Source organism: Pelophylax lessonae (genome assembly GCF_965119305.1).
Source record: "Pelophylax lessonae genome assembly, chromosome: 8".
Classification (NCBI taxonomy): Eukaryota; Metazoa; Chordata; class Amphibia; order Anura; family Ranidae; genus Pelophylax; species Pelophylax lessonae.
Window position 1 is genome coordinate 2,059,497 of NC_138775.1, and position 72,089 is coordinate 2,131,585.

Consider the following 72,089-nt stretch of genomic DNA (forward strand, 5'->3'; position numbering starts at 1 on the left):
GACCTTCCTTTATCCAGATACACCACATCCACAGGTCTTCCTTTATCCAGATACACCACATCCACCGGCCTTCCTTTATCCAGATACACCACATCCACAGACCTTCCTTTATCCAGATACACCACATCCACAGACCTTCCTTTATCTAGATGAGAAGCCTCCAGGATACCCAATTGACAGAAAGCTGCACCCGCAAAAAAGATACCACCCCCTCACTGGAAGTGGATTTCAAGTCCTATTCCTTTTTTTACAGCCTTTGGTCCCAGGCTCTACTAACACGTTTTTAATGATGCAATTCCTGTCCTAGGATGCCGATTACTTTTTTTGCATAGTGAAGCTGCCATGGCAGGTTCTTGGGGGCGGGGATCTTACAAAGGAAGAACAGCCCAGACAGAACCTCACCAATGGGGATGACGCTTATTTTGAACACCAGTCACACGCATGGGATCTCTTGTCTTTGGAGTTCATCGGGATTTGGTAAGGATTTGGCACTTTTGGCTTTCTGTTGGTTGGTGAGCTCAGCATGTGGAATTTTCATTATTAGATTGCCCTGAGAGGCCTCCATTGGACAATGGGAGTGGAATCATTTTTTTTTTTTATCCTCTTGATTTGTTTCTTTTTGTTATCAGTTTATACTCTTATATGTGTTTTGGGGTTATCATTTGGGATTTTCATTTATCACTATTTTTTTGGAATAAAAGTATCAGTAGAAGGTGGTAAACTATTCATTTTGTTTATGTGCTCCGTGGTTTGCGCACTTTGTGGAATATTATTCCTTCTGCTCAAGGCTCCTCAAGCAACGAACGATTTCAGTCTCTCAGTAACCATCGGAATCAATGATTTTATCTGTCTGTGAGAGGAGCAATCTTCCCACTCATGGCAAAGGAAGAGTGTCCTCCTCCCTCTAACTATAATAAAGGGGATCATTTTCCCACCGGCCACCAGTATAAGGGAACAGCAACCCCGACCGCCAATGGAGGGGGCAGCTCCCCCAGCCACCAACGGAAGGGGCAGCTCCCCCAGCCGCCAATGGAAGACCATTGGTATCATCCGTTTCATTTTCTGGTTTAATATTGAAGATAATTTTGTGCTGGGGGGGGGGGGGGGGGGATGTTAACAATGTTACCCACATTGGGTGTGAAATACACCAAGTATACCCCCCTTTTTTTTTTCAAAACTTTTCTATTTTTTTTTGTGGCTTCAGCCAGAAGATTTTTGAACATTTTAGATGATGTTTAATTGTGATTCTCAACAAAAATGGGATTTTTGACTTACCGTAAAATCTATTTCTCTTTGGTTCATTGACGGACACAGCTCCTGATCTTCATAACCATAGGGTTATACTGCCTCCTACAGGAGTAGGACACTAGGCGGAAAAAGAATCTGAAGAATCTGACTATGCCTGGGCAGTCCAAGGAGGTATTCTCCCTCTCTCAGCTATAGGTAATCAGTTTTGTTACAAGCAGTGTCAGGACAATTACAACTCCACAGAGGGGTGGGAGCTGTGTCCGTCAATGAACTTCAGAGAAATGGTTTTTAGGTTAAGTCAAAAATCCCATTTTCTCTTGCATTCATTGACGGATCTTCCTGATCTTCATAATCATTGGGACGTCCCAAAACAGCGTTAAACGTTAGGGGTGGGAACAACAACAAAAAATTCCCAAGGCTAAACAGTAGCCAACCAGGCAACAGGAGCAGAGCACACCTGAAAAAAAACAAATACACCTTCAAAGAGGACCAGGTCCTTTAGAGCCCATTCAGACTAGCGCGACTTGTCAGACGACTTGTCAGCCTGACAAGTCGCGGTCCATTGAATAGTACAGGACCCGTTCTAATAGGAGTGACACAAGTCGCTCCGACTTAGAAAAAGGGTCCTGTACTACTTTGGGGCGACCTGGGAGCGACTTGCATAGACTTCCATTATGTGAAGTCTCTGCAAGTCGCGCCGAAGTTGCGGTGCACACGACTTCACAGGTCGCCCCCCCAAAGTCGGATCGCCTCAGTGTGCTCTTAAACAGCACCTTGCAAAATCTTGCGGCCAAAAGAAGCATCCGCAGATGCCAACACATTCACTTCATAGAACTTTGTGAAACTGTGTACCAACAACCAGTTGGCCCCCCTTGCAAACCTGAGTCACCGACGCCTGATGACGGAAGGCCCAGGAGGCACTCAGCGCCGGAGTAGAGTGCACTTTGACAGGGAAAGGAGGAACCTGACCCCTGATGGAATAAGCCTGAATCACCGTCTGTCTGATCCATCTGGAAATGGTCGCAGAGGAAGCGGACAACCCTTTCCAAGACCCATCCGTGAGCACAACTAGGGAGTCTGACTTCCTGAAAGACTCCATAGCTGCCCGATACACACTAACTGCCCAGACCACATGCAAGGCAATTTCCTTCAGATGTTTCAGCCTGGGACACAGAGAAGGCAACACAATGTTTTATTCAAATGAAAATCAGAGAACCTTTGGGAGGAACAACGGACAGGGGCGAAAAAACACCTCATCTCTGTGAATCACCTAGAAAGGTGAACGACAGGACAACGCCGCTAAATCGGATATCCTGCGCGCAGAGGTGATAGCTATCAAAAATGCCACCTTTTGGGACAGCGTAAGAGAATCTTTGGGAGATTGCCCTGCGAAGGAAGATTCTGGAGGACCGAAAGCACCAAATTAAAGTTCCAAGGCGGTAATGGGGACGGCACTGGAGGAACCAAATGTCAGACAACCTAAAGAAAGGTATACACAAAGGAGTGTGTGATCAAGGGTCGTTGGAAGACCACCAAAGCTTGACACCTGGCCCTTGCCGGTACTCCAGGCCAATTTCTGTTCAACCTCCCCCCCACCCCATTAAAGAAAAGGTCAAAATCCCAGCCACGAGAAGGAGCGAGGATGAAGCCCGAGAGACTCACACCACACAATGTACGTCTTCCACGTACGATGCTAGATCTTCCTAGAAGTAGACTTCCTAGCTTTTAACAGCGTTGGAATCACTGACTCAGATAAACCTCTATCCATCAGCACCTGGCATTCAACAGCCAAGCCGTCAAAACCAGCAACTGTAAAGCAGGATGGAAGACTGGTCCTTGGGACAGCAGAGCCTCCCTGAGAGGAAGCTTCCAAGGAACGTTGGCGCCCAGCCTCACCCGATTGGCATACCAAGCCCCGCAAGGCTAGTCCAGAGCCACTTAGATGATCTGAATCCCTTCTGCCTCGATCCTGCATAGAAGTCTTGGCAGAAGCTTGAGAGGAGGAAGGCGTAAATCAGACGATACTGACCCCATGGGGCCACCAGCGCGTCTGTGGCATCTGCCAGAGGATCCTGTGACCAAGCCACAAACCTCTGCACCTTTCTGTTGAGCCGAGACACCAAACAGATCCACCTCGGGGATGCCCCACCAGAGACACAACTGATGAAACCCCTCCGGATGAAGGGACCACTCCCCTTGGTCCAACCCCTGGCAACTGAAGTAATACGCCTGCCAGTTTTCCACCCCAGGAATGAATACGGCGGAGAGGGCTGGAACGAACCATTCTGCCCACCTTAGAATGCCAGCTACCTCCTGAGGCACCAGAACACTATGTGCCCCCTTGGTGATTGATATAAGCCATGGCCCCACAAGGCACCCAGGACAGGCCCAGGGAGGACGGGGGGCCCTGGCAGGAGCCCACACCAGGTACAACCCCCCCTCCCGCACAGCTAATCGTCTGGTTGCCGGGAGTTGGACCAGACCACCCACACAGCCCCAGCATAAGTGGAGGGGGGGGGTTGTAGATTAGGATAGGAGACAGATGGAAGGGGGTGCCTGACGGGAAGCAGGGGGACCTGGGGGGTCCAACCATCCCAAGGAGGGGCCACATCCACCCCAAAGAGGGGGGACAGCAACTCACTATATCAGGAACCAGGCGGGCACTGCTCCAGACAAAACCCCATCGAAATGGGGGGGGGGGGCTGTCGGCCAGGAGGAACGATGCGACCTCGCGGGCCATTTAACTCGCAGGCCAGTCACGGCTGACCTACCGTGGAGCCGAGGTCTGCGGATGCTCGCTTGCCAGACTGGGGTGACCACTGGATCTAGATTATCCAGTCTGGCAGGAGCTTGTAGATTTCACAGAAAAAAACAGGAGAAAACATTTCTATCAAAAGAAATTTGCTGGGACCGGAGATCTGACTAGGCAAAAAAAAAAACTGGAGTACCTATAGCAGAGAGAGGGAGTATACCCACTGGGACTGCCCATAGGTGTAGCCAGATTCTGCCTAGTGTCCTACTCCTGCAGGGGGACATTATAACCCAATGGTTATGAAGATCAGGAGCTGTGTCCATCAATGAACCAAAAAGAAATGGAAGTTTTATATGACCCGAGTGGTTTTGCTGGATCGCCCAGATGTAGAGGAATTGTAATACATTTATACGTTGAAGTTTTTATGGTCATTTTTGGTGTTATATTTAAAACTGACAGATCCCAATGTCCTGTGAGCTGTTGGTATTATAATTGGTGGGGATTTTCAGAGACACAGAGATAATTTCGGAGCTTCCACCATGTTAGGAAGATCAGGAAAGGTTGGTATAAGAGGCATTCCGTACAGCCAGGTGAAGGGGTATCTCCAGCCACATGGGGTGTAAATGCAGCGGCCTGTTCACATCAATGACCAGCAGGCCAGTGCAGGGTTCTCCAGGCGCATTCCACAGCGTACATCCAGCCAGGACTGATGCGGAGATCAAAGCGCGGCCTGACTGATATACAGCCAGGGATGTATCTAGAGATCTTTGCAGCCGCGCAGCTGTCAGTCCATCAGCACAGAACACCTCCGTCTGTGCGGGGGAAGGCGGCCCTTCGCACAGGTATACGGATCAGAATTCCAGTCTGAACGAGGCCTAATGAGCAGCAGATAAATATTCAATAAGACAAGGAGAGCAATTCCAGATTACAGGAAGATTATACTTCCCTTTGGGGGATAATAAAGTATACTTAATCAGATACAATGTATTCCTCAGCACATCTACAATACCTGGCTGTATACCTGGAGGTACCATCTGCTCCGAGGGGGGATATTGTAGATCTGCTCCGAGGGGGGATATTGTAGATCTGCTCCGAGGAGGGATATTGTAGATCTGCTCCGAGGAGGGATATTGTAGATCTGCTCCGAGGGGGGATATTGTAGATCTGCTCCGAGGAGGGATATTGTAGATCTGCTCCGAGGGGGGATATTGTAGATCTGCTCCGAGGGGGGATATTGTAGATCTGCTCCGAGGAGGGATATTGTAGATCTGCTCCGAGGAGGGATATTGTAGATCTGCTCCGAGGGGGGATATTGTAGATCTGCTCCGAGGAGGGATATTGTAGATCTGCTCCGAGGGGGGATATTGTAGATCTGCTCCGAGGGGGGATATTGTAGATCTGCTCCGAGGAGGGATATTGTAGATCTGCTCCGAGGGGGGATATTGTAGATCTGCTCCGAGGGGGGATATTGTAGATCTGCTCCGAGGAGGGATATTGTAGATCTGCTCCGAGGGGGGATATTGTAGATCTGCTCCGAGGGGGGATATTGTAGATCTGCTCCGAGGAGGGATATTGTAGATCTGCTCCGAGGGGGGATATTGTAGATCTGCTCAGAAATTAATATCTCTAGTCATGTATTGATCTTCCCTCATCTTATCTATTATTGATTGGCTAATCATTACCTGTAGATGTATTGGCTGGATCACACCAGCACTGGTATACTTTACTGCTGCTGCTGGTTACCTCTATTACTGGGCCGGCGTGGATTCAGAATAATTTTTATCTGTGTGATTGCTGAGCTTATCAGATGAACTTGAAAATAAACTATCCTTGGAGGATTCCCCCCCTCCCCTCCTCCTCCTCCCAGCACTGCAAGGATAAAATGCTGCTCTGTGGTTACAGGAAAGAGTTCTAATAGACGATTCCTCCGGCAAGCTTCCACTATCTGCAGAATCTTCTAGAAGAGACTTCGGCTGGTGATAACCCCCCCCCCCCCTTTTATGTGAGGAAAGGGGAAAGATAGCGCTGTTAGCAGCCACACAAGCTCCAGATTGGCCCAGTGCTTTAAACTCACACTGGAATAAATACCATTGTAGGTCCAGTTCACTACTGGTTTGTTCACTTGGGTGCCAGTCAAGCCCTGATGAAGGGGGCACGTAGACCCCTGAAACTAATAAGTGTGTGTATACCCGCACTAAGGAAACATTTCTCAGTGTGAATGCAATTACAACTAAGTAAAAAGAGCGACTGCTGATTACAAAGGTAAAGGACCTCTGAACTGTTGGTATAATGTATAAAAATCAGCGCTGCGATCGCTAGATCCTCTCTAAATAAATATTTCAACAATATTCTATAAAGTGCGGTACATAAATAATATATCATCAATTCATCAAAATGAAAGCGCAGTGCAAAAATAAATAGTCCTTTAGTGCTTGAATTGGTAGATAGTCCTTCCAAAGTGCCAGTGCTTGATACATATGCAAGTGAATGCAGGGTCACTCCCCTCCAGGATCCCTACTCACCGACAATATGGTAGAACCCCTCATATAGTGCTGCTTACAGCACTGCGAATGGTGGGGATTCTTCTCCTCCTCCTTTCATTTCTGGGCTCAATTATTCAGTTCGGATGAATATTACTTCATCACATAGCATAGTATACGGTTTGGGTATCGCTCCTTTTTCTTCCATTTCCAGCCTCTCAGCAACACATAATTGTAGAAATGAAAAGCGAATTCTCATAGCGTAAAACTGTTAGATTTATTTAACTGGTTGCCGACCGCCCGCCGCAGTTATACGGTGGCAGTCAGCCGCTCCCAGGAAAATGGCAGTACACGTACAGCGCTTGCTCTCAGGCGGCTCAGACACCCGCGATCGTTCCCCGCTGAGAGAGAAGGACGGTCGGATGTTGTAAACACAGCTGACCATTTTTCTCCCTGGAATGATCACAGAGCGCCTTCTATATAGGATCACAGGTCTCTATGATCATTTCACAAGCCACCCCCCCCCCCCCCCCCCCCAGTTAGAATCACTCCCCTAGGCTCACATTTAAACCCTTGATCACCAACAGGGTTAACCCCTTCCCTGCCAGTGTCATTAGTACAGTGTGACAGTGCATATTTATAGCACTGATTAATGCAGTAATGTCACTGCTCCCCCAAAAGTGTCAAAAATGTCAGTTAGGGGTCCGATCTGTCCGCCGCAATGTCGCAGTCCCGCTAAAAATCACCATTACTAGTATAAAAAAAAAAAATATGACAAATCTTTCCCCTAGTTTGTAGACGTGATAACTTTTGCTCAAACCAATCAAAATACGCTTATTGCGATTTATTTTAACAAAAATATGTAGCAAAAACAAATTGGTCTAAAATATTTTAAAAAAATGTAATTTTTACATTTTTTGTTTTTGAGAATGTCATAGCAGAATGTGAAAAATATTTTTTTTGTTCAGAATTGTCGCTATTTTTTTGTTTATAGCGCAAAAAAAAAATAAAAAGTCGCACAGGTGATCTAATACCACCAAAAGAAATCTCTATTTGTGGGGGAAAAAGGACATCCATTTTATTTGGGTACAGCGTCACATGACTGCAAAATTGTCCGTTAAAGTAACGCAGTGCCGAATCGCAAAATATGGCCTGGTCATTAAGGGGGGAAATCCTTTTTGTCCAGAAGTGGTTAAAACATAAAAAAAACCCACTTACAAAGATAAAAGCAATATCAGGCAGGGTTATTAGTGGTGGGCGCCGCTACCGTGGCGTGCGTTCCAACCACTGGATATGACGTACCCCATCGGTCCCCTGCTTTACGTGTTTCGTCCCTCCCACTGGGCGTCTTCAGTAAGTAGGGATCCAGGAGGGGAGCACTGAGTGACCCTGCATTCACTTATATGTATCAAGCACTGCCACTTTGCAAGCACTAAATGAATATTTATGCACTGCCCTTTAATTTTGATGGATTGATCATTTATTATTTATGCACCGCGCTTTATAGAATATTATTGAAGTATTCAATAATAAGCGGCTGCACGGACACAGTCACATGAGAGCAGGAGCACAGTGTCTGCGTTGGATCCATGCACCTGTCCACATGTCAAATTTTAACATGCGACTGTGTCCTTGTGCAGCCACTGCATCTGTATCCAATTCCATGGCTTCCAACGCACAGCTGCGAGGTGGATGAACACAAAGGAAAGAATCTCCGCACAGAGGGGACGGGGTCTCAGCACGTCCGAACCAGCCCTAAAGCAATCCTCCCACCCACATGGTAGATTTTACTGCCATTTTTTTTCTCCTCTCTATTCCAGGCAAGAATGAGAAGTCTCTACTCCTGGTGCCTCCTAGGAGATGCATGTCACATATCCAACCAAGCTGGGGGGAGGGCGGATCTGGCACACGTCATCAGAAGGCCGGCAGACTAAACCCAGAAAAGAGAGTCGGCTCCTGATGATGTCAGAAAAGATGGCGCATGGGACCCGGCCATCCATCTTGCTTATGACAGGATGGCACAGACCTCCCTATACAGACAGGGGTGGCGCAGACCCCCCCTTAAATACACAGGGTGGCAAACACCCCCCCTTATATACACACACACAAGGTGGCACAGCTCCCCCTTTATATACGCTGGGTGGCACAGGCACCCCCTGCGCCCACCCCACCAACGCAGGGTGGCACAAATTTCCTCCGCCTCCACCCCGCCCACCCCACATACACAGGGATGGCACAGACCTCCTGCCCACCCCACATACGCAGGGTGGCAGAAAAAGTCCTCTGACTGACCCCCGCAGGGTGTCGCAGACCCCCCTCTCCCTTGTACATGCAGGGTTACATTGTTGCTCTGGTAAAGTCACATTTCCCTCTTTGGTTCACACACTGGGTGGTGGGAGGAGTCCCTGTGCAATAGTTATAGGAAAGTGAAGGGTCACTGACCAGCAGAAAAAGTAATCCATTTAATATATTTGTATCTTTAAATAAAAATAAATGTATTTCCTTTTCTTTTAAAAATAAAAGATTAAAATTGAGCCCCGATGTGCAATCATAAAGGAAGAGAAGCAGAGGGGTGTGTAGGCACAAGGCGGCCAGGAGAGGGCGATATGGCGGAGAAGTTCTCCTAAGGCACTGATACGGATAAGAGACAGGACATCACATGAGCGCCGTCAGCTGATCACATGACATGATCGCAGGCAACTGTCACATGATCACATGACATGATCGCAGGCAACTGTCACATGATCACATGACATGATCGCAGGCAACTGTCACATGATCACATGACATGATCGCAGGCAACTGTCACATGATCACATGACATGATCGCAGGCAACTGTCACATGATCACATGACATGATCGCAGGCAACTGTCACATGGTCGCAAACAGAAATCCTGAAGGCGTTTGGCTCGAGTCATTTTGGCAACGTGTAACTTGTCTCCAGACCATCGAACATCCACATGGACAGGTAAAAGTACAAAAAAAATGGCGGCGGTGGGTGGAAGGGAGGAGAGTGATCCTGCACAGTTCCTGGGGACTTGATGGGAAAGATCGGGGAACATAAAAGCAGCAGCTTTGGAAGACAAGAACTGGTGTGCAAGTCTGGCGCAGTCCCTGAGATTTGCCGTCACACAGCGGATGCCGGACACAGTGAGGTTCTTCCGCACCGCGCTGTGCCGGTAACTGGGAGATCTTCCAGGTCTGAGGGGCCCCGGGTCTCCGAGGCACAAATCACAGGCGCTATAGGAGCCCCACCATCTGATCGATCTGACGCATGTAGACGCTCTTCAGAGGGAGGGAGTATCGCCGTTCTTCCGGGACTCTGAAACACTGAACACAAAAAACAAAGAATTACCCACAATGCCAAGCGAACAAAACCCCACCCACATCCTACAATAAAGGGGCTCTCTGCTTTGTACTGAACAATGGTGGAGAGAAGCGAGAACCCTTCATCTATAGACTGAACCCAAAACTCAGGATTCCAATGTCTGCATAGGAAGAAATCAAAAATGGGAAAAACCACCCAGAAGAGTCTCCTCCTCCTACCAAAACCCTCCCTCTGCCCCCCCTTCAGTCTTGCACAGGTGTAGCGGCTCCTCCCCCTTCAGGCTTGCACAGGTGTAGCGGCTCCTCTCCTGAACTGAAACGACTTCCTCTGATTTCACCGCACACTGTGAGCTTCTCACAATATGCATTTGAAGTTGCAGCAAGTCAGATAGAGCCCGGCCCCATTTCATGGCCTGGGGGGACATCCTCGGCCCGCCCCTATTCATTCATGGGATTTCATTACAAATGGGCGTTACCTATGCAAACCCCTCCCCCCCCCGCCTCACCCAGGCTCTTCTGTCCCCCGGATTTGGCATGACATCACTTCCTGTTTACTTGAATCTTAAAAGGCGCCAGTTTTTGAAAATCCAAAGTATTCAAAAATCGCCGATCTTGGTGTTTTGAATGCTTTCAAGTGCAAAGGAGGGATTTGGGATCTTACAGACCCCCGATCCCTCCATAAAGAGGACCGGTCACTGCCTATTACTGTCACATTCCTTCTCACACCAATAAAAGTGATAAAAAAAAAATAAAAAATAAAAAAGCAACAGTGTAAACATAAAAAAAAAAAAAAAAACATGATGTTAAGTGACCCCCCTCCCCCCCCCCCCCCTGCTAGTGCGCAAAGGCTAACGTATGTGTCGGGCCCAAATGCACGCAAACTGATCATCCCACACGTGAGGTATCACCGCAAACATCAGATCAGGAGCAATAATGCAGTAAATATTTTCTAGCAAAAAAAAAAAAAAAAAGGATTTTCACACGGAACAGAAAATGCCGGGCCTTAAAGTGGTTAAATACCACCAAAAGAAAGCTCTATTTGTGCGAAAAAATTATTTAAACGTCATTTGGGTACAGCGTTGCGCGACTGCACAATTGTCAACCTAAGTAGTGCAGTGCTGAATAGCAAAAATTGCCCTGGTCATGAAGGGGGGGGGGGGGGAACCCTCCAGAGGGCAAGTGGTAGTAGAATGTTGATTGGCTGCCTTATGGCTAAACTGCAGGATCCACTTTGGGTCATCGCTATGGTTACCTCCCCATACAGAGAGCACTGGGGTCCCGTCTCTGGTACTTACATTGGTGCTGGTATTGGCTGCTCGCACTTTGGTCTGGGACAGTTTCTGGGCGCGGGGTTGTGCTTTGTCCTCCGGGGTGAAGATGTCCTTCCATGCTTTGTTCCTGAAACGAGGATCCAGTGGGAGAAGATGCCCCTCGGTGGTGAACAGATAGTTATTACCCGTCCTGTGCACCGGATTCTCTTCATCAAAAAGCTGGAAGATGAAAATAAACGGTCAGTCCATCCAATATACGGCATATCTCATGTATGCATGGAGTCCGGGGCTGATGAAAGTAAACAGAAGATTCCGCTGCAGGGAGTCTTCTGACTCTCCTTTACTCTCCATTGGTCATCACCTGTCCCCGATTCTCCAAATTCAGAGAAAATCTGCATATCCGCCAAGTCTTTTTTACTTTTCAAAAAACTTTATTTTAACATGAATAGGTTTCACAATATCAAGTGCAAGCACACTGCCCTCTGCCAGACCCCGCTGCTTCTCCTCCTCCGACACGTTTCACCCCAGCCAGGGCTTTATCATATGAAATGAGTCAGAGCAGGAGGACTCGAGTGTGGGGGAAGGGCAGTGTGCTTTGACTTGATATTGTGAACCTGTGTTACAATAAAGATTATATTATATATATTTGTTTTTTTTTTAAAGATACGATGGATGTGCAGCTTTTTCAATTTGAATGGAAATGGAAATCCCATCTCAGTGCTGCTGATCTCGACTCTTCAGCCACTTCCTATCTACATGGCTCCCTCCTGCATCGGCTGCACAGGATTGCTCTGAAGCAGCTTCCTGATAGTGGACTTTTGGAGACCACATCTGCAAAATGTGTATCAGGACAGCCACTTGTGGTCACCACTATGGGCGCATGTGACACTGCAGGAGTGCAATCAGTAGACTGTCACCCTAGAAAAGGGGAATTGCTGAAACCAGGATCTCTGTGTCACGTGACGTCACAAGGGGCGGATTCTCTGGGGGATCTCATCAGAAGGCCACGCCCCATGGCTAAATAAGAAATGGCAAACAGCGGAAGGCGACAACAGAGGCAGCCAGCATTGGAGGGGTTTAGGTCAGGTGAGTTTGCTGGCCAATCAAGCACAGTGATCCCATGATCATGTGACCAGGTATTGGTAGATTTGGCAGTGTGGGCGGTGCCAAGTCCTGCTGGAAAATGAAATCAGCGTCTCCATAAAGCTGGTCAGCAGAGGGAAGCATGAAGAGCTCCAGAATTTCCTGCTAGAGGGCGGAGCTGACTTTGGTGGACCAACACCAGCAGATGACTCCCCAAATCATCACTGACTGTGGGAATTTCACACTGGACCTCATGCAACTTGGATTCTGTGCCTCTCCACTCCTCCTCCAGACTCTGGGATCTTGATTTCCAAATGAAATGCAACATTTTCCATAGTCAGTGATGATTTGGGGAGCCGTGTCATCTGCTGGGGTTGGTCCACCAAAGTCAGCTCCGCCCTCTAGCAGGAAATTCTAGAGCTCTTCATGCTTCCCTCTGCTGACCGGCTTTATGGAGATGCTGATTTCATTTTCCAGCAGGACTTGGCACCGCCCACACTGCCAAATCTACCAATACCTGGTCACATGATCATGGGATCACTGTGCTTGATTGGCCAGCAAACTCGCCTGACTTAAACCCCATAGAGAATCTGTGGGGTATTGTCAGGAGGAAGATGAGAGACACCAGACCCAACAATGCAGAGGAGCTGAAGGCCGATATCAAAGCAACCTGGGCTTCCATAACACCTCAGCAGTGCCACAGGCTGATCGCCTCCATGCTACGCCTCCATGCCACGCCTCCATGCCACCCCGCATTAAGGGCGTAATTCTGGCAAAAGGAGCCCCGACCAAGTATTGAGTGCCTCCTATACTGTACATGGACAGACTTCTCACTAAGACAACATTTCTGTATTAAAATTAAAACTGGAAGATATCTGCGCTAAAAGTGGTACAATGAAAAACCAAAAAGCAGCCAGCATAAAGTCTGCTGATTGCAAAAATACAAATATACACAAAGTTCATATGCAGCGCTTGGATGTGAAAAAACATCTAATAATCCATATTCCTAGCAGGAGAATGAAATCCCATCACCAGCATCAGTGTAAGTGTACAGCACACACCACCGCAGTGCCCAAATGATATCCTTACCAGAACTAAAAGTTAAATGAATATGTATATGGTCACCAGTAGTGTTCTGATAAACAGCCTCCTCAATAAACACTTCCACAACGCAGGGGATAATAAACTCCACTCCTCCATGCTTGGCTGCAAGGATGGCCTTTAACTCAATCGTGGAGATGTCATCACCCAAAAAAGAGACAACAGGGCAATATAAAATGAAGGGCCGCATGAACCAGAAGAAGTTTATTTGGAATGGTTCTTCCAAACAAATGTGATAAAACAGGCATCAGAAACATCATGTAGTGCCGCAGCCCATAACGTACTTGTGATTAAAGTGGAGTTCCACCCTAAATATATACTTACCTCCATCTTCTCGCTCCGGGTCACCTGAAAAACAAATGGATAAATCGCAAATTTTTTTTTTTTACTTACCTCGTATAGAAGATAATATACTTACCTTACTTCCTCTTCCTCCCCTCGGCGGCCACGGCCCGTCGTCACTTCCTGGCTTTGCAATGATTCCTGGGAGCTGAACGTCATAGCTCCCAGGAATCAATGTGCCTGCACCGGCCCCGACGTCAGTTCCGGGGCACGCACGTCATTCCCTTCTAAACAGCTTCTGGGCATGCCCAGAAGCTGTGGAGGGATGACGCGCGCGCACCGGAAGTGACGGCGGGGCCGGTGCAGTGCATCGTGGGACCGAAGAAGACGGAAGAGGACACAGAAGAGGATCGCGCTGGCTTCAAGCTGCCCACACCTGAGATGGCAGCGCTGGAGAATACTTTTTCAAGGTAAATATTTCTCCTAAAAAGGTAAGTGCAACCCGGGACAGATCAGAGGCTAGCCATTGTGGAATGTACCAACCCTGACTGTCCCGGGGGGATTTTTATTAAAAAAAGTATTCCCAGGGTGGAACTTCGCTTTAAGCATCCCGCCTAGTGGTTCATCTGAACACTACTGGTGACCATATCTCTACATCTACATATCCATTTAACTGTTGCTTCTGGTAAGGATATAATTTGGGCACTGCGGTGGTGTGTGCTGTACACTTACACTGATGCTGGTGATGGGATTTCATCCTCCTGCTAAGAATAGGTTTTTATCTCATCCAAGCGCTGCATATGGACTTTGTGTATTTCTGTATTAAAAATCCTTTTTTTTTTTTAATTGGTCTTCTGTAATATTCTGAATTTTGGGTCAAAATTAAAAGAAAGAAATGCATGAAATCGATCACTCTGTGTGTAACATCTATAGAAAATATAGGAGATTACCTTTCTGAATTGAATTACTGATTTAAATTAGAATATCATCAAAAAGTCTGAGAGATGCATGTGCGCGAGTATATATATATATATATATATTGATTTGGGGTTTACATTTGGCTGCAATCACGGATCAGACATGGACTTTCCTCACCACACAGGAAGTGACTCACCAGGAAGAGATATTTGCAGGTCTCACTCAGGAAGAAGCTTTCCATGCGATCCTCCTGCGACTTGTCCACCACATGGTGCAGGGTGGCGTATCCACATCTACCAAACAAAGACCGTCAGTTCTATATCTCACACAGCACAGCCCACACACAGGCAGATCAGTCACCAGACACACTTACTTGGCTTTGGCGTGTTTCTCCAGACTGAGAAGAATGTCCATCCCCACATGGAGGTAGAAGGGATTTTTAGTGGCCTGCAATACAAAGAGAGAGAGAGAGAGAGAGAGAGAGAGAGAGAGACATCACTGTAACCAACCAGAACCCAACACAGAAATCAGATCACATCAGCCATTCATAAAAAAAAAAAAACAAACAACATATTTTATTTTTTTTCCATAGGAAATATCAAATCAACTTTTGCTTATTGGTGGAGCAATGATATGGCGGTTTTGGGACCGCACGCCGGCAGCGGACACGGAAGTGAAGGGACATGCTGTGTTATGCGGACTAATGCTGATTAATACACTACCTTTGTGAGTACCATTTTTTAATCTTGATTACAATAAAAACCTTACGGGCTTCACGATGTTCGGCTTCTTCCCTTTCTTCTAAACACTTTATTGGGGAGAGAGAGGAGAGGAACTATTAAGGAGCCATTCTTAAGAGGTTGCAGTTATCCATCCATCCGGTCAAGGGATATCTTATGTACCTGTGAGGCTGCATTTACCCTTTCATCTGACCAAGGAACACCATATTTGCTTAAGGCTCATTTACATCCTAAATTTGGTGAGTGCATCCCCATAGGGGGATTTTTCCTGACGAGCACTTGGGCACTTATTTGGATTTTGAGCACCTTTCTGGCACTTTAAACTTCTTTGGAGGAATATCTGTTTGGACTGCACCTTAACATATCTTGCACTTTATATTTTGGACACTTGATTTTACCTAGTGTTGCACCTTATTAATTTATATTCAGTGATTTTGTATGCACTTTATATGAATTTTAGTATTTGTCACAGTATATTTTGTCGCAGTATATGGACTTCTTATTTATATAGCACTTATTTGTAGTTTTTACCTGTTAGCGCTGCCTATAAGTTTTTAGATATGGCGGTTTTATTTCAGTATACAAGGTGAGTTTACAGCTCAAATAAATGTAAAAATCAAGACTTGGGTGGGTGTAAGAAGATGTCCGCCTCTGCTTCGTGTTCTGTCACATTAGGAAATCTGTTGGAACGCATAGCGGCCATGTTGGAACGCATGGCACATGCACAGTAAGTTGTTCTAGTCCATAGGACACTTCCAGTTGCAGAATCTGATAGGTAGCGGTATTCTGATAGAACAGCGGCACAGATTAGCACTAACTGGCGTCACTAATGGGCACGGATTGGTGCCACTGATGGCCAATGCTGAGGCTGTACTGTAATCAGGGCACTGATGATCATGGCACTGACTACCTGTACAGGTCTCCCCAGTGAAGAGACGCTGCTGATTGGCTCTCCTCACCTTATACTTACAGAGTGCGAAGCCAGGAGAGCCAATAAATGGCACTCCCTTGTTTACGTGACCGGCTGTGATTGGACATGGGTAAAGAGCTGTCATTGGCTCTTTACAGAGATGGGGGTCGTGCGAGAGAGTGGCGAATCTGGGATGAGGTCATAGGATGTCACCCTAGAATGAGATCTGCACCGCTCTGCTGTCATTTTACAATACAGCAGGCAGGAAGTGGTTAAATTGCTCTTCTACCAAAGATCGCGCTCACGTCTCCAGGTAAACATTCGGGGAAACCATTTATTGTGGGAGAAGCGGGTAAAGACTTACCTGATACAAGAGGTAGGTGGATTCCACCAGCTCTGGCCTCAGAGGGTAGAAGGAGACGTCGGGAGTTTGCAGCTGCCAGTTATATCTCTCAGGCAGAGCACCGAACCTCTTCCAGATGGCGTAGTAAAAGGCGTGCAGACAGATGGCGTCCTCAATGTCTCCTTTCAGCACCTGGAACCATGAAATCTACAATGAGGATCACCAGTAATGGTTTCCAGGCCTCCTCAATGACAACGTCCGGGGACTTGGAATTGTCACCGGGGATAAACTACAACAGACATAGATCAGCGGGAGGAGACAAATGACGGGATTGCTCGGGGGTCACATCATACCTGCAGTCCAGGAAAGAACGCCTGCAGAGAGTCGATCCAGGTGTTCATGATTTGCCCATTAAACATGTTTACATTGACGTAGAGCGGAGGATCCCCCTCGCCTTCATTACACGCTTCTCGTCTGAAGGAGAAATCCACAATTATCATCCATCATCCTTTCCTCTGTGTACCGCAACCATCCCCCTCCCACTGCAACCCCATTAATCTTCCTGAGGAGTCTGAACCCTCCGATATCACATTGGGATGTGGGTGTGGCCTAGAGGTGGGGGTAATGCAAACCAGGAATCATGATAGGTGGACACCTGATCATCGCTGGATATCCCATTCCAAAACCAATGGGAATTGAAGAATTTAGTGTTGGATGGGGGGAGGGTTAGACCCCCAGTCAAGTTTAATTGCTGTCTGTGTCACCGTTATGGAGACTCATCCCCTCTATTTGTCCGGTTTACCGTTATCATGAAAAGTGAAAGTAAAAGAAAATCCCAAATTTTGGGTTGTCCCCAGAACAGGAATAGAAGATAAATCTTCCAATGGGGACACCCAGGGATTCCCTCACATTTCCTCTTACTTTCTGTTGTGTTGATGGGGCAGGAAGTGAAGGGAAATCTCCCCAATGGGACACAGGTTCGCAAAAAAAAAAAAAAAGTGACAAGGGTATAACCCTCCCTTACTCTATACAAAAAAAGTGTTGCTTTTAGTTCTACTTTAATATGGACACACACACAGCTGAGGGCGCCATCTGAGTGCAGCAATACAACCATTTATTGTATGAGAAAAACAAATTGGCAACTAACATGAATTAAGTTTGTGAAGGCATGTAGAGCGTAAGAAATCAGGACATCCAGGGACTCCTGTAGCAGAGGCATCAAGTCCAGGGATTGTGCAGCACCGCTGCTGGCCTGATAGGCATAGAAAGCTCACAGAACTTTCTGGTCAGGAGGAGACTCCAGAGGAACCCAATAGTTGGTGCTGGACATCCTAGGGGCATGGCTTAGTGTTTCAAGGCATTCCTGCCTCTTTTTCAAGCCTGAAAGCAGACGACTACACAGGAACCCAATGGATCAGGTCAGACACTGTGGGATGTCCTGGTAGCGTCGCTTAGGGTTTCAAAGTGTTCAAGCCTTCCAGCAGGAGACTCAACAGGAACCCAATGGATGATGTCCGATGCCGCGGGACATCCTGGGGGCCTGGCCACATGTTTCAAGGAGTTTCGGCCTCTTTGTGAAGCTGCCAATACTGCGCCTTCTCTGGACTGAATGCTACAGGGTTCCCTGGATGTCCTGATGTATTAAGCTCTAAATGCCTTCACTTACTTCATGTAAGTTGCCAATATTTTATCATACAATGAATGTTTTAATCCTGCACCTACAGCTGTGGCCAAAGGTTTTGAGAACCAGGGTCCAGGTATGGGAGGGGGTCCCGGTATAGGAGGGATGGAGGGGGTCCCAGTATAGGAGGGATGGAGAGGGGTCCCGGTATAGGAGGGATGGAGAGGGGTCCCGGTATAGGAGGGATGGAGAGGGGTCCAGGTATGGGAGGGGGTCCCGGTATAGGAGGGATGGAGAGGGGTCCCGGTATAGGAGGGATGGAGAGGGGTCCCGGTATAGGAGGGATGGAGGGGGTCCCGGTATAGGAGGGATGGAGAGGGGTCCCGGTATAGGAGGGATGGAGAGGGGTCCCGGTATAGGAGGGATGGAGAGGGGTCCCGGTATAGGAGGGTGTCCCGGTACAGGAGGGATGGAGAGGGGGTCCCGGTACAGGAGGGATGGAGAGGGGGTCCCGATACAGGAGGGATGGAGAGGGGGTCCTGATATAGGAAGGGGGTCCCGGCATAGGAAGGAGGGAGGGGGGGTCCCGGTTGACACTTATGGAATGCTTGTAATTATACTTCAGTATCCCACAGTAACATCTGACACAAAGATCTACAAACACTGAGGCCGCAGACTTTGTGAAAATTAATATTTGTGTCATTCTCCAGACGTTTGGCTACGGCTGTAGATGGCGCCCTCTGATGTGTTTTTAGGTCTTTATTCAGATATTTCTTCGGTCTCTCTGGAGAAGCTGCATCTTGTGAAAGGAAGATTATCAGAGTCATACCTGACATAGGCTGGTTTGTTGGACTCATGGTTATGCATCCCAGTGTATTTTCTCTGCTAGAAGGAGGTTACCCATATACTACTTGTGCCATAAAGATATTTCTTTCTACTTTAGTACAGACTTAACCCCACTTAGAGGGCATAACATCCTGGAAAGTGTGCAGGACAGGAGTCCATATCCACAGACAGAAGGATGGTCCTGGTGATGGCAGGTTCGTACCTGAGGGCGGAGAGGCAGTAGAGTGTAGCGATGGTGGAGCATAGCAGGCCACACAACTATGGGGCGTACCGAAGGCTGCCTGGAGACACAGGAGTTACAGAGACGCACCTGGAGGCACTGGGGGGGGAATTACGAGTGGTGCAAGCATAACGTTGGTAACCCTTGCTACTCTATCAAAAAAAAAAAAAAATAAAAAAGAAGTTTGGCTGGAGTCTTATCTCATTGGAGGAGAGCACAAATGCAATCTGACAATTTGCCAATTTCCAATCAGAAGAGCAAATCTTTTCTTACTGATCCTTTGTGAAATTTACAGGCCCAGCCCCCAACCTACCCTCGCCGTAAGTGGTTGCGGATACTTTTATACGCTTCGTTAAACATGCGCAGATCCTCCTCTTCCCCAAACAAGATGTAGGACTTCAGCAGGTACTCGAAGAAGGAGTCCAGACCAGCGCCGAGGCCACTCTGCTTTCCAACCCACTCCCCGGTTTGGATGTCCACCACATTGCCTGCAAACAGAGAGGTGAAGAGAGAGAGGTGAAGAGAGAGAGGTGAAGAGAGAGAGGTGAAGAGAGAGAGGTGAAGAGAGAGAGGTGAAGAGAGAGAGGTGAAGAGAGAGAGGTGAACAGAGAGAGGCGAACAGAGAGAGGCGAACAGAGAGAGGCGAACAGAGAGAGGCGAACAGAGAGAGGCGAACAGAGAGAGGCGAACAGAGAGAGGCGAACAGAGAGAGGCGAACAGAGAGAGGCGAACAGAGAGAGGCGAACAGAGAGAGGCGAACAGAGAGAGGCGAACAGAGAGAGGCGAACAGAGAGAGGCGAACAGAGAGAGGCGAACAGAGAGAGGCGAACAGAGAGAGGCGAGGCGAGAAGAGAGAGGCGAGGCGAGAAGAGAGAGGCGAGGCGAGAAGAGAGAGGCGAGGCGAGAAGAGAGAGGCGAGGCGAGAAGAGAGAGGCGAGGCGAGAAGAGAGAGGCGAGGCGAGAAGAGAGAGGCGAGGCGAGAAGAGAGAGGCGAGGCGAGAAGAGAGAGGCGAGGCGAGAAGAGAGAGGCGAGGCGAGAAGAGAGAGGCGAGGCGAGAAGAGAGAGGCGAGGCGAGAAGAGAGAGGCGAGGCGAGAAGAGAGAGGCGAGGCGAGAAGAGAGAGGCGAGGCGAGAAGAGAGAGGCGAGGCGAGAAGAGAGAGGCGAGGCGAGAAGAGAGAGGCGAGGCGAGAAGAGAGAGGCGAGGCGAGAAGAGAGAGGCGAGGCGAGAAGAGAGAGGCGAGGCGAGAAGAGAGAGGTGAGGCGAGAAGAGAGAGGTGAAGTGAGACCCGGTGGTGGGGCGATGGCCGGTATCTCTTGGTGTCCTCCTTACCTAGGAGCCCGGTATGATTGCTGCGCAGGCTCCAGAGGGATTGCACAGCCCGGCGAGCCACCCATTCGAATGTGGAGTCCCCCAGAAGCCGGCTCAGGATTCCAAACTCCACCAGCAGTGAACCGGCCCCAGCAGTGCAGGTCTCGTTCAAGCTGCCGGGTGGGACCCCTTTCTGTAGGTTCACCTGGAAAGAGAACGATCAGAAGTTTAATATCCGCAACTTCATATTATTCCTCATCAGGATAGAAAGGGGCCATTAAAGTGGATCCAAATTTAGTAAAGATCGGCCATCTTGTATAGAGATCCTAATTGTACTTCATTGGTACACCTAGAAATGTAACTTCTGTGTTAAAATCCCCCTGAAAAATATCAGGACACTTCCTGGGCCTCATAACCGTATATCTGCAGTGTGAGATCATCCAAAGGCACTGCACCCTCTGACTGCCAGCCTCTCCAGATTTGGTGATGTCACTACTGTGCTGCCCACTGGAGATGAAGCTGTACCAGAGGTCCTGCATCTCCCAGTTTCATTTATTCTGTGAATCTGAGGATTCTCAACACCTCTCCTTCATGAATATTCACCCACCGGTCATCATGGCCTGACATGAGGAAGCAAAGCCCTGCGCCTCTACCAAGATGGCCGCCTCCACAGAGACACACTGCAGGACAAGGCAGGGTAAGTCAATTTTGGGAGGAAAGGAACAGCCGCAGGGGGACCACAGGAAATACTGGTGACTAGGACCCTGTGTTTGCTTTCACAGCACTGGTTTTCTTTAATAAAGAACTGGGCCTTGGCACTCCTGTTCTAACGCCTCATAGCTGTATATCTGCAGTGTGAGATCATCTAAGGCAGTGGTCCTCAACTCCGGTCCTCAGGGCCCACTAACAGGCCAGATTTTAAGTATTACCTTGGGGAGATGCAGACTAGAGTACTGCAATCACTGAGCAGCAAATGAGATCACCTGGGATGTATTTCAGTTATCTTGCAAACCTGGCCTGTTAGTGGGCCCTGTAGGCCAGAGTTGAGGACCACTGATCTAAGGCACTGCACCCTCTTACTGCCAGCCTCTCCAGATTTGGGGTGAGATTTGGCAAGGTCACTACTCTGCTAATCACTGTTATCCTTGCTGGAGAGGAAGCTATACCTGAGGACCTGCAGTGCAAGGATTCCCCTGCTTCATCCATTCTGTGGATCTGTGCTTCCTTCACTTCCGCTGCTGCTTCATGATTACTTTACCTGTCACTACATCACCAGTCATTAGGGGTGCAGCTCTGACATGAGGAAGCAAAGCCTCTACCAAGATGGCCGCCTCCACAGAGAAACATTGCAGAACAAGGCAGGGTAAATTAATAATGGAGGAAAGGAACAGTTGCAGGGAGACTACAGAAAATATTGGGGACTAGTTCTTTATACTGAGTTTGCTTTCTCAGCTTCCACAGTCCTGGTCTGTTTTAATAAGGGACTGGGCCTAGGCACTCCTGTTCTAAAGCCTCATAGCTGAATTTATGCAGTGTGAGATCATCTAAGGCACTGCTGTCTCACTAGATTAGGAGTGAGCACTAATGTGCTGATCACTGTTCTCCTTGCTGGAGAGGAATCTGTACCCGAGGACCTACAGTGCAATTTCTGTGTATAGGCACCTCTGTACCTCAAGCCTCATAGCTGTATATCTGCAGTATGAGATCATCTAAGGCACTGCACCAATCTGACTGCCAGCCTCTCCAGATTTGGGGTGAGATCACTACTGTGCTAATCACCGTTAGTCTTGCTGGAGAGGAAGCTGTACCTGAGGACCTGCAGTGCAAGGATCTCCCTGCTTCTGCTTCATCCATTCTGTGGATCAGTGCTTCCTCCACTTCATCATTACTTTACCCGTCACTACATCACCAGTCATCAGGGGTGCAGCTCTGACATGAGGAAGCAAAGCCTCTACCAAGATGGCAGCCTCCACAGAGACACTGTGCAAAGCAATGGTAAGTCCTAATGCAGGGAGGCCACAGACAATACTGGTGACCGGTCCTTTGGCCTCAGCTGGCCTTCACAGTTTCCACTGTTCTGGTCTTTATTACAGGGATGAAAACATTTAGATTCTGCTCAGGAAATGTAGATTCTGCACTGGGCAGTTTATTTGCTCACAAAATTCATTTTTTGTCAATGGGGAAGAACCCCTCAGCAGAGAGCCCCCATAGGAAGCCACTCCCTAGGGGGGCACTAGTGCGAGCTCACACCTGTGCTGGGCTGTTTGAATCTATTCAGATAGAGCCAAGCCTGTGAGAGCGGAGAGATGAGCTGCTGCAGACGTGCAGAGCAGGATCCAGATTGGGGGTCAGGTGAGTATTTAAGGGGGGGGGGGGCTGCTACCAGTAAAGGTTTTTTTTTTTTTTAACCTCAATGCACCCTACCTTACTTTTACAACTACTTTAAGTCCTTCCCACCTACAATGGCTATATTATTGTTCCTCAGCACAATTATTAAATGTCCTCCATGAAAGAGCCAGCAGCCGACATTCTGCACAGCTGGTGGCAATCAAACCTGCCTATCACTGACCGCTCAGGTCCTCAGGATTATCTGATCACTGTCAGCTATGACACGGTGATACCTGCCAGACTGCTGGCTTCATGACACAATAAGCCTTCAACCTGCAATTGCTACTACGGCCTGAAGGTGGCAGTATGCATCTGTTTCATACAGGAAGATACAATTACAGTACTAAAAAAAAAAAAAAAAAAAAAAAAAATATATATGGGGCTGTGTGTTTTATTGTTAGACAGTTGTAACACATTACAATCGGCTTTGAATCTACCAACTACTATTTAACACAATGGTGTGCCTCACCAGAAAAAATAAAGTGGTTGTAAAGGCTGAAGGTGCATTCTATGCATTAGGATAAAAAGCCTTCGGTGTGCAGCAGCCCCCCCCCCCCCCTCATACTTACCTGAGCCCATCTTTATCCAGCGATGTTTTTCAGCTGCCCAGGACTCCCCTCCTCATTGACTGAGACAGCAGCGCGGCGCGATTGGCTGACGCTGCTGTCAAAGTCAGACAGCCAATCAGACAAGGGGGCAGGGCTGGGTCGTGGCACTCAACAGGAGGGAGGGGCCAATAACACAGAAGAGGGACCCAAAAAAAGGAGGATCCGGGCCACTCTGCAAAACCAACTGCACAGAGGAGGGAAGTAGAACAGTTTTATTATAAAAAAAAAAGAGACTTTGCAATCATTTTAATGCATTCTATGCATTGGGGTAACAAAAAACCCCCTTCAGTGCCCGTTTACCCCACCCTTAGATACTTCAATAATTACCAGAGTCCTGTATCAAGAGCAGCGTATCAAGCCATTGGCTCCCCAGCTGTCAGTCATATCCAGTGAGGAAGGAGCGGGGTGGGGCCAGGCTGGGCTGTGTGTCTCAATGGACGCACACAGCCTAGCTTGGGAGTAAGCCCACATGTGTGCCACCATAGGAAGTGGCTTCCAATGGTGTCACATGCAGAAGAGGAGGAGCCTAAAGCACCAGCAGGGGACCCCAGAAGAGGAGATGGGGGCTCGCCCTGTGCAATACTACTATACAGAGCAGGTTGGTATAAGAGGTTTATTATTTTAAAGGGGGGGGGGGGGGTAATACTAAAACCTAAATCACTTTAATCGGATAGTTCGGGTAGGTCCTCGGGTTACAGTTTTTGGTAAATTTAGGTTGATTGTACAGAGATTGTACAGTCTGATGGTGAATTCTGGTCACATCAGCTGATGCTGCTACATTAGGGATGGGTATGAAGACATCAAGGAGCTCTGCGCATTGGGAAAAAAAAAAAAAAAAAAACACTCCACCACCCCCCCCGAAGTTGATGTCAGTTTGTAGCTCCTCTCATATGAGGGACACCTACCCTTGGATGAGGCATGCCGGTTTTGGTGTTCTCGAAGGCAGGCAGGAGTCGGACAGCGAGGTCATGGGCCATATGGAGGAGTTCGTTATCATAGCCGCTTACTGTCATGTTACCGAACGGTTGTTTGCTGTCAGTCAGGATGATGTGTGCAGAGAGAAGACTTCCCAGAATTCTGTGTATGGGGGACACAGGCAGATCAGATCATTTATCAATCAGGCAGGTGACACAAAGCTGAAGGTTCTGAATAGTGCAGTGGTTGTGAGCCAAGGTGCTGGGGGGCCCCAACCGTGACCCCTGACAGGGCCACACATAGTATTCAGTATATGACAGAAGACTGTCAGACTTCACACACACCAGAGGAGACGAGCAGAGACTGCAGACATCTAAGAAGGGGGGATGGAGACTGAAAACACAGAAGAGAAGATGCAGAGGAAGAGGGTATAAGGAAGGGAAAGAGGAGGAAGAGGAAGAGGAAGAGGAAGAAGAGGAGGAAGAGGAAGAAGAGGAGGAAGAGGAAGAAGAGGAGGAAGAGGAAGGAGGAGGAAGAAGAGGGAGAAAGAGGAAGAAGAGGAAGAAGAGGAAGAGGGTATAAGGAAGGGAAAGAGGAAGAAGAGGAAGAGGAAGAGGGTATAAGGAAGGGAAAGAGGAAGAAGAGGAAGAGGAAGAGGGTATAAGGAAGGGAAAGAGGAAGAAGAGGAAGAGGAAGAGGGTATAAGGAAGGGAAAGAGGAAGAAGAGGAAGAGGAGGAAGAGGAAGGAGAAAGAGGAAGAGGAAGGAGAAAGAGGAAGAGGAAGGAGAAAGAGGAAGAGGAAGGAGAAAGAGGAAGAGGAGGAAGAGGAAGAGGGTATAAGGAAGGGAAAGAGGAAGAAGAGGAAGAGGGGATAAGGAAGGGAAAGAGGAAGAAGAGGAAGAGGAGGAAGAGGAAGGAGAAAGAGGAAGAAGAGGAAGAGGAGGAAGAGGAAGGAGAAAGAGGAAGAGGGGATAAGGAAGAAGAGGAAGAAGAGGAAGAGGGTATAAGGAAGGGAAAGAGGAAGAAGAGGAAGAGGGTATAAGGAAGGGAAAGAGGAAGAGGAGGAAGAGGAAGAGGAAGAAGAGGAAGAGGGGATAAGGAAGGGAAAGAGGAAGAAGGAAGAGGAGGAAGAGGAAGAGGAAGAGGAAGAAGAGGGGATATGGAAGGGGCAGAGGAAGAAGAGAGATGAGAGAGAGAGAGAGAGAGAGAGACTGGGGACATGCAACACGAGACTGCTAGAGATCTTGGTATAAATAACTAGCTAGATTTTTATTCTGATAATAGGATTCAAAATACATCAGAAATCTAATTTATTGATAACATTCCCAATATTTTACAAAATCACTAAACACATCAATACAGGGGGGGGGGGGGGGAAAGACCCCTCTCCCCTCCCTCCACAGCAGAAAATTGTCAGCATTACCCAAATCAGAGAGATCAGGACAGACATATAAGGGGGGGGGGGGTGGATTTACTATGCAATATCTGGTGCAGCTCTGCATGGTGACCAATCCGCTTCTTAAATAAAGCTGTGGAAATAAAACCTGGAAGCAGATTGGTCACCATGCAGAGCTGCACCAGATATCGCACCCATCCTCCAGTTTTAGTAACCCCCCCCCAATGTGTCTGTATCCATCTTAAGGGCCCATTTGTGGGAATGTGAGTTCAGTGTGATTACCGAATTGTCGCCTCAAACACTTGCACTGTGGAATCCTTATCGAAGGAGACGGTATCTATCACCAGCCGCACCGCTTTCTGGAACTCCGTGACATTTCCCATCACCTGCCAAGAGAAGAAATCAATCATCATCCATCCAGATCAATACTCTGCCCTTCCCCCCCAATTCTCCTCTCCTGGAATACTCTGCTCTGTGCCTCTCTATGCAATGCAGGCAGATCACGGCTGGTGGGAGTGGCCAGCAGGGTACTGTACATAGATTCCTGAAAACATCCCAGCCCCCCACCTCAGTACTCCTCTCCAGAGCCCTCAGTCCTGACGCAGTGGGAGGAGTTATGCATATTAAAATGCCTTGATGGGCGGGTGTCAGCCTGGAGAAGTGGGCGTTCCTAGGCAGGCTGTATTTGCATAGGTAACGCCCACATGTGATGCTGAGCCTCCGTAAATGAAGGCGCTGAAATCCAATGAATGAAAGGGGCGGGGCCAGGGATGGTCTTATCTTGGGATCTTATGTTTCTGCAGGATGATCTGTGTGCAATGCATGCTGGGACTTGCAGTGAGAATATTGATTGGCTGCACAGCTGGACATGGACTCTCAGGCAGTATATCTGATCGATGAGAGGGAAGTCAAGGACTCGACCAGAGAAAACACGAGTCCCGGAATATCAAATCCAACCCCGCCCCACCCCGCCCCTCCCCGCCCTCTGTCCTATCCCTGTGTGCAAAGCCGGGGGGGGGGGGGGGCACATGCAGAGCCCTCTGTACTCTCTGTACTGGCTTTGCTAGAAGTCAGACTTGTGCTGACAACCCCCCCCCCCCCCCCCCCCTCTATTTATAATATACATTGCTCAAAAAAAAAAATAGAAATTGCAATGGGGACAAATCTCATGCTGGATATCTATACTGGTATGGACTGGGTAATGTGTTAGGATCTATACTGGTATGGACTGGGTAATGTGTTAGGATCTATACTGGTATGGACTGGGTAATGTGTTAGGATCTATACTGGTATGGACTGGGTAATGTGTTAGGATCTATACTGGTATGGACTGGGGAAAGTGTTAGGATCTATACTGGTATGGACTGGGGAATGTGTTAGGATCTATACTGGTATGGACTGGGGAATGTGTTAGGATCTATACTGGTATGGACTGGGGAATGTGTTAGGACCTATACTGGTATGGACTGGGTAATGTGTTAGGATCTATACTGGTATGGACTGGGGAAAGTGTTAGGATCTATACTGGTATGGACTGGGGAAAGTGTTAGGATCTATACTGGTATGGACTGGGTAATGTGTTAGGATCTATACTGGTATGGCCTGGGGAAAGTGTTAGGATCTATACTGGTATGGACTGGGGAATGTGTTAGGATCTATACTGGTATGGACTGGGTAATGTGTTAGGATCTATACTGGTATGGACTGGGGAAAGTGTTAGGATCTATACTGGTATGGACTGGGGAATGTGTTAGGATCTATACTGGTATGGACTGGGTAATGTGTTAGGATCTATACTGGTATGGACTGGGTAATGTGTTAGGATCTATACTGGTATGGACTGGGGAAAGTGTTAGGATCTATACTGGTATGGACTGGGGAATGTGTTAGGATCTATACTGGTATGGACTGGGGAATGTGTTAGGATCTATACTGGTATGGACTGGGGAATGTGTTAGGATCTATACTGGTATGGACTGGGTAATGTGTTAGGATCTATACTGGTATGGACTGGGGAAAGTGTTAGGATCTATACTGGTATGGACTGGGGAAAGTGTTAGGATCTATACTGGTATGGACTGGGTAATGTGTTAGGATCTATACTGGTATGGACTGGGGAAAGTGTTAGGATCTATACTGGTATGGACTGGGGAATGTGTTAGGATCTATACTGGTATGGACTGGGGAAAGTGTTAGGATCTATACTGGTATGGACTGGGGAAAGTGTTAGGATCTATACTGGTATGGACTGGGTAATGTGTTAGGATCTATACTGGTATGGACTGGGGAAAGTGTTAGGATCTATACTGGTATGGACTGGGTAATGTGTTAGGATCTATACTGGTATGGACTGGGGAAAGTGTTAGGATCTATACTGGTATGGACTGGGGAAAGTGTTAGGATCTATACTGGTATGGACTGGGTAATGTGTTAGGATCTATACTGGTATGGACTGGGGAAAGTGTTAGGATCTATACTGGTATGGACTGGGGAATGTGTTAGGATCTATACTGGTATGGACTGGGGAATGTGTTAGGATCTATACTGGTATGGACTGGGTAATGTGTTAGGATCTATACTGGTATGGACTGGGGAAAGTGTTAGGATCTATACTGGTATGGACTGGGGAAAGTGTTAGGATCTATACTGGTATGGACTGGGTAATGTGTTAGGATCTATACTGGTATGGACTGGGGAAAGTGTTAGGATCTATACTGGTATGGACTGGGGAATGTGTTAGGATCTATACTGGTATGGACTGGGTAATGTGTTAGGATCTATACTGGTATGGACTGGGGAAAGTGTTAGGATCTATACTGGTATGGACTGGGGAATGTGTTAGGATCTATACTGGTATGGACTGGGTAATGTGTTAGGATCTATACTGGTATGGACTGGGGAAAGTGTTAGGATCTATACTGGTATGGACTGGGGAATGTGTTAGGATCTATACTGGTATGGACTGGGTAATGTGTTAGGATCTATACTGGTATGGACTGGGGAAAGTGTTAGGATCTATACTGGTATGGACTGGGGAAAGTGTTAGGATCTATACTGGTATGGACTGGGGAAAGTGTTAGGATCTATACTGGTATGGACTGGGGAAAGTGTTAGGATCTATACTGGTATGGACTGGGTAATGTGTTAGGATCTATACTGGTATGGACTGGGGAAAGTGTTAGGATCTATACTGGTATGGACTGGGGAATGTGTTAGGATCTATACTGGTATGGACTGGGTAATGTGTTAGGATCTATACTGGTATGGACTGGGGAAAGTGTTAGGATCTATACTGGTATGGACTGGGGAATGTGTTAGGATCTATACTGGTATGGACTGGGTAATGTGTTAGGATCTATACTGGTATGGACTGGGGAAAGTGTTAGGATCTATACTGGTATGGACTGGGTAATGTGTTAGGATCTATACTGGTATGGACTGGGGAAAGTGTTAGGATCTATACTGGTATGGACTGGGGAAAGTGTTAGGATCTATACTGGTATGGACTGGGTAATGTGTTAGGATCTATACTGGTATGGACTGGGGAAAGTGTTAGGATCTATACTGGTATGGACTGGGGAATGTGTTAGGATCTATACTGGTATGGACTGGGTAATGTGTTAGGATCTATACTGGTATGGACTGGGGAAAGTGTTAGGATCTATACTGGTATGGACTGGGGAATGTGTTAGGATCTATACTGGTATGGACTGGGTAATGTGTTAGGATCTATACTGGTATGGACTGGGGAAAGTGTTAGGATCTATACTGGTATGGACTGGGGAAAGTGTTAGGATCTATACTGGTATGGACTGGGTAATGTGTTAGGATCTATACTGGTATGGACTGGGGAAAGTGTTAGGATCTATACTGGTATGGACTGGGTAATGTGTTAGGATCTATACTGGTATGGACTGGGGAAAGTGTTAGGATCTATACTGGTATGGACTGGGTAATGTGTTAGGATCTATACTGGTATGGACTGGGGAATGTGTTAGGATCTATACTGGTATGGACTGGGGAATGTGTTAGGATCTATACTGGTATGGACTGGGTAATGTGTTAGGATCTATACTGGTATGGACTGGGGAAAGTGTTAGGATCTATACTGGTATGGACTGGGGAAAGTGTTAGGATCTATACTGGTATGGACTGGGTAATGTGTTAGGATCTATACTGGTATGGACTGGGGAAAGTGTTAGGATCTATACTGGTATGGACTGGGGAATGTGTTAGGATCTATACTGGTATGGACTGGGTAATGTGTTAGGATCTATACTGGTATGGACTGGGGAAAGTGTTAGGATCTATACTGGTATGGACTGGGGAATGTGTTAGGATCTATACTGGTATGGACTGGGTAATGTGTTAGGATCTATACTGGTATGGACTGGGGAAAGTGTTAGGAACTATACTGGTATGGACTGGGTAATGTGTTAGGATCTATACTGGTATGGACTGGGGAAAGTGTTAGGATCTATACTGGTATGGACTGGGGAATGTGTTAGGATCTATACTGGTATGGACTGGGTATTGTGTTAGGATCTATACTGGTATGGACTGGGGAAAGTGTTAGGATCTATACTGGTATGGACTGGGGAATGTGTTAGGATCTATACTGGTATGGACTGGGTAATGTGTTAGGATCTATACTGGTATGGACTGGGGAAAGTGTTAGGATCTATACTGGTATGGACTGGGGAAAGTGTTAGGATCTATACTGGTATGGACTGGGTAATGTGTTAGGATCTATACTGGTATGGACTGGGGAAAGTATTAGGATCTATACTGGTATGGACTGGGTAATGTGTTAGGATCTATACTGGTATGGACTGGGGAAAGTGTTAGGATCTATACTGGTATGGACTGGGGAATGTGTTAGGATCTATACTGGTATGGACTGGGTAATGTGTTAGGATCTATACTGGTATGGACTGGGGAAAGTGTTAGGATCTATACTGGTATGGACTGGGGAAAGTGTTAGGATCTATACTGGTATGGACTGGGTAATGTGTTAGGATCTATACTGGTATGGACTGGGGAAAGTGTTAGGATCTATACTGGTATGGACTGGGGAATGTGTTAGGATCTATACTGGTATGGACTGGGGAATGTGTTAGGATCTATACTGGTATGGACTGGGGAAAGTGTTAGGATCTATACTGGTATGGACTGGGGAATGTGTTAGGATCTATACTGGTATGGACTGGGTAATGTGTTAGGATCTATACTGGTATGGACTGGGGAAAGTGTTAGGATCTATACTGGTATGGACTGGGTAATGTGTTAGGATCTATACTGGTATGGACTGGGTTATGTGTTAGGATCTATACTGGTATGGACTGGGTTATGTGTTAGGATCTATACTGGTATGGACTGGGGAATGTGTTAGGGATCTATACTGGTATGGACTGGGGAATGTGTTAGGATCTATACTGGTATGGACTGGGGAATGTGTTAGGATCTATACTGGTATGGACTGGGGAATGTGTTAGGATCTATACTGGTATGGACTGGGGAATGTGTTAGGATCTATACTGGTATGGACTGGGGAATGTGTTAGGATCTATACTGGTATGGACTGGGGAATGTGTTAGGATCTATACTGGTATGGACTGGGGAATGTGTTAGATCTATACTGGTATGGACTGGGGAATGTGTTAGATCTATACTGGTATGGACTGGGGAATGTGTTAGGATCTATACGGGTATGGACTGGGTAATGTGTTAGGATCTATACTGGTATGGACTGGGTAATGTGTTAGGGATCTATACTGGTATGGACTGGGGAATGTGTTAGGGATCTATACTGGTATGGACTGGGGAATGTGTTAGGGATCTATACTGGTATGGACTGGGTAATGTGTTAGGAAGGAAAGGATGACACATGGTTTGATGGAAATTAAAATTATCACCCTACAGAGGGCTGAATTCAAAGCCCCCCCCCCCCCCTGCCAAAAATCAAAGTGAAAAACGATGCTGCAGGTGAGTCCATTTTGGTGAAATGTCATTGCAGGACCTCAGAATGGTCCTCAGTAGTGTGTGTGGCCCCCATGTGCTTGTATGCCTGACAACGTCAGGGCATGCTCCTAATGAGAGGACGGATGGTGTCCTGGGGTATTTCCTCCCAGATCTGGACCAGGACATCACTGAGCTCCTGAACAGACTGAGGAGCAACCTGGAGGTGTTGGATGGACGGAAACATAATGTCCCAGAGGAGTTCTATTGGATTTAGGTCAGGAGAGTGTGGGGGCCATTCAATGGTATCAATTCCTTCATCCTCCAGGAACTGGCTGCATACTCTCACCACATGAGGCCGGGCACCAGGAGGAAGCAAGGACCCACTGCACCAGTGTAGGGTCTGACAATGGGTCCAAGGATTTCATCCCAATACCTAATGCCAGTCAGGGTGCCATTGTCTAGCCTGTAGAGGTCTGTGTGTCCCTCCAAGGATATGACTCCCCAGACCATCACTGACCACCACCAAGCCGGTCATGCTGAACGATGTTACAGGCAGCATAATGTTCTCCACGGCTTCCCCAGACCCTTTTACATCTGTCACATGTGCTCAGGGTGAACCTCCTCTCATCTGTGAAAAGCACAGGGTGCCCGTGGTGAACCTCCCAATTCTGGTGTTCAATGGCAAATGCCAATCGTGCTCCACAGTGCCAGGAAGTGAGCACAGCGCCCACTAGAGGACGTCGGCCCTCAGGCCACCCTCATGAAGTCTGAGACTGTGCTGGGAGACACAGAAAAACCTTCTGGCAATGGGATGTATTGATGTGCCATCCTGGAGGAGTTGGACTGCCTGTGCAACCTCTATAGGGTCCAGGTACGGCCCCATACTACCAGTAGTGACACTGACCCCCCTCTATAGGGTCCAGGTATGGCCTCATACTACCAGTAGTGACACTGACCCCCCTCCCCAGAGTAACCTCAGTCCTGCCCCTACCCCCCATGTGGCTGGAAACTTCCCTCTAATAATAGTCCTCCCCCCACACGTGGCGCAGATTCGGTTTCAGGTCAGTGGTTTCAGTCCCCCAGGAGGGTGTCTGGTGGTGGGGGGAGGGGGGAGCACAGATTCCTGAAACTCAGAACACCTGCAACTCTTCATAGAAAGAACAGCTCATCCCTGACACCGAGCGCCACCAATCACAGCCCATCACTGACACCAAGCTCCACCAATCACAGCTCATCACTGACACCGAGCTCCACCAATCACAGCTCATCACTGACACCGAGCGCCACCAATCACAGCTCATCACTGACACCGAGCGCCACCAATCACAGCTCATCACTGACACCGAGCTCCACCAATCACAGCTCATCACTGACACCGAGCGCCACCAATCACAGCTCATCACTGACACCGAGCGCCACCAATCACAGCTCATCACTGACACCGAGCGCCACCAATCACAGCTCATCACTGACACCGAGCTCCACCAATCACAGCTCATCACTGACACCGAGCGCCACCAATCACAGCTCATCACTGACACCGAGCGCCACCAATCACAGCTCATCACTGACACCGAGCTCCACCAATCACAGCTCATCACTGACACCGAGCTCCACCAATCACAGCTCATCACTGACACCGAGCTCCACCAATCACAGCTCATCCCTGACACCGAGCGCCACCAATCACAGCCCATCACTGACACCGAGCGCCACCAATCACAGCTCATCACTGACACCGAGCGCCACCAATCACAGCTCATCACTGACACCGAGCGCCACCAATCACAGCTCATCACTGACACCGAGCGCCACCAATCACAGCTCATCACTGACACCGAGCTCCACCAATCACAGCTCATCACTGACACCGAGCTCCACCAATCACAGCTCATCACTGACACCGAGCTCCACCAATCACAGCTCATCACTGACACCGAGCTCCACCAATCACAGCTCATCACTGACACCGAGCTCCACCAATAACAGCTCATCCCTGACAACGAGCGCCACCAATCACAGCACATCACTGACACCAATCACAGCTCATCACTGACACCGAGCGCCACCAATCACAGCTCATCACTGACACCGAGCGCCACCAATCACAGCTCATCACTGACACCGAGCGCCACCAATCACAGCTCATCACTGACACCGAGCGCCACCAATCACAGCTCATCACTGACACCGAGCGCCACCAATCACAGCTCATCACTGACACCGAGCGCCACCAATCACAGCTCATCACTGACACCGAGCTCCACCAATCACAGCTCATCACTGACACCGAGCTCCACCAATCACAGCTCATCACTGACACCGAGCGCCACCAATCACAGCTCATCACTGACACCGAGCTCCACCAATCACAGCCCATCACTGACACCGAGCGCCACCAATCACAGCTCATCACTGACACCGAGCGCCACCAATCACAGCTCATCACTGACACCGAGCGCCACCAATCACAGCCCCTGACAACGAGCTCCACCAATCACAGCCCATCACTGACACCGAGCTCCACCAATCACAGCTCATCACTGACACCGAGCTCCACCAATCACAGCACATCACTGACACCGAGCTCCACCAATCACAGCTCATCACTGACACCAAGCTCCATACAGATTGGCATGTAGCGTAGACCGAGCAATTAGGCACTAAAATGCAACAATCTCTCTAGAGATATGAGTCCTAGCTTAGTACACAGAAGTCACTTATTCATTTTATAATTTAATATCCCGAAAGTGGGCAGTGCATAAGAAATATATACAAAGCAAAAGGAGTTACAAAAAAATACACAAAAAGATAAAAAGACACACAATCGGCAATTTGCTATGAAAATAAGAAGGAATAAAAAAGAAATAAACTTTACCTAAGCTTATCCCGTTGGTAGAAGCATACCGGAAATCGTGCGGGGACTCCTCAGTTCAGAACTGGCTTCATGGAAGAACAATGTCTATTCTAAGTTTCCCCAATTTATTGAAATATGAATGTGGGCTGGACTTTAGCCCTTGACCAATCAACCCCAGGGGGTTGTCCCCATCTCAGCCCACACAATGTTTTGTGTTCTGAACTGACCAGAGTTGAATTGGCCCAGAACGGCGCTGACCGCTGAGTCAGGGATAGGAATTCTGACACCAGCGCATCGGTCTGATCGCGACAGTACCAAACACTGCCTGCCTGCCGCAATCAGGTGCCATATAACGGTTTTGTGCATTTCACTAGGATTCCTCACATGCCACAGACACAGGTTTACATGTACATGTAGCCCCACATGTGAGTCATAAGAGGGAATTATTTTCATCTCCCTGCCACTAATATTTTAACTTTTATGAGAGATAAAATACATTCCTTTGATCTGATGATACCAATCACAGCTTGTAGACCACTAGGGGCCTCTCACTGCCCCCTGCGGATCTCCGCAGCCAAGGTGACCAGCAGTCCTCTTTGAAGCTCCAGGAAGGTGACGATTCCTGTCCATTTGTATGGGAGACTTTATTGGCATGTAGGTGTCACCTCTATCCTAGAGAATGGTCCCTGTCCCTTTCAGGTGCTAATAACAGGACATGTGGGTGACTGATTCTAAATACTACAATTCTTAATAACCCAAAATGACACTAAATCCACAATTATACTATTTCTACAGATCACTTCATATCTCACTAATGCAAAGCTACCTTACATTTATGTCACACCACCAATCACAGCTCATCACTGACACCGAGCTCCACCAATCACAGCCCATCACTGACACCGAGCTCCACCAATCACAGCTCATCCCTGACAACGAGCGCCACCAATCACAGCTCATCCCTGACACCAATCACAGCTCATCACTGACACCAATCACAGCCCATCACTGACACCGAGCTCCACCAATCACAGCCCATCACTGACACCGAGCTCCACCAATCACAGCTCATCACAGCTCATCACTGACACCAATCACAGCTCATCACTGACACCGAGCGCCACCAATCACAGCTCATCACTGACACCGAGCGCCACCAATCACAGCTCATCACTGACACCGAGCGCCACCAATCACAGCTCATCACTGACACCGAGCTCCACCAATCACAGCTCATCACTGACCCCGAGCTCCACCAATCACAGCTCATCACTGACCCCGAGCTCCACCAATCACAGCCCATCACTGACACCAATCACAGCTCATCACTGACACTGAGCTGTGATTGGTGGAGCTCAGTGTCAGTGATGTGCTGTGATTGGTGTCAGTGATGTGCTGTGATTGGTGTCAGTGATGAGCTGTGATTGGTGTCAGTGATGAGCTGTGATTGGTGTCAGTGATGAGCTGTGATTGGTGGAGCTCGGTGTCAGTGATGAGCTGTGATTGGTGGAGCTCGGTGTCAGTGATGAGCTGTGATTGGTGGAGCTCATCACTGACACCGAGCTCCACCAATCACAGCTCACTGTTGACCTCCATCCTCTGCAGGATAGGAACGGCTTCCTCTGATGTCACCGCACACCGGGAGCGTCTCACAATGTGCATTAGAAGCTGCAGCCAGTCAGATAGAGCCCCGCCCCATTTCCTGGTTGGAGGACGTCCAGCATCATCTAGAACTTTCCTCCCCAGAATGAGTTTCCCTGGCCCCGCCCCTTTCTTCCGATCACGGATCAGCATCACATGTGGGCGTTACCTATGTAAATAGCTCTCTATAAGGCTTGGCCTGCAGGTAGAGCGCTGCGTCTGCTCAGAGACCTGGGATCAGAGGACACAGATTGTACACAACTCACCGCTAACGTGTCCAGCGAGTCAATCAGGGTGAGCGAATAATTCCCCAGAACATCGTTGATATTGAGGTTCGATCTGAAAAAGAAAGTCACTAATTAGCAGATGAAACAAACAAAGATAAAATTCCCAGTTCAATTTGCCAACCAGTTTGCTTACCAACCAAATTGGCCTGTCTAACAGTTTGCGTCAATACAGGGGTTTAGTTAGCACACATTTGCAAACGCATGTGAAAGCTGCAGGGCCACGTCAAGGCTCCCTGTTACCTGCAGTCCTAACTCTAATGAATTTTAAAGAGTCTCCACAGTGGGAGCACATGCAAGCTAATGGATAGATAGGGGGCAGGTGAGCCTGGAGGTGGCCCATCCCTCCTGAAAGGTAATTGGGGGCATAATGGGAGCCCAGCTGATAGTAGGGAGCCTTGACGTGGCCCTGTAGCTTTCACATGCGTTTGCAAATGTGTGCTAACTAAACCCCTGTATTGACGCAAACTGTTAGACAGGCCAATTTGGTTGGTAAGCAAACTGGTTGGCAAATTGAACTGGGAATTTTATCTTTGTTTGTTTCAGGAATTAGCAGAGCCTGATCTCTATACATTCAGGGGGGCTGGTCAAGTCTCCTCCCCCTTCTGGAGTGGGTGGAGCTTGCAAAGTGGGAGAGAACAATTTTTTTGTTAAAATAACAATCACGTCACACTTCCCTCAGTTGGTTTTGCACAGTGCAGCCCGGATCCTCCTCTTCTCTGGCCCCTCCCTCCTGCTGAGTGCCCCCACAGTAAGCAGGTTGCTATGGGGACACCGTTGCCGGGTTGCCACTCTCCATTCAGACACAGAGCTGCAGCTTGGCCCTGACCCATCTCCTGATTGGCTCACTGACCGAGTGCTGCTGAAATCCAATCAGGAATAGGAGTCCCCAGAGAGAGGGGAGGCTCTCATGGACATCGCTGGATGGGGAGGGGGCTCAGGTAAGTATTGGGGGGAGGGGCACACTGAGGGTTTCTATCTTCATAAAACCACTTTAAAGTTTGACCCCGGGTCTGTGAAGACTCATTTCTAAATGTTGTGGAAGTCGAGGGGTTAAAGAGGATCCGCCCAATGCTCTAATATAGAACTCATAGGGGGCCCTGATGTGGGGGGGCGCTCTATGGGGCAGGGGGCCCCTGATGTGGGGGGGCGCTCTCTGGGACAGGGGGGCCCCTGATGTCGGGGTGGGGGGGCGCTCTATGGGGCAGGGGGGGCCCCTGATGTCGGGGTGGGGGGGCGCTCTCTGGGGCCCCTAGTGTCGGGGTGGGGGGCCCCTGATGTCAGGGTGGGGGGGCGCTCTATGGGGCAGGGGGGGCCCCTGATGTCGGGGTGGGGGGGCGCTCTCTGGGGCCCCTAGTGTCGGGGTGGGGGGCCCCTGATGTCAGGGTGGGGGGGCCCCTGATGTCAGGGTGGGGGGGCGCTCTCTGGGACAGGGGGGCCCCTAGTATCGGGGTGGGGGGGCCCCTGATGTCAGGGTAGGGGGGCGCTCTCTGGGTAAAGGGGGGGCCCCTGATGTCAGGGTGGGGGGGGGCGCTCTATGGGACAGGGGGGCCCCTGATGTCGCTGTGGGGGGAGCTCTCTGGGGCCCCTAGTGTCGGGGTGGGGGGAGCTCTCTGGGGCCCCTAGTGTCGGGGTGGGGGGGCCCTAATGTCAGGGTGGGGGGCGCTCTCTGGGTAAAGGGGGGCCCCTAGTGTCGGGGTGGGGGGAGCTCTCTGGGGCCCCTAGTGTCGGGGTGGGGGGGCCCTGATGTCAGATTAGGGGGCAGTCTCCGGTGTGTGGGGGTTGTCGGTGTCCGGTAAGTACTCACGGGTTTCCGGTGTCCGGGCCCCTCCCCCGGCAGTGGATGGGGTTGAGCTCGTCCTCCGGGAAGGCGAATCTCATATATCCGTCATAGCCGAAGGTGAACATACGGCGCGCTCTCTCCCTCATGAGGCGGCGGAGGGGGGAGGGGAAGGAGCTGTATCTCCGGCTGTATTCATCATCCGCCTGGTGGAAGCGGCCATACGAGGAGCGGCACACCGACCTCCGGGCCCCCTCTACCCCCAGCCCCGGGGACAGGAACCCCCGCAGAGCCTGAAGAACCAACCGGAGCAACAAGAGCCCGACCACCGCCGACCAACACCGCATCCCCGACACTTCCGCCTTACACCCCGCCCACCATTGCCTCATAGGATGGCTGACCGGGCTGCAGCGCCCCCATTGGAGGGAGCCGAGGTGAGAAAGCCGCCTTCCACCAATCACCGGGCCGCACGTCACCCGAGCGTCGTCACGTGTCCATAGAGACACTTCCTGACACGGCGCCGAACCCCGCCTCCTAGACCTTGTTTACATCTTTGTTCCACGTGACCAGCCAGGGGTTGCCCCGCCCTGCTTGAGTGTTATCAAACACTGATGGCCCCGCCTTCTAAACCTAGCCCATGCATTCCCCGCCCACTACACCCAGGCTTGAGGATTCCCCACCTACTCCTCCCAGCCTGAGGATTCCCCGCCCACTACACCCAGCCTGAGGATTCTCCGCCCACTACACCCAGCCTGAGGATTCTCCGCCCACTACACCCAGCCTGAGGATTCTCCGCCCACTACACCCAGCCTGAGGATTCCCCGCCCACTACACCCAGCTTTGAGGATTCCCCATCCACTACACCCAGCTTTGAGGATTCCCCGCCCACTACACCCAGCCTGAGGATTCCCCACCTTCTCCTCCCAGCCTGAGGATTCCCCACCTACTACACCCAGCCTGAGGATTCCCCGCCCACTACACCCAGCCTGAGGATTCCCCACCTTCTCCTCCCAGCCTGAGGATTCCCCACCTACTACACCCAGCCTGAGGATTCCCCGCCCACTACACCCAGCCTGAGGATTCCCCACCTTCTCCTCCCAGCCTGAGGATTCCCCACCTACTACACCCAGCCTGAGGATTCCCCGCCCACTACACCCAGCCTGAGGATTCCCCGCCCACTACACCCAGCCTGAGGATTCTCCGCCCACTACACCCAGCCTGAGGATTCTCCGCCCACTACACCCAGCCTGAGGATTCTCCGCCCACTACACCCAGCCTGAGGATTCCCCGCCCACTACACCCAGCTTTGAGGATTCCCCACCTACTCCTCCCAGCCTGAGGATTCTCCGCCCACTACACCCAGCCTGAGGATTCCTGCCCACTACACCCAGCCTGAGGATTCCCCGCCCACTACACCCAGCCTGAGGATTCCCCGCCCACTACACCCAGCCTGAGGATTCTCCGCCCACTACACCCAGCCTGAGGATTCTCCGCCCACTACACCCAGCCTGAGGATTCCCCGCCCACTACACCCAGCTTTGAGGATTCCCCACCTACTCCTCCCAGCCTGAGGATTCTCCGCCCACTACACCCAGCCTGAGGATTCCTGCCCACTACACCCAGCCTGAGAATTCCCCGCCCACTACACCCAGCTTTGAGGATTCCCCACCTACTCCTCCCAGCCTGAGGATTCTCCGCCCACTACACCCAGCCTGAGGATTCCTGCCCACTACACCCAGCCTGAGGATTCCTGCCCACTACACCCAGCCTGAGGATTCTCCGCCCACTACACCCAGCCTGAGGATTCCCCGCCCACTACACCCAGCTTTGAGGATTCCTCGCCCACTACACCCAGCCTGAGGATTCTCCGCCCACTACACCCAGCCTGAGGATTCCCCGCCCACTACACCCAGCTTTGAGGATTCCCCACCCACTACACCCAGCTTTGAGGATTCCCCGCCCACTACACCCAGCTTTGAGGATTTCCCGCCCACTACACCCAGCTTTGAGGATTCCCCACCTACTCCTCCCAGCCTGAGGATTCCCAGCCCACTACACCCAGCCTGAGGATTCCCCACCTACTACACCCAGCCTGAGGATTCCCCGCCCACTACACCCAGCCTGAGGATTCTCCGCCCACTACACCCAGCCTGAGGATTCTCCGCCCACTACACCCAGCCTGAGGATTCCCCACCTTCTCCTCCCAGCCTGAGGATTCTACGCCCACTACACCCAGCCTGAGGATTCCTGCCCACTACACCCAGCCTGAGGATTCTCCGCCCACTACACCCAGCCTGAGGATTCCCCGCCCACTACACCCAGCTTTGAGGATTCCTCGCCCACTACACCCAGCCTGAGGATTCTCCGCCCACTACACCCAGCCTGAGGATTCCCCGCCCACTACACCCAGCTTTGAGGATTCCCCACCCACTACACCCAGCTTTGAGGATTCCCCGCCCACTACACCCAGCTTTGAGGATTCCCCGCCCACTACACCTAGCTTTGAGGATTCCCCACCTACTCCTCCCAGCCTGAGGATTCTCCGCCCACTACACCCAACCTGAGGAATCCCCGCCCACTACACCCAGCCTGAGGATTCCCGCCCACTACACCCAGCCTGAGGAGTCCCCGCCCACTACACCCAGGCCAAAAAATTCCCAGGGCACCAAAGTGACACACCAGGAGAAGGAGAATTATTTTTAAACAAGTGACACAAATTTCCGGCTGTGTCCAATGAGATTTGAAGATGGCTGAAAAAAAATCGCCTAATTCCTATGTGAAATGTGAGACTGAAACCAACAAACTCCTCCATAGAGATTTATATCAGAATGTATAATGTATGAGAACCATAAAAATACCCCTCCCCCTCTTCTGTCAGCTAAATACCCTTCAATACCGCACACTGACCCCCCCCCCCCCTACTGCCTCCCCATAAGGACCCTTCCTGCCCAATACCAAGCACCCCTCCCCCTTCTGTCAGCTAAATACCCTTCACTGCCAAGCTCAAAATACCAGGCTCCTGGCTATGCTGTGTGCATGCTCGGTCCGCTCCCCGGATGGACACCTTTGGCCACAATCAACTTTTGCAGCCATATTTCTGTAACTCGAGCTGCATTGTAAGTTTTGGGGATTTTGGTCTTCCTGCCCTCCCCTCTCCCCCTTTCTATTTAATAAAATACATTGGCATATTTCTATATATCTTTTACAGATACGCATCTTTTGTCCACTCCTGAGGAAGTGGTTACAACACACGAAACGCGTTGAGGTTTTTTTTGATGCAGTTATTATTGCGAAGTCCATCATAAATTCAATATTTCATCATATGGGGCAATATTTTGGGGACTAAATTTCAGCTCATTCTTGTAGTCTTTTTACTATTTGTAATATGAAATGTTCTTATTTGTATTCATGTGTTCAATAAATGTGGTATTGCTTTTCATTTTACCGGCTGTGTCATTCCTCTCACTCAAAGTCCCATCCTCCTTTATTTAGGAGATTTATTTAACCAATCATTAGTAACAGGAGTCGTCCCGGAAGATTGGAAATTGGCAAATGTCGTGCCCATTCACAAGAAAGGTAGTAGGGAGGAATCGAGCAACTATAGAACAGTGAGTCTGACATCAATAGTAGGCAAATTAATGGAAACCCTATTAAAGGATAGGATTGTGGAACATCTTAAATCCCATGGATTGCAAGATGAAAAACAACATGGGTTTACTTCAGGGAGATCATGTCAAACAAATCTTATAGATTTTTTTGACTGGGTGACTAAAATAATAGACGGTGGAGGTGCAGTAGACATTGCATATCTAGATTTTAGTAAGGCTTTTGACACTGTCCCACATAGAAGACTTATCAATAAACTGCAGTCATTGAGCATGGACTCCCATATTGTTGAGTGGATTAGGCAGTGGCTGAGTGACAGACAAAAGAGGGTTGTAGTCAATGAAGAACATTCAGAACAAGGTCATGTTACCAGTGGGGTACCTCAGGGATCTGTACTGGGACCAATTTTGTTTAATATCTTCATAAGTGATATTGCAAAAGGCCTCGATGGTAAGGTTTGTCTTTTTGCTGATGACACAAAGATATGTAACAGGGTTGATGTTCCTGGAGGGAAACGCCAAATGGAAAAGGATTTAGGAAAACTAGAAGAATGGTCAGAACTCTGGCAACTGAAATTTAATGTGGATAAGTGCAAGATAATGCACCTGGGGCGTAAAAACCCAAGGGCAGAATATAGAATATTTAACACAGTCCTGACCTCAGTATCTGAGGAAAGGGATTTAGGAGTAATTATTTCAGAAGACTTAAAGGTGGGAAGACAATGTAATAGAGCAGCACGAAATGCCAGCAGAATGCTTGGATGTATAGGGAGAGGTATAAGCAGTAGAAAGAGAGAAGTGCTTATGCCGCTGTACAGAACACTGGTGAGACCTCACTTGGAGTATTGTGCGCAGTACTGGAGGCCATATCTCCAGAAGGATATAGATACTCTAGAGAGAGTTCAGAGAAGAGCTACTAAACTAGTACATGGATTGCAGGAAAAAACTTACCAGGAAAGGTTAAAGGACCTTAACATGTATAGCTTGGAAGAAAGAAGAGACAGAGGGGATATGATAGAAACTTTTAAATACATAAAGGGAATCAACTCGGTAAAGGAGGAGAGCATATTTAAAAGAAGAAAAACTACCACAAGAGGACACAGTTTTAAATTAGAGGGGCAAAGGTTTAAAAGTAATATGAGGAAGTATTACTTTACTGAGAGAGTAGTGGATGCATGGAATAACCTTCCTGCACAAGTGGTAGCTGCAAATACAGTGAAGGAGTTTAAGCATGCATGGGGTAGGCATAAGGCTATCCTTCATATAAGATAGGGCCAGGGACTATTCATAGGATTCAGATATATTGGGCAGACTAGATGGGCCAAATGGTTCTTATCTGCTGACACATTCTATGTTATGTTTCTCCTCCTTCCTCCTATTGAACAGGGATGGAGGTGCAGGGCAGACTTCACCATGCACTTCATTTAAAGCGAAGTTCCACCCTGAAAAAATTTTTAGATAAAAATCCCCCCGGGACAGTCAGGGCATTTCAGCAATGATAGCCTCTGAACTGTCCCCGGGTTCACTTACCCTTTAGAAGAAATACTTACCTTGAAAATGTATTGTCCAGCGCTGCCATCTCAGGTGTGGGCAGCTGAAGCCGAAGCGTCCTCTTCGGTGACGTCAGAGTCCCACAATGCACTGCACCGGCCCTGCTCATTACTTCAGCTGCAGGTGTGTCATCCCTGCACAGCTTCTCGGCATTCCCAGAAGCTGTTCAGCACGGAATGACACGCCTGTACCGATGAGTGGGGCCGGTGCAGGCGCATCGATTACTGGGAGCGATGACATTCAGCTCACAGGAGTCAATGCAAGGATGAAGTGACGGCGCGGGCTTATGCAGGCGCATTGACTCCTGGGAGCGATGACGTTCAGCTCCCAGGAGTCAATGCAAGGAGGAAGTGACGGCACGGGCCGGTGCAGGCGCATTGACTCCTGGGAGCGATGACGTTCAGCTCACAGGAGTTAATGCAAGGAGGAAGTGACGGCGCAGGCCGTTGCAGGTGCATTGACTCCTGGGAGCGATGACGTTCAGCTCCCAGGAGTCAATGCAAGGAGGAAGTGACGGCGCGGGCCTATGCAGGCGCATTGACTCCTGGGAGCGATGACGTTCAGCTCACAGGAGTCAATGCAAGGAGGAAGTGACGGCGCGGGCTTATGCAGGCGCATTGACTCCTGGGAGCGATGACGTTCAGCTCCCAGGAGTCAATGCAAGGAGGAAGTGACGGCACGGGCCGGTGCAGGCGCATTGACTCCTGGGAGCGATGACGTTCAGCTCACAGGAGTTAATGCAAGGAGGAAGTGACGGCGCAGGCCGTTGCAGGTGCATTGACTCCTGGGAGCGATGACGTTCAGCTCCCAGGAGTCAATGCAAGGAGGAAGTGACGGCGCGGGCCTATGCAGGCGCATTGACTCCTGGGAGCGATGACGTTCAGCTCCCAGGAGTCAATGCAAGGAGGAAGTGACGGCACGGGCCGGTGCAGGCGCATTGACTCCTGGGAGCGATGACGTTCAGCTCCCAGGAGTCAATGCAAGGAGGAAGTGACGGCACGGGCCGGTGCAGGCGCATTGACTCCTGGGAGCGATGACGTTCAGCTCACAGGAGTTAATGCAAGCAGGAAGTGACGGCGCGGGCCGGTGCAAGCGCATTGACTCCTGGGAGCGATGACGCTCATCTCCCAGGAGTCCATGCAAGGAGGAAGTGACGGCGCGGGCCGATGCCGGTCGCATTGATTCCTGGGATCGATGACATTCAGCTCCCAGGAGTGAATGCAAGGAGGAAGTGACGGCCGCGGCTGCAGAGGGAGGAAGAGGAAGGACGGTAAGTACCGTATATTTTCTTTAAAAACAAGGTAAGTGAATCAATAAAAAATGTTAATTATCCAATTCTTTTTCAGGTAAATTTAGAGCAAGCGGAAAGGGAAAAGTTAATTTTGAGGGTGGAACTCCGCTTTAAAGTCCCCCTTCGATTCTTCATTAGAATGGGGGTGCTGCAGGCCAGGAGGAACCCTGCCACTCAGGCCTGGACCCGGTCGCATGCGCCCTCATGAGACGTTTAACCCGCAGGCCAGCCCCCGTCCGGTGGGGGTATGTTGCAGCCAATGCAAAGCTGAGGCCTGTGCGCGCTCACTGGCCGGACTGGGGAGACCGTAAGGATCTGAAATATCCAGCCCATCACCTGGTCCAGCAGCTGATTGATCTTTTTTCCCCTTGTTTTCTGTTCCTGTGAGAAATACAGTTTAAAAAGAAAAAAAAATGGCCAGGACCAAAGATCCCAGCGAGGAGCGAGGTCCTTACGCCTGACTAGGCAGAAAAAAACAGAATACCTATAGCAGGAAGGGGGAGTATACCTTCTGGGACCGCCCATAGGCACGGTAAAGCTTTTTCCTGCCTAGTTTCCTACACCTGTAGAGGGCAGCATAACCCAATGGTTAAGAAGATTCTGGCGCTGTGTCCAATGATGAATGAAAGAGAAAACTGATTCTCTTCATGTTGGTGACAGGTTCTCTTTAAGCTGAAAGTCCTCCGGATAAAACCAAGACAACATTTCACACAATGACTTCTTTACAATTTCCTATTGCTTAAAGGACAACTCCACTTTTAAAAAAAAAAATGTATACCCCGTTTCCCTGAAAATAAGACCTAGCGTTATTTTTCAGGAATGGCTTCAATATAAGCCCTACTCCGAAAATAAGCCCTAGTTAAAGTTGTTGTAAAAAGGTTATATAATGTGCAGTGTGTATCCCTCTGTAACTTTATTGTAGCAAACACCTTATTTATCGCGCCGCTGGGTGCTCACGTGACCCCACCGGAGATCTTCTCCTCTCCTCCTGGCTGATGTCAGCGGTCTCTCCCTCTTCAGTGCTCGGAGCGGGGCTGAGGTCTCGGTCTCTCCCTCTTCAGTGCTCGGAGCGGGGCTGAGGTCTCGGCCTCTCCCTCTTCAGTGCTCGGAGCGGCGCTGAGGTCTCGGTCTCTCCCTCTTCAGTGCTCGGAGCGGGGCTGAGGTCTAGGCCTCTCCCTCTTCAGTGCTCGGAGCGGGGCTGAGGTCTCAGTCTCTCCCTCTTCAGTGCTCGGAGCGGGGCTGAGGTCTCGGCCTCTCCCTCTTCAGTGCTCGGAGAGGGGCTAACATCTCAGTCTCTCCCTCTTCAGTGCTCGGAGCGGGGCTGACATCTCGGCCTCTCCCTCTTCAGTGCTCGGAGCGGGGCTGACGTCTCCGCCTCTCCCTCTTCAGTGCTCGGAGCGGGGCTGACGTCTCCGCCTCTCCCTCTTCAGTGCTCGGAGCGGGGCTGAGGTCTCGGCCTCTCCCTCTTCAGTGCTCGGAGCGGGGCTGACGTCTCGGCCTCTCCCTCTTCAGTGCTCGGAGCGGGGCTGACGTCTCGGCCTCTCCCTCTTCAGTGCTTGGAGCGGGGCTGAGGTCTCGGTCTCTCCCTCTTCAGTGCTCGGAGCGGGGCTGAGGTCTAGGCCTCTCCCTCTTCAGTGCTCGGAGCGGGGCTGAGGTCTCAGTCTCTCCCTCTTCAGTGCTCGGAGCGGGGCTGAGGTCTCGGCCTCTCCCTCTTCAGTGCTCGGAGAGGGGCTAACATCTCAGTCTCTCCCTCTTCAGTGCTCGGAGCGGGGCTGACATCTCGGCCTCTCCCTCTTCAGTGCTCGGAGCGGGGCTGACGTCTCCGCCTCTCCCTCTTCAGTGCTCGGAGCGGGGCTGACGTCTCCGCCTCTCCCTCTTCAGTGCTCGGAGCGGGGCTGAGGTCTCGGCCTCTCCCTCTTCAGTGCTCGGAGCGGGGCTGACGTCTCGGCCTCTCCCTCTTCAGTGCTCGGAGCGGGGCTGACGTCTCGGCCTCTCCCTCTTCAGTGCTTGGAGCGGGGCTGACGTCTCGGTCTCTCCCTCTTCAGTGTTCGGAGCGGGGCTGACGTCTCGGCCTCTCCCTCTTCAGTGCTCGGAGTGGGGCTGAGGTCTCGGCCTCTCCCTCTTCAGTGCTCGGAGGGGGGAAGAAGAGCTCCGGCGGATCACGTGGCCGCCCAGCAGCACTGTAAATAAGGTCTTTTTCACTATAAAGTTATAAGAGGAGACACACTGCACTCATTATCTTTTTACTGAACTGATTACATAATTTTATGATGCGTTATCCAAGGTTTATTTTTGGGATTACAGAATGTCATAATGCTGACTCCTGAGCTGATGTGGGGGAGGGGGGGTGGGGGAGAAGACCGGGGACACGGGAACTTTTTTAAAAACATCTTGTTTTATTCCAGGTTTTTTAGAACATAGAAAGGGGTAAAGGACACAACACAAGCACTGAGCTATTTATCATGGTTTAAAGGATCAGGATATTTTTTTTTTTTAGGGTTACAACCGATGTAAGATCGTCATGACGACATAACTGTATATATATATATAAATGTAGATAATTGTACAAACTGTAAATAAATAAGACATCCCCTGAAAATAAGCCCTAGTGTGTTTTTTGTAGCCAAAATTATTACTAAGACTCCGCCTTATTTTTGGGGAAAAACGGTGTATATATATATATATATATATATATATGTCTTAGAATTGAATGGAGGGGATGAAACAAAGTAACACTTCTCAGGTCATGAGATCCGCTTAAGGAGTGCTGGAGAATTTGGTAGCTATAGGAAGTTTGGCCAGCAGGGGGAGACAACACACCTCCTCCCCGATCAACCTGCCAATTATTCCTCATTCCAGTAGGGGGCAGGATGTGCAGAACAAAGGACAACTCCACTTAAAATTTTCTTCTTTCCCCCACCCCCAAATGAATGGTGGCCACCCACCAAAAGGTACCTACCTGAAGCCACGCCCACTGTGTCATACCATCAATCTGTTACATACATAGTTACATACATAGTTGGTGAGGCTGAATAAAGACAAAAGTCCATCCAGTTCAACCCGTGTAGATGTGTGTGGCTGTAATCATCCTGCATACCCCTGAATGTTCTGATCCTCGAGATGTACGTCCAAGAGTCCCTTGAAAGCCACCATACTACCCGCAGAAACCACCTCTTGTGGTAGAGAATTCCACAATCTTGTAGCCCTAACAGTAAAGAACCCCCCACGTTGCCTGAGGTTAAAACGCTTCTCCTCTAATCGCATTGTATGCCCCCGAGTTCTCATGCAATCCCTTCGACTGAACAGCTTTTTTTCTAAGCCTAGATCCCCATTTAGATATTTAAAAATTGCTATCATGTCCCCCCTCAGGCGTCTCTTCTCCAGGGAGAATAAATCAAGCGATTGCAGACGCTCCTCATAATCAAGGTCCTCCAATCCCCTAATTAGTTTAGTTGCCCTTCTCTGGACTCTCTCCAGCTCCAACACATCCCTCCTGAGGACTGGCGACCAGAACTGGACAGAATACTCCAGATGTGGTCGGACCAGAGTTTTATAAAGTGGAAGGATTATAGTCTTATCTCTGGAATACATCCCTTTCTTTATGCATGCTAATATTCTGCTAGCCTTGGCAGCTGCCGCTTGACATTGCATGCTGTTGCCTAATCTATCATCAACCAAGACTCCCAGATCCTTCTCCATTTTTGATTCTCCCAAGGGTTCCCCTCCTAACGTGTATTGTGCTTTTATGTTTTTAGTCCCCAAGTGCAAAACCTTACACTTCTCCACGTTAAACCTCATTTGCCATGTCTTTGCCCACTCCGTTATTTTGTCCAGGTCATTCTGTAGGATATCTGCTTCATGCTGTGCTGTTATTGTCCTGCCTAATTTTGTGTCATCTGCAAAAACTGATATTGAACTACTGATCCCGACCTCAATGCTGTTTATGAATAAATTGAACAAGGTTGGTCCTAGGACTGAGCCTTGGGGGACCCCACTTACTACCTCAGACCAGTCTGAGTATGTGCTGTTCTGGGCAGAAAGAAGCCTGGCCACACCCAGCGCCGGTCAATTCACATGAACACAATAATATTATAGGAAGGTCATTTTGTTTTACAATGTATGACATCATCAATAGAAATGATTGGAGGCGGAGTCTGAATGTTTCGTCTTCTACCAGTTTATTGATCACCTACAACCCACCAATGTGCAGACTCTCAGCTGAACAACATTTTACATCATCATTGCCATAAATAAGACACAAAGCTTTGGATTTCCCAGTTAGAAACAAAAAATTCTGTACATTGAGCCTAGAAATCCCCCCCTCATCGCCCGCAGGTTCAAAGGGGAGGGGTGTGTGTATGGGGTGGGTGTGTATGTGGGGGAGGGGGGACACTAAAAATTAATTTAATACTATTTACAAAGGGGATGGGTATGATACATGTGCAGCAGTTGAAGTCCACAGAACCGGGGGGGGGGCACGCTTGGGAGGGTCTTTGCACACAATGGGGCCAAGTTAGTGCTAAGAAGCAGAGATGCTATAAATAGAAGCAAGAAGTCCCGTGAACGCAACCCCAAGATGTCTGCCACCAGAAAATATTCTTCTGTGTGCCCCTCTGAGGCTAGTTTCACTTACTTATAAAAACTAAAGTTTCTAGGGTGTATCCCTGCCCCCCTCACTACTGTCACTCCCCTTCCAACTATTATCAGCACACTGCCTGCTGTGCAATATAAAACAAATCCCTGCTGTCATTTTGACAGCCGGCAATTGATTCGTATTACAAAGCCGGTGCAGCTGTGCAAAGTTGTCCTTCAAATGTTCTCCCCACCTACTGGGCGTCCGCCGCTGAGAAAGACTTATCTTTAGCCCCCCTGTTCTTGCCCTGCCCCTGCAGAAAGAAGTCCCCGCCACACCAGCTACTCATGCACTGTGTGTGCTACTCGCCCCATTTATTCCAATGCCCAACCATAAGAGTGAATGCGCTGACTGGCACGCATGCGAAGGAGCTCAACATCGCTGGGACTGGCCGCTGCAGAGGCTGTTTAGTGACTTTAAGGAAAAACGTTCCCCCCCCACCTGCTGGAAGTCCATTAAGAAAAAGACCTATCTTCAGCCCGCCCACGAGTTCTTGCCCTGCCCCCGCAGAAAGAAGTTACATCCAAACCAGCTACTAATGCACATTTGTGCTGCTCACCCTATTCATTTCAATGGCCGACCATATGAGTGAATGCGCTGATTGGCACGCACACACAGTAGGAGCTCAACCTCGCCGGGACTGGCCGCTGCAGAGGCTGTTCAGTGCTGAGGAGGGCAACACTGTTCTTAAAAAGCCAGATTACTTTTTAATTGAAGGTGGAGTCCTCCTTTAAAGAGAACCCGTCACTTCTTACTGTCCCTAAAATCTAACCCTTACAGCAACCAGTCGGCCATTTTTTATTATATTAAATGAAGATCCCAATGCTGGCCCAGGCGCCACCAGGTTCCCCTTACTTACCTTTGTCCGCCTCCCCCTTCAGTGATAATCCCTCCCCCCCATCAATGTTCCCTTTATTGGCCACTGAAGAACTCTCATTGGACGAGACAGGAGGGTAGAAAGGAAACAACCCCTAGTCACAGAGTAAAACTACTTTCAGAGGGGTGCACAGAGCAGTACTGGAAGCAATACCAGGCTATTCTCTAAGACAGGACACGTGTGTGTATATATTGTGTATATACTGTATATTTTCCTCTTCCCGGGTTCTGCGGAGTTCCTCTACAACTCGCTTCTCTCCTTTCTCCACATTTTTAGGCACAAGAAATAAAAAAAGGCAACAAAAACAAAAAATAAAACCGTAAATAGCAGCAGTGTATGGCGAGCTAAAGCGAAGGCTCCGAGTAACGCCGCGGCAGCTACAGCGTCAAAAACACATCTGAGTGTTGGAGGGAAGTAGTGGGGGGGGGTAAAGGTGAGGGATGGGGGGGGGGGCTGAGCTCTTGTACAATGCGTGCACAAGGGCTGGGAGTGGAAGACAGAGCTGGGCAGGAGGTGACGCCCCTCTGTACCACGTGGGAGGATAGAAAAGGATTTCTGAGGATCCCAAGAACTCCGACCCCTGAGGATGGGCACATAATGCTCTGCGCGCTGTACTCAATGCAACCAGCAGGTGGTGCTCTGCTGTGCCATGAAAGTGAATGGGATCAGCGATCCGGTACAATAGTGAAAAATACCCGACTCTGCCAGAAATCCAGCGAGCTCTTCCTGTAGTGAGCCAGTGTGTTATGTCAGATTATATATAGATCTCATCTCTATCATATCATATATATATATATATATATATATATATATATATATATATATATATATATATATATATATATATATATATATATAGTATTCAATGGGCACGCACACATTTTATCTGCTTATATTGTTTTAGAGGAGTTCTAGTCAAACACTGCACCGAGGCTATGTCAATAAAAGTCAACAATATCTTGACCTTTTATGTATATATATTTGACCTATGGCATGTATGATACAACAGTGCCACCTAGAGTTTGAGTTAGTAAAAGTCTCTCTCATAGAAACTCATATAGAAAGGAAGAGGTAAAGGGATAAGCCCATGTGACAATGGCTACCTAAACTTTCTAAATAAAAGGCCAGCAGCATAAACTGAAAGGGGAACTCCATAACAAGAAGAAAAAAAAGTAACGTCTGTGACAGAGGGGACCTTACAAGACCAAATAAGGTCTAACACAAACGCTAAAAAAGGATAACACTAAATCTACACAACAAGAGCACCGGGTTTCTTGCAACAATCGTTTTATTAGAGCCCGGAGTCCTGGATATTGTGAATTAAAACCCAAGCTAAGAAACTTTTTAGTGCATCTCTATCGCATACAGATCATTAACATTGATCATTTGCTAGGAAGGTTAGATAGCGTGTGCATGTGTGTTTTATGCATATTTGTAATATTGTGTATCTCGGTTTTCCTACAATGTAAGTAGTTTGTATGTACAGCATTATTGTTTAGTAAAAGCACCTTAATATACTACAGGGGTTCCTGCTTCCTTGCTTTACCACAAAGTAACCTAAAAGATGTGTAAAAACAATTGGGGGCTCGTCCGGGATCAACACTGCCTCTGCTGCACTGAACTCCTAAGCAGTGTTGTGGTCAGGCTCTCCTCTGCTGGACTACAGAACATCCCCTCATCTCCATAGTGATTTCTATAATCCAGCAGGGGAGAACTCAGGCATGGCTGACAACACTGTTTAGGATTTCTGTGCAGCAGAGGCAGCATTGTCATCTCACTACTGGAAGTTAGGAGCTCACTGGATTTCTGACAGGATCAGGTGTTTTTTGTAGTGCATTTAATAGGAAATAAAATAGAGATTTTGTATTTTTTTGCCCCGATATATAAACTTTGAGGCATATTTTTTAAAAAATCTGCCCAGGGGGGTGTGTCATCAAAAGCTTGCCAGTGTCAACTCACCTGTACCAGGCTATAGCCCAGAGGCTACAAATATTCTGTATTGTAGGGTTAAGATATTTGCATAGTTTTTTGTCCATTGAAACTACATGTCAACTCATTCTGTGGAAAATGAATGTTCTCTAGCCATATTCTTTGCAGATTGAATGTTATTCATGGGGGAAAAAAAAGGTTGTGAATGGGGCAAATACCACATTATGGCCACTAGATGGCACAAGTATCATAGGAAATAAGTTCGCTCCCCAGCTCCATCTAGTGGCCATAATGTGGTAGTTTCCACATGGGGACTGGGGAAAAAGATTATTAAAAAAAAACATCTCCACAACCTACACTTAGGAAAAGGTAGTGAATGGGGAAAATACCCAATTGTGGCCACTAGATGGAGCTGAGGAGAACACTTATTTCCTATGATAATCCTGCCATCTAGTGGCCATAATGTGGTATTTTCATCCATCCACAATTTTATATTTTTTCAATGAATAACATTTGATTTGCAGAGAACATAGCCTAAGAATATTTAAATTTGCCCCAATCTCATACAGTTTCAATGGACAAACACCTATGACATTTTTTTTTTTTTTCTTTATAAATACACCCCCTTTAATTTGCTGTGGTGTGCCCCGCACTGAACCCGTTTTGTACCCCGAGAGTTAAAGTAAATCTGCCAAAAAGATCCCAGCAAAGAGGGGGAGGGGGGTTGGAGCAGCGCAGAAACTGCTTTTGCTTTTTACATTCTGGAGGTCATTGAATTAAATAATGAAAAGTTTTGGCCGCTGATTAAATTTCTTACCCTACAGAGGACAGGTATGCGGGGGTGGGGGGGGGGGGTTAGAGGGGCGATAGTGCTGGAACGGGGCAGATCGTTATCCAAACACGGAGGGATCATTTAATATCACATTGTAACAATACTCCAAACACAGAGGATCGGCAAAAACTTATTACAAACTTATTAGTGAACTGCTGCAGCACTCTTTCTAATTTTGAGTTTCCCTTTAAGTAGAACGTACCGGTAGTGGATATGTACAGTGAGGACAAATGAAAATCTCCGTCACATAATGAGCCCCTGATGAAGGATCACATTACATCATAGAGCCCCTGATGAAGGATCACATTACATCATAGAGTCCCTGATGAAGGATCACATTACATCATAGAGTCCCTGATGAAGGATCACATTACATCATAGAGCCCCTGATGAAGGATCACATTACATCATAGAGTCCCTGATGAAGGATCACATTACATCATAGAGTCCCTGATGACATCGTAGCGAGCTTAAAGAAGGATCACATGACATTATAGAGCCCCTGATGACATCACATAGCCCAATGACAGATCACATTACATCATGGAGCCCGATGACGGATGACATTACATCATAGCGCCCCTGATGACATCCTAAAGCCCCTGATGACAGATTACATCATAAGAGCCCCTGATGGCGGATCACATGATATCATAGAGCCCCTGAAGAAGGATCACATTAAATCAGAGTCCCAGATGACATTATAGAGCCTGTTGATTGATCACATTACATCATAGAGCCCCTGATGACATCATAGAGCCCCTGATGATGGATCACATTACATCATAGAGCCCCTGATGACATTATAGAGTCCCTGAAGAAAGATCACATTACATCAAACAGTCCCTGATGACATTATAGAGCCCAATGATGGTTCACATTACATCAAACAGCCACTGATGACATCATAGAGCCCCTGATGATGGATCACATTACATCATAGACATTAAATGACATCAAAAGATACAACTTATTATAATTCTGGACAGGAGAGGAAAGGGTTAAAGCTGAACTCCGGGAATAAAAAAAATATATATTTCAAAATGCTCCACAAAATATATCAATCCAATGTGTGTGCGTTTAACATTATTTTAAACCCAGATATTACTTTGTAAAAGCAGCAATGACATCATTACTACACCTCTGCAGAGTTAAGCAGTGGGAGGGGCCCAGCAGGCTCCACCCACTACAGATAAACTACAACAGGGGGTGGAGACAAGATTTATGATCCCGGAGTTCAGATTTAATACCCCCATCAAGTTATTAGTTTGGTGTTTTTGCCATCTGTGACACCACAGGAAGTGGGAGGAAATCCACACTTAGGAAAAAAAGTCCCCATTGGAAGATTTCCATCTGTTTCCTGTTCTGGTGACAACTCAGAAGTTCACATTTCCCCCATGACTTTCACTTCGTGTCACCCGGACTATAGGGGGGCGGAGACACAGATGGCGATAAAAACCTGACAGGGGGTCCCATCCTCTCCTTGCTTTGAATACATGTTAAAGGGCCAGTACACCAATGACACAAGAGTTATATAAAAGAGCGATTTGTAACATTTTCATCTGTGCAGAAAGGGAAATCGCTGACATTGAGAGTGGAAGGAGAAGCAGAAGACCGATGAGATGATATCTCTGTCACTCCGCTCTCCCCTCCTCTCAGCATGCTCCTTGCACTGGAGCACAACTGTCTCCTTGTGCCCTTCACCCTCTCCCAGTCTGAGCTCTGCTGTACAGGAGGTGGATACCGGGTGAAGCTCAGGTCCGTACGGGTTCAGCTCTTTTATATCATTCAGTCTCTGGTCGTTGTTTAGCGGCCCTTCAACCTACGCAGAGCAGCAAGAAAATGAAGCAAGATAAGAGGAGGAGAGCAGTCCACGGCATCGGATCGGCAGAACACGGACACCAGTGAGCGATAGTCACATGTCAGAGTACCTTGGATGCTATTGGGCAGCCAAAGCCGCGGCAGAGCAGGTACGGGGTGGGGGATGGGCGCCCCCTGAGTGGAGAATGGGTAGTGGGAGCTCCTTCTCCCATTCCTCTGAAGAGCGATTCCCAGGGTGCAGAACGGAGAGATGGAGGGCACGTCCTCGGGGGCGGGAAGGACAAGTCCTTGTGGGCGGGGAGGGCACGTCCTTGGGGGCGGGGAGGGCACGTTCCATTATACAGAGCAGCAGTTTTTAATCAGAAAGACCTTTAGCTGCGGCGTGACTTGGAATGCTGGATCAGCCACTGTAGGGTGATATCTGAGAAGAGAGGATTATGGGATTTAGATAACATGGCTGAAGAAGAAAAAGAAAAAAAAAGAAGAAGTGCCGGCATAATGACTGAAGGAAAGAAAAGCTAAAGTGTTCCCCAGAGCCCTCTTATGAAGAGGGGGGGCACCCTAGAAACACGTTAGCATCTACAGAACTCTAACCTTTGTGATAGCATAGGCTCTGACAGGTCCTCTTTATTGAGAGATTTGGGGTCTATTAGACTCCAGATCCCTCCTTCACCCCTAAATGCATCTTGATAAACAAGCAAACCAAAACCAAGAGTGACAAAATCCCCGCCTTCCCCACAGCCCTCTGATGAAGAGGGGGGCACCCTCGAAACATGTTAGTATCTGTAGAACACTGAGACAATATCCCTTGTAGTAGCATGGACAGTGCCAGGTCCTCTTTATGGAGAGATTTGGGGTCTATTAGACTCCAGATCTCTCCTTCACCCCTAAATGCCTCTTGATAAACAAACCAAAACGAAAGTGACAAAATCCCCGCCCCTTCCACCCCAACCACTTAACCAGCAACACACTGGAACATCGCTGGATTTTTGATGGTTATACTGGGAAGATTTACAGTTGCATGCATCACCATCTTTAGAGCCGGCGGCCGGCTCTCTTGTGAAAGCAATTGAAGCGGCTAACTAGCCACTGGATTGCTATTATAAACAACGGGAGGGGGCATCCTCCTCCTCCTCTTCTGGGGTCCCTCTTCCCTGCTCCTGGCCCCTCCCTCCCGTTGCGTGCCCCTGCAGCTTGCCATGGGGGCACCCGAGCTGAGCTGCACCTCTGTGTGTCCTTTCAGACACAGAGCCGCAGTTTGGCCCCACCCTCTCTCTCTCGCTCTCTCATTGGCTCACAGACTTTAAGCCCCGGGCAGCTGAGACTTCCCTCCAAATACCGTGTGACATAAAAAAAAAAAATTAAGTGACTGCTATTATTTTCTCTAGGGTCTCTGCTTAAAAACAAAAAAAAATTCTACATAATATATATATATATATACACACACACACACACACACAAACACACACATATATATTTATCTGCAAGAAACAGTATGTGAACCCTTTGGAATGATGGATTTCTGCACAAATTGGTGATAAAATGTGATCTGATCATCATCAATAGACAATCACAGTCTGCTTACACTAACATCCATTCCAGAAAGAACCTTCGTAACACCAAATTCAGGAGGTTTTCTGCCCCCACCATGTGATACAAAATAGGACATAACACCCCCCCCCCCCCCCCCAGCGCTCACCTATGTTATCCTTCTCTTTGCAGGAAATGGAATAACAGCAGATTTCTCGGTCCTGGATGGAGGACAGGTGCCTGTGGGGGGAAAGCATAAAAATCAATAAAATGATCTCCACAGCCACAAGAACTTCAATGAAAACGCAGCAAACACGATTGTTTTCACAATGACGATCGTACTTTCTATAATTTAGACTCAGCGCACGCGGCCTTGGCAGGTGACACAGCGGCACATGGGCCGCACACTGTGAAGCCTTCCAAAATAAAGACGCATCCCCAACAAAGGACATAAAGCATTGATAAATATGATCGTCTGTAAAGTCTACACCTGGGAATGGATGAATGAACACAGAAATCTCCTTTCAGATTTATCCCTGATGAGCCCTTCCTGAGTCCCAGGGTCGGGGGGGGGGGGGGGGGGGGCAGTGAAGACTTCTCTTTTATCACTGACTGACTTTTTATCGTCATCTTATGGGGAATGCGAGGCTTCAGTTGTGGCCCCTGACAGCGCCAAATGGCCACACAGAATATTCAGTATATAACAGCAGACTGTCAGAGACTTTCCCCATATTAGAGGAGACGGTCAGAGACTGCGGCCATGGATAAATGAGACTGCTGGAGGTCACAACTGATGAAACTATAGCAATAGTTGGTGTAGCGCTTAAAACGTGATAATAGGATGAACCGCACAGTCCATTAATCCTTATAAAGTCCACACATATCACAACTGAGAGGTTAGTAATCCTTCAGAAATATTATGTGTGATCCCAAAGGGGTACAGACACTCCAAACTCCAATAACCCAGTGCAGAGATTCCACCACCAAGGAATAAGATTGGCCTCTTACCACAACACAATGATCCCACAACCAGGTCCTGCACCGGCTTCCGCACTGATCGTGCCCGCTCCTCTCAAGACAAGTATGTATGGAAAAGAAGGGGAACAGCTTCCATAGCGTAATATTGTCTAAAGACTTTATTGATGTAAAACAAAAGAGTGGCAACTCACAAGTATGCTGGAGTAATAGGCGTGTATCACGGAGTGTCCCAAAACTCGGTATCCTGCTGAGAAAATGGCCGCCGCATCCCCTCGTAGGTCACAGCGTGAGGTGCCGCAGGCTCCTCCTACGCGTTTCATCAGGAACTGACGTCGTCAGGGGGTGTGGCCTGCGGCGGTCATTCTCCTTTTATACGCTGGTAAAGCGGAGGGGCGGGGCACGCTATTCATGACCCAGAACCAGGAAGTAAGACACTTTCGTGTCAACGACCGGAACAGGCGGATCATGATAGTAACAATCCGTAATAGGATGCAATCCACTTGCATGTCAACACCCGGAACCGGATGTTAACCTAATTCTGAACATAGGACAATCAAGCCCAAACTGATGAAACACCTCTGGATCTCCGGATGAAGGGACAACTCCCCTTGGTTCAATGCCTGCAGACTGAGGAAATCCTCCTGCCAGTTTTCCACCCCAGGAATGTGTACGGCGGAGGGGGCTGGAAAGAATCATTCTGCCCACCTTGGAATGCCGGCTACCTCCAGAGCCACCAGGACACTTCTGTGCCCCCTTGGAAATTGACATAAGCCATTACATTGTCCGATTGAATGCGCAAGATATCGATCGGTAGTCTGGACTCTTCCAATGCCCAGATCCCGAGAAGAATTCTTGCCTAGGACACCTCCCCAGCCGGACAGGCTGGCATCCGTGGAGACCACTGTCCAATACAAGGGGAGGAAGGATTTGCCTAGTCAAAGTGCAGGAGAATGAAGCCACCATATCAGGGATTCCTTCGTTCCCCAACTCAGCCGGATCTGATTGTCCAGAGACTGCAGAGTCTTGTCCAATTTGGTTTAGAATCTCCCTTTGTAGGGTCCTCGTATGGAACTGTGCTAACGGAATCACCTCGAAGGTAGACACCATCAGGCCCAGCACCCACATGCAAGTCCGGAGGGATGACCATCTGCTGGACAGCAGGAGATGAATTGTAGCCTGCAATTTCTGGAGTTTGTCCAGAGGAAGGAGCACTCTGGCTAAGGCCGAGTCCAGAGTCAGGCCCAGATAGCCCAGCTTTGTGGACGGAACCAGAGCAGACTTCTGAAAATTCAGAATCCAGCCACACTCCGCAGAGATCGTATTGTGATCTCCAGGTTTTCCACCAGAGCAGTAGGAGACTCCGCTCACAAGAGATCATCCATGTAGCCCAGTACCGCGATCCCCTGTTGGCGTAACAAAGCCAGCACTGGGGCTAACACTTTCGTGAAGACCCGAGGAGCAGAGGCGAGACCAAACGGTAACGCCACAAACCAATAATGCTCCTCTCCCGTGCAAAGCAGAGAAAACGCTGGTGACCGGCACATATGAATGTGAAGGTAAGCATCCTTAATGTCGATAGAGGCGGGGAAAGCCCCTGATGCAGGGATGCCACCACCATTCGAATGGACTCCTTTCTAAACTTCTGCACCCGCACAAAGCAGGTTAGTGCCTAGAGGTCCAGGATTGGACACACCTTTCCTTCCTTCCTGGGAACTGTGAACAGGTTTGAGTAAAACCCCTGAAAATGTCCCGAAGTCGGAACCGGGACAATCACCCCTTGAAGTAAACAGGCCCTGTAAGCGGTCCGGGGACAGTTGGAAGGAAAGAGCCTTGCCAGGAGACCAGAGCATCTGCAATCGCTTGATTTATTCTCCCTGGAGAAGAGACGCCTGAGCGGGGACATGATAGCAATTTATAAATATCTCAATGGGGATCTCAGCTTAGAAAAAAAGCTATTCAGTCGAAGGGATTGCATGAGGACTCGAGGGCATACAATGCGATTAGAGGAGAAGCGTTTTAACCTCAGGCAACGTGGGGGGTTCTTTACGGTTAGGGCTACAAGATTGTGGAATTCTCTACCACAAGAGGTGGTTTCTGCGGGAAGTATGGTGGCTTTCAAAAGACTCTTAGACTTACATCTCAAGGATCAGAACATTCAGGGGTATGAGAGATGATTACAGCCACACACTCCTACACAGGGGGAACTGGATGGACTATTGTCTTTATTCAACCTCACCTACTATGTAACTATGTAACTTGATCTTGTAGCCAGACCATATGACTTTGTGGACCCACTTGTCTTACCCCAGGGAAGTCCACGGATCCAGAAACCAACAAAGATGTCCCCCCACCCCTGATACTGGTGAGGGCGCACCTGCTGAAGGAGCCTTGTCCGCGGGTCTGGAGAAGTCCGCTCTCGGCTTGCCAGACCAGGCTCGTTTAGATCCTCCAGAGGCCCTGAAAGGCTTTGAGCCCTTGTCAGTCGAACCTGAGGGACGAAAAAACTTCTTATGAGCCGAGAAGGAAGGCCCACGTCTCAGACGAGGGTCCTTGCCCTTAGTAGCCTGCAGAAGAAAGGTGCTCTTCCCCCCATGTGAGACCTTTAATGTCATCCAGGGTAGCTCCAAGCAGACGATCTCCTTTGAAGAGAAGATCAGTCGAGGCCTTTTTAGAAGTCTGATCCGCAGACCAACATTTGAGCCAAAAATACGCCAAAGGACCACTGCTGGAACAGAGAGCCGAGCCACTAGGGGAACCGCATCCAAAAAGGCATCACAGATAAACTGCAGCCCCTGAACCAGCTGGTCCGCCAGCTCAGCAAAGGCAGAGGGAAGCTGGTCCCCCTCCGGGTCACAGCATAGGAGCCTAGCCCATTCGGTCAGAGTTTTCGACACAAGGGCAATGGTGATTACCAGCCTCATTACCAAACCAGCAAGAGTGTACATAGTGCGGGCCACAGCCTCCGCCTTCATGTCAGCCGGATCCATAAAGGCCGGGGACTCTTCCATCGGAATCATGGTAGCCTTTTCAACCTGGAAACCAGAAGGTCCACCACTGGTGGAACGGTCCTCTTCTTGGAGTCCTCATTGGAGTAACGCCTAGTAAAGCGATTCCAAGTGCCAAGTGGAGGAATCATCCTGAGGATTCCGGGCGTGTGGTCGCAGTCCCAGCTGGGTGATCCACGTCCACGGCAGTCAAATCAGATTCAGGATCTGAGACAGATGAGGCATGGGAAGGCGGGGGCGCTTTTTGCTAGCCCGTCATCCGAAAGCCACCTCCACCTGGGACACAAAGAACTCCAGGACCGCCGTCAGTGAATCGATGAATGGTTGGGACCCGGAGGGCCCCGCAGCCTCAGAGGGGTTCAGGTGAGGAAATGTGCTCCAAAGACTTCGAGTCACCAGGAGGACCCCACAAAAAGTGTAGGGACAACTCCCACCACGCTGGCAGCACCACCCGGTCACCAGGCACAAGCACCAAGCGATCCTCAGCAGAGAGGCAGAGAACCCCACCAGACTCTCCACCCCCTGACATAGGCACCTGCAGCCACCAGGATAATCTGCACTGCACGTGTGGCAATCAGGAAGTGAAAGGATCCAGGAGTCAGCACCAGGGGATGAGGAGGGGCTCACACCTGCCACCACCAAAATCGCTGCCCACAGGGCTCCACCGTCATGGCCGCCACTATATTCTATGGCAAAGCACCGCAAAAAATGGCACCTGGACTACACAAACATGGACGCCATGTATAGAATAACACAGGCTACAACAAAATGGCGGCTCCGTGCGCAACCACAAGGCTTACGGGGAACCAGGAGGTAACCCAGGCCCCAAGGACAGACCCTGGGGGGGCCTGACAGGAGCCCCCACCAGGTACAACCCCTACACACAGTCGATCGTTCGGTCCCCTGCGGCCCCCTCTCCATTGCCAGCATAGTGCCCTGCCCCCATCCCAGGAGGTGGATTAGATCATCCAAACAGCCCCAACATATGTGCAGGGGGGGGGGGGGGGTGGACAGATGACAGGGGGGGGGGGGACTGATGGGAAGGAAGGGTATCCGGGGGTCCGACTGTCACAAGGAGGGGCCCACGTCCACCCCAAAACCCTCCAGGGGGAGAGGGTGGACAGCTACTCACCATACCAGGAACCAGGTGGGCACCGCTCCAGACAGAACCTCCTCGCCATCGAAATGGGGGGCTGTTGGCCAGGAGGAACGCTGCGACTCGGGCCGAGACCCGGTTGTATGAGACCTCGCGAGGCGTTTAACTCACAGGCCAGCCCCCGTACAGTAGGGCTACGTCGTGGCGGACCTAGAGCAGAGCCGAGGTCTGCGCGCTCTCGCTGGCCAGACTGGGGTGACCACTGGATCTAGATTATCCAGCCCAGAAAAAATTGCCAGGACCGGAGATCCCAGCAAGGAACGAGATCCTTACTCCCGACTAGGCAGAAAAAAAACCTATAGCAGAGAGAGGGAGTTTACCTCCTGGGACCGCCCATGGGCGTAGCCTTTCTGCCTAGTGTCCCACTCCTGTAGGGGGCAGTATAACCCAATGGTTTAGAAGATCAGGAGCTGTGTCCGTCAATGAACGAAAGAGAAATCTCTGTTTGTGGGAAAAAAAGGACATAAATTTTTATTTGGGTACAGCGTCGCACGACCTCGCAATTGTCAGTTAAAGTAATGCAGTGCCGAATCACGAAAAAAATGGCCTGGCCATTAAGGGGGTAAAACCTTCTGGTCCAGAAGTGGTTAATACGAACTTTTTTAGAGTAGATTTGGACATGTGTCTCTGAAGTCAGATCCACTTCCAGATCACACTTCAGAGGCTACTGACAGGCAGCGAGGAAGTCATGTGACGCCTCTTCACTGCCTCTTTTAACCCCATTTTTGCTGACGATTGCAGCGGTATTTGTGAGCAGCCCGACTGAAGCAAGTCAGACCTCACTGGACCCCATCAATAGAATATTGGGTGCCCCTGGCTTGTTGTACATTGATGCCCCCTGGTGGGCAGGGAAGGAGTATCAACGCCAGAAACATTATGTATGAGAAGGTCGGTGTCACCCCTTGGACTCCCACAGCTCCGACACCACGGCCGAGGTCTGAGCTCAGCAGTACAGCAATGCAGTAAAGCAGTCAGTAAAGTGTTAATATCAGGGGTCACCGATTGGTGGATAAATACATTTTCTCAATCAGCTGCTTCTCATCCAAGGCGCTGGAGAGATCCCTCTTATTCCCGAGAACCAGGACCTGAGGAGGAGAGAAGATACCGATTACAGATACACCAATCATCAGAGGGTCACCCATCCCCCCCCAATCCCCATCTTCCAATCATCAGAGGGTCACCCATCCCCCAATCCTCATCTTCCAATCAATGTTCTCAGATGGCCACCCCTCCCCCAATCCTCGGCCACCCCTCCCCCAATCCTCTTCCAATCAATGTTCTCAGAGGGTCACCTTCACCCTGCCAATGTTTAACCACTTCCCCTGCATGGCAATTTTTACATCCCCAAATGTGATTCGTTTTCGGAAAGCAGAGGCCCCAGAGAATAAAATGGTGGTTGTTGCAATTTATAGGTCAATTCAATTTGAATGTGTGATCTCTGATTGGCTCAGTTGGTGACATACCGGTATCCCCTGCAGCTGCGGCTTATCCAGTAGATTGTGAAGTTCGTTCCGAGACGCTTCAACCTTCTCCCGATCTGCCGCATCCACCATATACCTGTCCAATCAAAGAACAACCGCGTCACATCCGGTCCTCCCGGGAAACCGCTCAATACACAACTAATATACAGGGGGGGGGGAGGGGTTTACCTCCCAGAGGGGATCTGTCCATCGAGTCCTGAGATTTACACAGCCCTCCCACACAGCATAGCCCAGCCCAGTCTGGAAGGGGGAGGAGACTGCATTTTTTTCCTCTGCTGTGGCTCAGTAATACTCCTAAATACTAAATACTCCTCCACCCCCCTCACCGCCCTCAGACTCCTCCACCCCCCTCACCGCCCTCCATCTCCTCCACCCCCCTCACCGGCCTCAGACTCCTCCACCCCCCCTCACCGGACTCAGACTCCTCCACCCCCCTCAGACTCCTCCACCCCCCTCACCGGCCTCAGACTCCTCCACCCCCCTCAGACTCCTCCACCCCCCTCACCGGCCTCAGACTCCTCCACCCCCCCTCACCGGCCTCAGACTCCTCCACCCCCCTCACCGGCCTCAGACTCCTCCACCCCCCTCACTGGCCTCAGACTCCTCCACCCCCCTCAGACTCCTCCACCCCCCTCACCGGCCTCAGACTCCTCCATCCCCCTCACTGGCCTCAGACTCCTCCACCCCCCTCAGACTCCTCCACCCCCCTCACCCGCCTCAGACTCCTCCACCCCCCTCACCGCCCTCAGACTCCTCCACCCCACTCACTGGCCTCAGACTCCTCCACCCCCCTCACCGGCCTCAGACTCCTCCACCCCACTCACTGGCCTCAGACTCCTCCACCCCCCTCACCGGCCTCAGACTCCTCCACCCCCCTCACTGGCCTCAGACTCCTCCACCCCCCTCACCCGCCTCAGACTCCTCCACCCCCCTCACCCGCCTCAGACTCCTCCACCCCCCTCACCCTCCTCAGACTCCTCCACCCCCCCTCACCGCCTTTAGACTCCTCCACCCCCCTCACCGCCCTCAGACTCCTCCACCCCCCCTCACTGGTGTCAGCCTCCTCCACCCCCCACACCAGTGCCAGCGTCAGCCTCCTCCACTCCACCCCCCCCCCCCCCCACCCAGCGTCAGAAGGCTGTGCTGTACTCCTCACCTCATGGACACGGCTAGTGTTGTCACCCTCTAACAGGAAACCACCTCTAGCAGAGACCTCTGGCAGGATCCACATTCCGATATTTGGAAAAATCAACCTTGGTTGTGGATTCCTAATCTTCTAGAGCTGCCGCCATGATGTGTGACCGCGGCTCTAGGAGATTAAGAATCCACAACCAAGGTTGTTTTTTCCTTATATTGGTGGCTACTGAAGGGGTCTTCCCTTATCCCTCCATTAAAGGCCGACCACCTCTGGGACCGCCTCCATATTGTCCCATCTCATCCCTGACGGTGTGGTGCACTCATTGGTGTATACAACAGAGGGACTACTTCTACCAATAGGAACCGGATATCCCCCTCCGCAAACCGCAGCCTAATGAATATTCTACTCATATAAAGATCTTTCCTTGGCAATGTGTTAATGAAAATCCCCCCCTCCCCCCCTCCTGGGAATGGTTATACCAACCTACAGTGCATGGAACTTCACCTCTATTCTGAGATTCTTCAGTTAGCTGGGGGGGGGGGGGCTATCAGGCTGCCTCTGCTTTTCTGACTTGGACTGGTTTGTTTGGACCCCCCATGTCCACCCCCACAATGTACTGCATTGGGAACTGGAGAAACTCCACCACAACCTCTGCTTATTGTACCCTTATTGTTCAACAGTCCTGAAGAAGCTGCCATCTGCGAAACACGCTGACCTTCCATTGGACAAAAGCACTTATTATCATCGATACACCTCCTCCTGGGTACAGAATATTCTTCATATATTGTGGGTATGTTGTAGAAGATTTATGGACAGAATTGATGCTCAGAGGATGACTATGATTGGATGGCCCCGCCCCTTCTTCTATCCTTGGGTTTATTATGTAAACAATGTATCTTTAATACCAATTGTGTAACAAATCCCAAAAATTCTAACCCTCCCCCACTCTGATACAAAACATGTTCCTGTCCGTGTCCCCATTGGAGAGATTTTCCATCACTTCCTGTCCCAATGGGAAGTCCCTCCCCCCACCCCCAATACAAATCATAAAATGTTTCCGGATGGAGATTTGCTTTCCGTGTTTATTTGGAGGCGCTGAGAGAAACTTACACGATGGCATTGACCCCCCGACAATATCGCTCCCACATACTGCGGAACCGCGGCTGTCCCCCGATATCCCAGATCTGCCAAACAAAAAGAACAAAACAGTCAACAAATCCAACCCCCCCTCCCACCCCCCCCCCCCCCCCCGAGACCCCCAAATACAATCATTTCACCGCTTCATCCATGGCAATTTATTACCTCTAACAAGAGAAAAGAGGAGGAGCATGCCAGCAGTGTGTTCACAAATGTCTGACACAGATCAGCCCCTGCCTCTTTCCTCCTCCTTCTACAAAGTTACAATGTATAATCTGATCACTGGGGGAGGGGAGACTGAGGAAATGACTCCTCCCCCTTCTACAAAGTTGCAATGTACAGTCTGATCACTGATGATGACATCATCTCAGCCTAGGCGGAGTCAGTGATGGATTGTTAATAAGAGGCGGAGCTTGTCTGAGAAGTGATCCTATTGGTGTGGATGGTGACGTGTCGGGGAATTATGATAGAGACATGTGACGGGACGGACAGGTCCAGTGTATACAATACCCCCCTCCCCCTCCTCACCTTTATGGTCACGTTTCCTTTCGTCACTTTGCGCATGTTGAAGCCGACAGTTGGGATCATATCCTCACTGAACTGTCCTGACTGGAGGGAAACACAAAGAACATACAATCAACATGGGAGACACATGGGGGGCGGGGTCAGCTCGCTCCCTGCGATTCTTCTCCATGGATGGGAGTGAACGGCCCAATCCTGCGCCATTTCCTATTCTTACCGCCATCTGCAAACCACACTGACACCCGCAGCGGCTCGCAGATCTCAGCGTGCGATGCAGGAACCGGCACTGAATCGCAGGGTTTCCCGCACTGTACCACTGTGAACCGGGACCTAAAGGAAAGGAGAGATTTGGGGTGTTTTTGACCCCCGATCTCTCCATAAAGAGGACCCCTCATCCTTATTTCTATCACACCGGATTTTTACATTTCATTTCTTAGAATTAAAAAAAAACAAAAAAAAAATGAAAAAGAAAAAAATTTTAAAACTAAAAATATAAATTAAAAGAAAAATGTAAAGTGCCCCGCCCCCTCCGTGCTTGGCGCAGAACCGCCCACATATGTAAATGTGTTCGCACCACACATGTGAGGTATCCCTGCGATTGTCAGAGGAAGAGGAATAATTCCATCTCCCGACCTCCTCTGTGACTCTAAACTGGGAACCGTTAAACATTTTAAAAGCGTCGCCTATGGAGATTTTAAGTTTGTCACTATTGAACGATTGTGTGACATGTTAAATATCTATTCACTCGAGGTAACCAAAAAATTGGGTTACATATTGGTTTTTGTTTTTTTAATTCATTAAAGTTTATTTTTTTCCAAAAAAATTGAATTTGAAAAACTTCTGCGCAAATACGGTGTGACAAAATATTGCAACGATCTCCAATTTATTCTCTGATAAAAATATATAAATAATGTTTGGGGGTTGTAATTAATTTTGTAGCAAAAAATAACGATTTAATCTTGTAAGGAAAAAGTGCCAGAAAAGTCTGGGAGCTGAAATAGAGAATAAAGATACTTTGTGTCCGGCTTTTATTGGTTGAGTAGAGAGACTTTTGTATCTTTTTTTCAAAAATAGAAAATAATAAGAAAGAGAACATGGCAAGATCAGGAGGGGGGGGGTCAGAGAGAATAGGGGACAGGATCAGGGGGAATCAGGGGAGGAATCGGGGGGGGGGGGGATCAGAGGGAATAGGGGACAGGATCAGGGGGAATCAGGGGAGGAATCGGGGGGGGGGGGGGGGGGAATCAGAGGGAATAGGGGACAGGATCAGGGGGAATCAGGGGAGGAATCGGGGGGGGGGGGGGGATCAGAGGGAATAGGGGACAGGATCAGGGGGAATCAGGGGAGGAATCGGGGGGGGGGGGGATCAGAGGGAATAGGGGACAGGATCAGGGGGAATCAGGGGAGGAATCGGGGGGGGGGGGGGGATCAGAGGGAATAGGGGACAGGATCAGGCGGAATCAGGGCGGGATCAGGGGGAATTAGGAGGGGGGATTGGAGCGGGGTTGAGGGTGGGATCGGGGGGGGGTCACTGGGCTCCCGAGCTTTCCCAACACGCACAGAACTGCGCTGCCGTTCAGCAGACATGCGGCGGCGTTGTCACAGTCAATGCATCTGTAAACGCATGACAGATGCGCTGCAAACACATAAAGGCCCTGCAGTTTAATTAAAAATAAAATAAATACCTAAAAAAAATAAAGAAATAAAATCCCGCCCGGAATGCGTTGGGCTCCTCCCATGCGACACGCTGAAACGCAGTATAACTTGGCTCTAGCGTAGAAGACGCACATCACATGCGTTTTGTTGCATTAATAAAAAGCGACCGAACTCCGCCTCCGCTTTTTAGTGGTTTTGATGCGTTCGGCACACAAGTGCGGTAAATGAAGTCAATGGAGGCGGCGCCCTGCCCTAGAATTCTGAGATACGAGGCACCGGCTGGCGGGACGAAAGCGGTAAAAACGTCGCTGGTTTTTGGGGCGTCTGTAATGTGAAGGAGGAATTATAAACGCACAGACGGGACGCGGGGATTAGGGGGTAAATGAGCCCCAGTAGAAGAGGCTCCTTCCCCTTTAAGCAGCCATAGGACTACAAGCCTCAGCGGGATCTGAGCGGATTTCCATCACTTGCTGAGACTTGTAGTCCTCCGGTCTGGAGATGGGGGGGGGGTCTGTCAGTTCTGGGCGGAGCAGACGATGTTCTTATCGGAGAGATGCCAGACTCCGCCTATTCCGGGAAGGTGGAAAAGTCGATATTGTGGGCGGAGTCACCAGACGATTCCTCCAGTGGGAACTGAATTCCTGGAACTCCATCCAATGACTGGAGAACCCCCACTGCACACCGGGCATGCTGGGACTTACAGTTCTTCCCACTAAAAGACCAACTCCGCCCACACCCGATCCTTCACTTCTGTATGGCTGCTGGAAGGTGGAATCACGTTCTCTGAGACTGCTGGAGGGGTGAGACAGCCAATCACACTGTGGGGGGGATGACTCAGAGTGACACCTCCACAACACCGAGAGCCACACCCCTTACCAGAGCATAAGGGGCTTCCCCAAATGCAGGGAGCAAAAGTCGTGGTCCCCCCCCTCCTCCTCCCGCAATGGGAATAGTGGTCCCTTCCCCCCCCCTCCTCCCACAATGGGAGTCGTGGTCCCCCCCTCCTTTTTTGACAGTTGTGCTTCCCCCCCTCCTCCTCTTAGGATGGGATTCGTGTTCCCCCCTAGTTCCTCCCATGATGGGAGTCGTGGTCCCCTCTTCCTCCTCCTCCTATGATGGGAGTCGTGGTCCCCTCCTCCTCCTCCTATGATGGGAGTCGTGGTCCCCTCCTCCTCCGCCTATAATGGGAGTCGTGGTCCCCTCCGCCTATGATGGGAGTCGTGGTCCCCTCCTCCTATGATGGGAGTCGTGGTCCCCTCCTCCTATGATGGGAGTCGTGGTCCCCTCCTCCTATGATGGGAGTCGTGGTCCCCTCCTCCTATGATGGGAGTCGTGGTCCCCTCCTCCTCCGCCTATGATGGGAGTCGTGGTCTCCTCCTCCTCCTCCGCCTATGATGGGAGTCGTGGTCTCCTCCTCCTCCTATGATGGGAGTCGTGGTCCCCTCCTCCTATGATGGGAGTCGTGGTCCCCTCCTCCTATGATGGGAGTCGTGGTCCCCTCCTCCTATGATGGGAGTCGTGGTCCCCTCCTCCTATGATGGGAGTCGTGGTCCCCTCCTCCTCCTCCTCCGCCTATGATGGGAGTCGTGGTCTCCTCCTCCTCCTCCGCCTATGATGGGAGTCGTGGTCTCCTCCTCCTCCTATGATGGGAGTCGTGGCCCCCTCCTCCTCCGCCTATGATTGGAGTCGTGGTCCCCTCCTCCTCCGCCTATGATGGGAGTCGTGGTCCCCTCCTCCTATGATGGGAGTCGTGGTCCCCTCCTCCTATGATGGGAGTCGTGGTCCCCTCCTCCTCCTCCTATGATGGGAGTCGTGGTCCCCTCCTCCTCCTCCTCCTATGATGGGAGTCATGGTCTCCTCCTCCTCCTATGATGGGAGTCGTGGTCTCCTTCTCCTCCTCCGCCTATGATGGGAGTCGTGGTCTCCTCCTCCTCCTATGATGGGAGTCGTGGTCCCCTCCTCCTCCTCCTATGATGGGAGTCGTGGTCCCCTCCTCCTCCTCCTATGATGGGAGTCGTGGTCCCCTCCTCCTCCTCCTATGATGGGAGTCGTGGTCCCCTCCTCCTCCTCCTATGATGGGAGTCGTGGTCCCCTCCTCCTATGATGGGAGTCGTGGTCCCCTCCTCCTCCAATGATGGTAGTTATACTTCCCTCTCCTCCTAAAATGGCAGTTGTGGTCCCCCCTCCCATGATGGGAGATGTAGTCCTCCCCCTATTTCTATGATAGGAGATGTGGTCCCCCTCCTCCTCCTATGATGGGAGATGTGCCCCCCCTCCTCCAATGATGGGAGATGTAGTCCCCCCCTCCTCCAATGATGGGAGATGTAGTCCCCCCCCCTCCCTCCAATGATGGGAGATGTAGTCCCCCCCCCCTCCTCCAATGATGGGAGATGTAGTCCCCCCCTCCTCCTATGATGGGAGATGTAGTCCCCCCCTCCTCTAATGATGGGAGATGTAGTCCCCCCCTCCTCCTATGATGGGAGATGTAGTCCCCCCCCTCCTCCTATGATGGGAGATGTAGTCCCCCCCCCCATCCTCCTATGATGGGAGATGTAGTCCCCCCTCCTCCAATGATGGGAGATGTAGTCCCCCCCCTCCTCCAATGATGGGAGATGTAGTCCCCCCCCCCTCCTCCTATGATGGGAGATGTAGTCCCCCCCCCTCCTCCTATGATGGGAGATGTAGTCCCCCCCCCCCATCCTCCTATGATGGGAGATGTAGTCCCCCCTCCTCCAATGATGGGAGATGTAGTCCCCCCTCCTCCAATGATGGGAGATGTAGCCCCCCCCCTCCTCCAATGATGGGAGATGTAGCCCCCCCCCTCCTCCAATGATGGGAGATGTAGTCCTCCCCCTCCTCCTATGATGGGAGATGTAGTCCCCCCCTCCTCCTATGATGGGAGATGTAGTCCCCCCCCCCATCCTCCTATGATGGGAGATGTAGTCCCCCCTCCTCCAATGATGGGAGATGTAGTCCCCCCCCTCCTCCAATGATGGGAGATGTAGTCCCCCCCCCTCCTCCTATGATGGGAGATGTAGTCCTCCCCCTCCTCCTATGATGGGAGATGTAGTCCCCCCCCCCCCATCCTCCTATGATGGGAGATGTAGTCCCCCCTCCTCCAATGATGGGAGATGTAGTCCCCCCTCCTCCAATGATGGGAGATGTAGCCCCCCCCCTCCTCCAATGATGGGAGATGTAGTCCCCCCCTCCTCCTATGATGGGAGATGTAGTCCCCCCCTCCTCCTATGATGGGAGTCGTAGTCTCTCACCGCGATGACATTGACGAATGTCGTCTTCCCGGAGTGTTGGAGCCCCACCAGGGTGAGTTCCATCTCCTCCTTCCAGAACAACGACCGGAACCAATCCAATAACCGGGAGAGGAGCGACATCATCCTACCACCGGGACCACCGAGATCTCCACCGGAACCGGAACCGCCCAGCGCCACCTACCGACCGACCCCGCCCAGAGGATGATGGGAAATGGAGTCCGCCGAGCTCTGCCACTGCAAACACCCCTCCCCCATCATCCCTATACTACACCCCTCCCCCATCATCCCTATACTACACCCCTCCCCCATCATCCCTATACTACACCCCTCCCCCATCATCCCTATACTACACCATCCCCCATCATCCCTATACTACACCCATCCCCCATCATCCCTATACTGCACCCATCATCCCTATACTACACCATCCCCCATCATCCCTATACTACACCCCTCCTCCATCATCCCTATACTACACCCATCCCCATCATCCCTATACTACACCCATCATCCCTATACTACACCCCTCCCCCATCATCCCTATACTACACCCATCCCGCATCATCCCTATACTACACCCATCCCCCATCATCCCTATACTACACCCCTCCCCCATCATCCCTATACTACACCCCTCCCCCATCATCCCTATACTACACCCATCCCGCATCATCCCTATACTACACCCATCCCCCATCATCCCTATACTACACCCCTCCCCCATCATCCCTATACTACACCCCTCCCCCATCATCCCTATACTACACCCATCATCCCTATACTACACCCATCATCCCTATACTACACCCATCTCCCATCATCCCTATACTACACCCCTCCCCCATCATCCCTATACTACACCCCTCCCCCATCATCCCTATACTACACCCATCATCCCTATACTACACCCATCATCCCTATACTACACCCATCCCCCATCATCCCTATACTACACCCATCATCCCTATACTACACCCCTCCCCCATCATCCCTATACTACACCCATCATCCCTATACTACACCCCTCCCCCATCATCCCTATACTACACCCATCCCCCATCATCCCTATACTACACCCCTCCCCCATCATCCCTATACTACACCCCTCCCCCATCATCCCTATACTACACCCATCATCCCTATACTACACCCATCATCCCTATACTACACCCATCTCCCATCATCCCTATACTACACCCCTCCCCCATCATCCCTATACTACACCCCTCCCCCATCATCCCTATACTACACCCATCATCCCTATACTACACCCATCATCCCTATACTACACCCATCCCCCATCATCCCTATACTACACCCATCATCCCTATACTACACCCCTCCCCCATCATCCCTATACTACACCCATCATCCCTATACTACACCCCTCCCCC

At 49.7% G+C, this 72,089-nt stretch overlaps 2 protein-coding genes across 2 annotated transcripts; both read right to left on the reverse strand.

The window, feature by feature from the left end:
* Positions 1-9,485: 9,485 nt before the first annotated feature.
* On the reverse strand, positions 9,486-38,674 carry EDEM1 (ER degradation enhancing alpha-mannosidase like protein 1). The gene is made up of 12 exons (XM_082266591.1): positions 38,312-38,674; positions 36,487-36,559; positions 26,044-26,147; positions 24,356-24,527; positions 20,476-20,659; positions 19,458-19,632; positions 16,811-16,931; positions 16,479-16,649; positions 14,838-14,911; positions 14,661-14,757; positions 11,105-11,299; positions 9,486-9,812 (listed from the first exon to the last, which is right to left on the reverse strand). The coding sequence occupies exons 1-12, from the start codon at positions 38,671-38,673 to the stop codon at positions 9,723-9,725; spliced, it is 1,818 nt and encodes a 605-aa protein (XP_082122717.1). The 5' UTR covers position 38,674; the 3' UTR covers positions 9,486-9,722.
* A 16,106-nt stretch (positions 38,675-54,780) lies between these two features.
* Positions 54,781-70,876, reverse strand: ARL8B (ARF like GTPase 8B). Its single transcript, XM_082266640.1, has 7 exons — positions 70,696-70,876; positions 65,777-65,857; positions 65,222-65,295; positions 62,956-63,049; positions 62,510-62,577; positions 56,523-56,593; positions 54,781-55,244 (listed from the first exon to the last, which is right to left on the reverse strand). Exons 1-7 carry the CDS (start codon positions 70,816-70,818, stop codon positions 55,195-55,197), a joined length of 561 nt encoding a protein of 186 aa, XP_082122766.1. The 5' UTR covers positions 70,819-70,876; the 3' UTR covers positions 54,781-55,194.
* Positions 70,877-72,089: the final 1,213 nt, after the last annotated feature.

Excerpts from the sequence above, each read along its gene's own strand:
- EDEM1 (XM_082266591.1), bottom strand. The coding sequence starts at position 38,673 with ATGAGGCAATGGTGGGCGGGGTGTAAGGCGGAAGTGTCGGGGATGCGG. Across the intron at positions 36,560-38,311 it reads GGCCCGGACACCGGAAACCC|ATCGAACCTCAATATCAACG; the intron begins GTGAGTACTTAC and ends TTTCTTTTTCAG. Across the intron at positions 20,660-24,355 it reads CCGGCATGCCTCATCCAAGG|GTGAACCTACAGAAAGGGGT; the intron begins GTAGGTGTCCCT and ends TTCTCTTTCCAG.
- ARL8B (XM_082266640.1), bottom strand. The coding sequence starts at position 70,818 with ATGATGTCGCTCCTCTCCCGGTTATTGGATTGGTTCCGGTCGTTGTTC. Across the intron at positions 65,296-65,776 it reads AAGGAAACGTGACCATAAAG|ATCTGGGATATCGGGGGACA; the intron begins GTGAGGAGGGGG and ends TTTGTTTGGCAG. Across the intron at positions 63,050-65,221 it reads CGGGGGGTCAATGCCATCGT|GTATATGGTGGATGCGGCAG; the intron begins GTAAGTTTCTCT and ends TTGATTGGACAG.